A 72089-nucleotide genomic window follows, 5' to 3' on the forward strand; every position below is an offset into this window, starting at 1 on the left:
ACATAAAACAACAGAAGTGTTTTTACATGACTACACAAACTTTATTAGGACCAACCAAAATGTCAAAAATTCCTGAGTGAGCTTTCAATTTCTACAAAATGCTTCATTGAACTGAATGTTAAACGAAATAGAGGTGGACCTAGGACACCTGGGATAGCACCTGAAAGAACCTCATCAATTTACTGTGCATTCCTATACACGTCAATGCAGAAGTACATTCAGCTGAGGTCAGTTGAATGTACTTCCAGGTAAGTTTGTACAATAACACTGCAACCCAGCAGTACAATCTTGTGCACACCTACTCTGAAGTAAGTGTCAATGAATTTGAAGGTTCTTACTCCCCTGTAAGTGCACATAGTAAGTGTGGAGAACCTTTGGCCCACCAGATGTTGATGAAATGAGAAAGTAGGGGCAGAGCTACACTCATGGTTTTTAACATTAAGGAAGGGTTTTGATTGTTGGGATACTGCCAGGGAGATAAAGTCCATCTGAGCCCCCAAGCTCGGTGCCGGATGATCCATCGACCTCCCGTAGTCACGCAGTACCAGCAATTTAGCGACACGAAGCCTCAGGCTTAGTGCACACTCTAACAGCAGAATTCACACAGCAAAAGTTGCACAGCAGGACACAGCAGGACAGCATATTTACAGTTTATTCAGCGTAGGTCAGAACATGAGAAGACATGACCGTCTGCTCTGACTGCTCAGGCAAAACAGCAGAAAACGAAAGGAACAGACAACATAAACATCCTGTGAGACAGGAAATGCGCAGGCTGTTATACAAACATCCTGCTCCCTTTTAAGGTGGAACGGAACTATCCTAACATCCTCCCCCTTTCCGTGTAACCAGTAGTACCTGTGGTTCAACCCAATTGCAACCTTTGTACATAAACCTTAAGTTGTTCTCTGTCAGCAGGAATTTCATTTCCTGGCATGTAGGACACCTGAATGAGTCCTTTCTGAATACACTCTCTTGCACGATGTAGCTTAATCTGCAAGTACTTGGTTCTTTGCTTGCAACTCTCTGAGTTCAGCAAAGCCAAACAAGATCTATTGTCTTGATACACTTGTATAGGACATTTCACAGAAACTCCAATGTCCTTAAACAGTTGCATCAACCATTCACAATCCATGAGTGAAAATGACAGAGCATTGAGTTCTGCTTCACAGGAACTTAGGCTAACTGTCGTCTGCTTTTTGCACAACCAGTCAAACAGGCAGTGGTTGTACATGTAGCATACTCCAGAAGTGCTTGTACCATCTGTGGTATCACTTCCAAAACTCGCATCTGCAAAGATTTCAAGACCTCCAGTCTTCTGACTGGTGAACCTCAGCCTGTAGTGCATAGTCCCTTTCAAATACCGGGCTATGCGCTTCAGAGCTTTCCAATCCTGAACAGTAGGATTGTTAGCATGTCTGCTAAGCAGGTTAGTGCTTACAGCAATGTCAGGTCTTGAACATCTAGCAATGAAATTCAACTTGCCTAGAATGCATCTGTATAGCGTTGTGTCAGAAAACGCTTCAGCAGTACTGTCTACCTGGTAACCTGTCACCATCGGTGTGTCTGCTGGGTTTGCATCAACCAAATTCAACCTGGTTAATACATCAGCAATTTTCTGTGTTTGGTGTACCAGAAAATTACCTGCTTGGTCTCTCTCCACCTGCAGAGAAAGATAGTTGGATACCTCACCAAGATCCTTCATGTCAAAGTGCTCCTTCAGCTGAGCTAGGGTGCTTTGGTAAAAAGCCTGATTCTTCCAAAACATCAGAAGATCATCAACAAAACATAAACAATACAGTTTGTTTTGCCCCTCCTCCTTGACAAACACACACGGATCAGCTTTGCCCTGGTGAAAACCTAGAGAAAGCAACGTCTCAGTGAGTTTTGTGTTCCAACACCTGGCACTCTGCTTGAGACCATATAAGGACTTCCGCAGTTTACAGACCATTCCCTTCTGTATCTGCATCCCGTCAGGTGGAAGCATGTACAGCTCCTCCCCCAAAATCCCGTACAAAAAAGCTGTATTAATGTCATGATGGGAAACATGCAGTTTCTCCTCCGCAGCGATCTTGAGCATCAGCCGAATGCTCTCATATTTGACCGTGGGCGAGTAGGTCTCGTGGTAATCCTGTCCTGGTACCTGTGAAAAACCTCTGGCAACCAATCTGGCTTTGTGTCTGACAACCTTGCCATTCTGGTCTGTCTTGGCCTTGAAGACCCATTTGCTGCCAACCAGTCTCATTCCTGGGACTACCGGTACCAGTTCCCAAGTTTGGTTCCTATTCAAGGAATCAACTTCAGCCTTCATGGCATTAAGCCAAGGCTCAGCATCTTTAGAGGTTAACTCCTGAACCTCTTTGAAGCTTGAAGGTTCCCATACCTTCTCTGAGCTACTAAGAACAGCAGTTGCCGTCTTAGCAAACTCATCAGCAAATCTCTTCGGAGGTTTGCCTTTGGTCGCCCTTTCAGACCTGCGAACCAGACGCAAGTCTTCTGGACTCATCTCCTCCTTCTTAGGAGAAAAGTGACCAATGGTGAACAGTGGTTCTTCCAGTTCATTGTCAGACTCATCAGATGGTCTGACTGAGGCCTTTGCGCTCTTGTAGTCTGCTGTGTCATCACTGTCACTGACACCAGCAGCAGCGCCGCCCACTGAACTGGAATCCGAACTCTGATCATCATCATCATCATCATCCTCAGTTTCCTCAGCTTCCTCAGCATGATCTGCTTTCTTCACATCACCTTCATCCTCCTCTGGGTAACTCTGGAAAATTCCCACATTTTCCCCCCACTTAGGATTGTACTCAGCACTCCTTGTGAACTTTATGGATTTAGAGTTAGTCATCCATACCCTGTATGCACCTTTTTCGTACCCCATGAACAAACCATGTGCCCCACGCTTGCCAAGCTTGTTGTTTTGTGGGGTGTGTACCCACATGTCAGAACCAAAGATTCTCATGTGCTTGGTGTTAGGTTTCTTACCAAACATTTTCTCATAGGGAGTGCAGCCAATAGGTGATGACAGTCTGCGATTAAAAGTGTAAACAAAATTCGAGAGAGCCTCCCCCCAAAACTTCTCAGGGAGGTTGGCATCATGCAACAAGGTTTTTAGTCCTTGCAGCAACGTTTGATTTGCTCTCTCCGCAAGCCCATTCATCCATGGCGATCTAGGCGTTGACAAGTCATGCTGGATTCCCTTCTCAGTCAGGAAAGCTTCAAACTGCTGAGAAGTGAATTCCCCGCCTCGATCAGTAAACAGACAACCAATACGTTTACCGTGTGCAATCTCCAACCAAGCACAGAATGCCTTGAACTTAGGAAATGCTTGCGATTTCTGCTCGAGCATAAACACATGAATGTACCTGGAAAAAGAATCAATTAGAACCATGAAGTACCTTGCTCCTCCCAAAGAGGGCGCAAGAGGACCTACCAGGTCTGCGTGCACTAGCTGGTAGGGTTTGGAAGCCTGCCTGCTAGACTCCTTGCCTTTTGGAGCAACCTTCACCTTGTTCTCTGCACAAGATACACATTTCATGTGAAACTTACAGGGTTTGATGTCCAAACCTTCAACCAACCCAGGCATCTTGGCTAGCGCTTGCCAAGAGAGGTGACAAAATCTTCTATGTGCATCATGAATGCATCCTGCATGAAGAACCTTGTTAGTTTGTGCAACACAACAAGTATCAGCATTAGACATAGCAACACCATTGTCATCATAAGTTAGACAGAACAAACCATCCATCAACTTTGCATGCAAAATGTCCTCTTTGCCTTTTCTGATGACACAGACAGTCCTCTTGAAGGAAACCTCAAAACCACGCCCAGTCAGCTGTGGGACACTAAGCAAATTGTCCGCAGCTCCTGGAACAAAAAGTACATCTCTGATGGTAGTATGCAGACTTGCAAGTTTCACAGTCCCAACTCCTGCAGCTTGCAAAGTCCTTCCATCAGCCAGGTGGATCTCTCCATCTTGAGGTGTGAAGGAGATAAACAGATGGCGGTCTTTGGCGAGATGGCGACTGGCCCCAGAGTCCACAACAAACCTGGCCTTGTTTCCCACCGGCGTGGGCTTTTGCAGCTTGCCTTTAGCCTTTGGTGAAGCTGTGCCAGCAAACATAGCCTTGTTTTCCACTGGCGTGGGCTTTTGCAACTTGCCCCCCTGCTCCTGGCAATCAGATGTGCCTTTAGCCTTTGGTGGAGCTGTGCCAGCAAACATAGCCTTGTTTTCCACTGGCGTGGGCTTTTGCAACTTGCCCCCCTGCTCCTGGCCATCAGACGTGCCTTTAGCCTTTGGTGGAGCTGTGCCAGCAAACATAGCCTTGTTTTCCACTGGCGTGGGCTTTTGCAACTTGCCCCCCCCGCTCCTGGCCATCTGCAGGCTTTATCCTTTGTTTACATCTGGCCTTCCGGCCTCTGCTTAGGCTCTGACCTTGGTTCTCACGAGAAACAGAGCTCTCAGCTGCCGACTCCTTGGCTCCCCCTGGAGGCTGGAATGCTGCCTGGGATGACGTGGCAGTCTGCTCCCCCTGCAGCTTGCAATCGGTGCCCTCAGCATCCCTGCATTCACTCGCATTCTGGGAAACAGCCAGGACCTCCGATGCATTCAAACCCTGGGCTGGGATGATTGGCAGGTGGGCTTTTTTCAAAGCATCCCACATGTCACGTGCCGTGAGATTTCCAGCAAGTGTCTTTATTTCCTCCAGAGAGACGGATAAGACTATTAAATCAATGGCCTTCGAATTCTGGCCCTCCCATTTCTCTGTCCGAGGAACTGGAGTGGCTTCAGAGACAGTATGCCAGACTCCAAACTGACGCAGCAAACTCTCACACCATTTTGCCCAGGTCTGATAATTGTGCCGATTTAACTTAGGGCACTCAGTGGCCTCCGAAGCTTGGAAAATCTCCATTCCAGCTTTTTACGTGAGCCTTGCGTCTTTTTGCCTTCAAAGACGTCTTATCTCGGCAGCCCATAAATCACGATGCCTCTGGCTCGGCTCCCAGGCCAATTAGCTATGCCGGACTTCAAAGACTTCTTCCGCGGCAAACAGAAAAGCCTCTGCTTTCGCTTTTCCAACATACCTTTCAGCAGTCTGTCGCTGTCTTACTCTCCTGCAAGTGCCGTGAATCTGGGCCCATAACCTGTTGTTGGGATACTGCCAGGGAGATAAAGTCCATCTGAGCCCCCAAGCTCGGTGCCGGACGATCCATCGACCTCCCGTAGTCACGCAGTACCAGCAATTTAGCGACACGAAGCCTCAGGCTTAGTGCACACTCTAACAGCAGAATTCACACAGCAAAAGTTGCACAGCAGGACACAGCAGGACAGCATATTTACAGTTTATTCAGCGTAGGTCAGAACATGAGAAGACATGACCGTCTGCTCCGACTGCTCAGGCAAAACAGCAGAAAACGAAAGGAACAGACAACATAAACATCCTGTGAGACAGGAAATGCGCAGGCTGTTATACAAACATCCTGCTCCCTTTTAAGGTGGAACGGAAATATCCTAACATTGATAACATAGATGGACACATGAAGTCCTACTTTTTACATTCATAAAGCATTATTACCTTGTTTTTTTATCACTTATTTTTTATCATTTTCTGCAGCTGTATCGGTGATATACTGCCCATATCTCTATGTAGCATTTTACCTTTTTCTTTTTATTGTATTCAAACTCTGACCCCTCTCCAAAGGTATTCGAAGGGCAGTGTTCAGTTTCTCCTCCTGCCTTTTGCTTCTTCCATCCTAGCAGTATGTTTTCATTTCATTGTTTTTATTTCCGGTTTCTCTTTTGCAGTCCATGCAACAAAGGACACAAAGGGAGGGAGGGAGAATTAAAATGTGGTGCCAGAGGGCAGAGCAGAGCAACCAGCGACCAGCAGCAGGAAAAGAAACCATTTTGGAAAATGGTGTGATATTACTTACATTGGACGGGGGAAAACAAGGTAAAAGACATTTTAACTAACAGGTATGCCCTGTGACATTTTAGAACGACATACCATATTTTTCGCCCTATAGGATGCACCCGACCACAGGACGCACCTTGTTTTAGAGGAGGAGAACAAGAAAAAAAATCTCCCCCTCTCTGCGCAGCGCCCCTTCAGGAAGCAGCAGGAGAAACGGAGCCCCTTCCATTTCTCCTCCCGCTTAGCTAAAGGGGTGCTGCGCCTTAGCTGAAGGGGCACCTACCCTTCAGCAAAAGGAGCCCAAAGCCTCCGGAGCACAGCAGGAGCTCCCGCTGTGCTCCGGAGGCTTCAGGTGGCTATCTTTGAAGCCTGGAGAGCGAGAGGGGTCGGTGTGCACCAACCTCTCTCGCTCTCCAGGCTTCAGCCGAGCTTCCCTCACCGCCAGCCCCGGGGAGCAGCGGGAAGGCTGCATGCAGAGCTTGTCGGGGCTGGCGAGGGAAGCCCGGGTAGAGGGACCACACATTTGCTCCTTAAGACGCACAGACATTTTCCCTTAGATTTTAAGAAGAAAAAAGTGCATCTTATGGAGCGAAAAATACGGTATCTAATATTCTAATGGGGGAAATAACGTTAAACAGGTCAGTGTAGATCTAGCCCAGGACTCTGAACTAGATGGGCCATTGGCCTTATCCAGCAGCAGCTTCTTATGTTCTCCCAGCATCCCTGCTCATTGGCACAGCTTGCTGGGGCTGATGGGAGTTGTAGCTCAGGAATATTTGCAGGGTCAGAGGTTCCACTCCTCTACTCTGGGTTTAAAAGATTGCAGCTTTAGACTGCAATTTTTCCAAGTTCCATGCTAGGTTTCCTCTGTTTTAATCAGGACTGGGATTACAGAGGGGGACAAAGGGTTAAAGTCCCCTCCTTGTCCCACCAGAGTCCCCGTCTGACAAGAGATGCAGCTCTAGGGTTTCTTGACAATGTAATAATTAACAAGTCACCAGTACTTTAGAAGAGCCTTGTGGATCAGAGCAAAGGCTCAGCTAGTCCAACTACCCGTTTCCCATTGTTGGCATCCATCTGTCTTGAAAGACAATGGTATGCTCCTTCAGCGGTGAAGTCAAACTGCTGCGTTAGCAGCACTGAAATGACCTCCCTGGGATGCAATCCTGGGCAGTGTACATGGAGGCCCTGGGCTGCCCAGATGACAAGACCCCTGTCTCGGCTTCACTGATGTGGTCCAAAGGTTCTTTAGAAAATCACAGACCATAGGTGTGGCAGTTTGGTTTGCTTCCTGCAGCCTGAGGCTGTCGCACAGCTCAATTACCTTCTGCTTTTGACTTATAACAAGTTATCCATCTTCTCTCTCTGTTTGAAGGCAGTATTAGGCATTTCCTTATTCCCATAGTGGCTGACCAAATGCCCACGGGAAGCCCACAAACAGAACATGTGATAGCACTTTCCTGCTCATGTTTCCCAGCAGCTGATCTTCTGAAGGATGCTGCCCCGATCCTGGATCGTAGCTCGCAGCCACCATGACAAATACCCTTTGAAAGCAGCAGTGCTTTTTTCTTGGGGGGATGCAGGGGGACACATACCCCTAAACATTTTGTGAATCTAAGTTTGGCCTCACTGAGGGGCAGAGTAGGAAAATGAGAGTAAAAGGTAAAGGGACCCCTGACCATTAGGTCCAGTCGTGGCCGACTCTGGGGTTGCGGCGCTCATCTCACTTTATTGGCCAAGGGAGCCAGCGTACAGCTTCCAGGTCATGTGGCCAGCATGACTAAGCCACTTCTGGTGAACCAGAGCAGTGCACGGATACGCCGTTTATCTTCCTGCCGGAGTGGTACCTATTTATCTACTTGCACTTTGACGTGCTTTCAAACTGCTAGGTTGGCAGGAGCAGGGTCCGAGCAACGGGAGCTCACCCTGTCGCAGGGATTCGAACCGCCGACCTTCTGATCGACAAGTCCTAGGCTGTGTGGTTTAACCCACAGTGCCACCCGCGTCCCTAAAATGAGAGTACCTACCCCTAAACATTTTTTTAATAGGAAAAAAGCACTGGATAGCAGTATCAATAAGTCACCAGCTTGGCTATTCTTAGGCTGTGTATACCTTCAAAGCATATTTGAAACACATTCTGTCCCTCAAAGAATTCTGGGCATCGTAGTTTAACCCTCACATAGTTATAATTCTTGGCAACCCTTGACAAACTGCATTGCCCAGAATTCTTTGATGGAAAGAATGTGCTTCAAATGTGCTTTAAAGGTGTGGTATGTACACGACTGTAAAGAACTCAAATGTGAAATTGCTGATCTTCAAAATACGTAACGCTCTGAGACTCAGGCTTTCTAACTGAAGACAGGAAAGAAGCCAAGGTAACACATCTGTTTGCCCTCAGAACTCTAATTCTCTCCCTGGAAGAAGTCAGTTCAGGCACAAGTATCTACCCTACATCTTTTGATGTCTAAAGGATGAATGTAGCATCTCAGTAGCCTGTCCAGTTTTGCAGCCTAATAGGTTGACCTGTTTGGATTTCCCTTACTTGTGACAAAAGTTAGCTGCTAAACTATGGCATAGTATACAGACACTCGGACTTAAAGTGGGTAAACTCAGGTTCAAATCCTTGCCTGGACATGAAACACATTGGGTACCTTTTGGCCTTCCACTGGTCTGGTTTGTATAATACTCAAGCCAAACCATAGTTTACTGGGACTATGCAAATGTGTAAACTTTGCTCATTCCCTAAGTTTTTTGCTTGTTTGTTTTTTGCTCCCATGGCTTAGTGAGTGGCCTGAACCCAGGTTTGTGGTAAAGGTTTTTTTTGTGGGGGGGGGGTTACTATAGTTCATAGTTAGTGAGTAGGAAGCTCTCCGATAAGCCTGGGTTTGTACATCACACAAAACCAAACCATCACTTGACTCAGCATGCTGGTTGCACAATCCTGGTAAGCCATAGTTTGGTTTACCATGTTGCAAAACCAAGCCAGTGTCTCCCAGAATAGCTTACTTTGCAATGTTGTTTTGGGGATTTAAAAACTCTCTCTGTGTGTATGTATGTGATGTGTGTGTAACCGTGTGTGTGTAACCCTGAACTCTTCTGAGGAAGTATGGGATAAAAAAACTGAGATTACATGTGCTAAAAACAACCCTTGAAAAATATCAGTCCGGCCATAGTCATTTGAAGATTGCATGGCCATTGTAAACTCCTTTCCAACTTTCAGCAACATGGCCATATATGGTTTACTTGTACAGGGCAATAAATAAATAATGATGTAAGAAAAAGGTCAGGCTTATGTCATTTCGGAAAGGGATGTTGCAGAAAGCGAAGTTCTACAGATTATAATGCTGCAGGGAGAAAACTTGAGAGGGGAACAAGTCACTTTGCCACAGACTTCACACAGGAAATCTGAGATTCAGAGCAACTTATATTTTGGCTTGTAATCGTCGATCATGGGGTGATCCAGAAATAAACTCCGCACTTCAAAGAGGGAGAGAGTTCAGAGCTGCTCTGCAGTTTATCAACACACAGAGACGGGAGAGAGATGCACCCGAAAGGGGATTTTCTGAATTAAGAGTTCACCAAGGAAAATCACTTCGGGGTAAACTTTGTTAGCTACAGCAGCTATAAGGTAATGCAGTTATGCATGCTTTGAATGCATTGGTTGGGTGCAGAACCTGTAATTTGCTTACAATGTGCATGACCGTTCCTTTCTCCAAATGTAGGAATGCATTAAATTAACTATGGGAAATGACTTACACATATGAAATCTTGGAAGACAAAGGACTTTTTAAACAGAATTTACTTTGCATCCTAAGTGGTTCACTAAAATGTAAATATGTAATTTATCACTCCTCTACCATAGCCTATGCATCCATTCAAAAGGAATGTTTTGATGTCTTTACTTCTGAAATATTATATGCAGAGGTGATTGATATTAGAAGAGGAAGCTGGATGTCTGTAGTGCCTGATCTTTCAACAGACCCTACAGGGAAATGCTAAAGCCATCTTAAGTTACTGTTTCTTTCAATCAGATTGTTTCTGTTATTTCCATGGCTATGGCAAGATACAACAATTGTGATGATGGATGCCAAGTGGTATGAATGTTGAATGTTGGGAGATTCAGGACAGATTAAAAAAAGCACTTCTTTCTGCAGCACATAGTTAAATGACGGAACTTGCTTCCACAGGAGGCAGTGATGGCTATCAATTTTGGATTAGACAAAGTCATGGAGGAAAAGACTACCAATGGCTGTTAGCGATCATGGCTTTGCTCTTCACAGTTGGAGGCATTATGCTCCTGAATACCAGTTGCTGGAAACTGCAGGAGGAATGAGTGCTTCTTTGCTCACATCTTGCTTGTGGGTTCCCATATAAGCATGTGGTTGGCAACTGTTAGAACAGGATGGTGGGCTAGTTGGCTGACTGGCCAGATCCAGGTACTTATGGTAAGGACTAAAGTATAACAGATATGGGGGTGAGTGAGCGGACCGATTGCATGGAAGTGTTGGTGTTGGCATCCAAGATGTGCCAAGGCAACTTCATAAACAGTTTGATGTATCTAGACAGCTGGGGACTGGCGGGATCCATTTACTCAGAAATGTTTCATCATCTGGAAACTTGGTTCCCTGTGCTTTAGCAGACTGTAGTAATCATTGTGGCAAAAATATATTTGCCTGACCTACATCCTATGTAGCTGATCTAAAAATATTAAGTCTCAAGGTCCGCAAGTTCCATCTTACGTGTTTAGGATTCGTGTGGCTGGAAATATACAGATCTTGCAACAGGCAATTGTGGTCAACAAACCAGAAGATTCCCACTGTACAAAAGCAGCTGGTGAGCTAAACCAAGGAAAACATTTAAACAACAACAACAAAACAGGGCAAGGAGGCAGAATTTGAAGGTGGCCAATCTGCACCCCCTGCCTCTGAAAGGAATGTGTGTGCATTTCATTATTGTAAATATATTTGCACATTTTATCCTTTGGATGAAATGAACACATACCCTGCAAGCATACCAGAAGAAAAGGCCATCATATCCCCCCCCCCCCATGAGTGCACGGTGGCTATTTTGGGCATAGTGTTCTCGTGAGATTTTGCACCGAGATCTCACCCCGAAAAGCACTTTTTGCAGGGCCACAATCTTGTGTGACATCCCAAGACACATGTTTTTGGATGCCATGAGAACATGCCCCCTCCAAAGTGTGCCTTGGGGGCTCCATTATCACTCATGGGTCAAGTGACTCATGTACAGACAGGAAGACATGCGTACTGGTTTTGAGACGCTACATATTGGAGGGTATGTGGACACAGAAGACATTCTAGTTGTGGTAGCTCTGTGTGTGTGTGTGTGTCCATGCAATGCATTGGAGCACCCATGATCCGAAGATGATTACTGGATTGTTGGTCACCCTTGACCATTCTCCATGCTGCCTGGAGCTGATGTGAGTTGCAGTCCAAGAGAGCACCAGGTTGATGAAGGTTGATGTAGGCTTTGTACTACTAATCAGAACCCAGGTTTCCCTAGCCTTACATGTCTACAGCTGCTCATGTGGAGAGACCCTTCTCACATTCCACTTGATGTACAGTGGTACCTCGGGTTACATACGCTTCAGGTGACATATGCTTCAGGTTACAGACTCCACTAACTCAGAAATATTACCTCGGGTTAAGAACTTTGCTTCAGAATGAGAACAGAAATCGTGCTCTGGCAGCGCGGCAGCAGCAGGAGGCCCCATTAGCTAAAGTGGTGCTTCAGGTTAAGAACAGTTTCAGGTTAAGAACGGACCTCCGGAACGAATTAAGTACTTAACCCGAGGTATCATTGTACATAGGAAGGACCAGCAGCCACATGCTGATAAAGGGCATGGCTAGTAGCTATAATCCAGCCTCTCTTCCCATGTAATTGAGCATGTGGCCTGGAGAATATCAAAAAGGGCTGTAGTCACCAGTAGCCACCTGGAGACCTCTCTGATGTGGGTTAACGCTAAAAAGAGAGATTCTGCCAATAACCAGTTAAAAGCCGATTTGAAATCCGATTTAATGGGCAGGATACCCTTAGCCCTTCTGCAGATCAAGAAAGGTCAAGAGTCTGGCCCTGACTCCTTTGTCCTCAGGTTCCTGCGAGTTCAGTTAGGGGGAAAACCATTCACTGAAGGACTTCTCCATTTCAGCTCCCACGTTCCTTTTTCACAGAATGTCACAGCTGTATTTTTGTTTTGTTAATGTTGGGCTCTTGTCATCACATTTAGATCAGACTTCCCCAACCTGGTGCCCTCTAGGTGTTTTGGACTACAACCCCCATTAGCCCCAGCAAGCCTGGCCAATGGTCAGGGATGAGGAGCATCCAAAACATCCTGAGGGCACCAGGTTGGGGGAATCTGATATAGATCACCGGATTAGGGTTGCCATATTCTGGCTATCAAACCGCCCCCCCCGCTATTGGGGCACCCTGCCATCTCACATCTCCTTCGCTCACCCACTCCCTGCCGCTAACCCCTTCCTCATCCACCTGCTCCCCACATCTTCCCTCCCCTCTCTTACTTTTGTTGTCTTACTCCTGCTCATGATGGGAGGCTGAGCAGCCCTGGGAAAGCCCTGCAAGGCCTGGCGACCGCCAGGAGCACCACGAGGCCTAACATGGCCCTGGGAAAGCTGTGCAAGGCCTGGTGGCAGCCAGGAACAACACCAGACCTAGCATGACCCCCGGCAGGCTGCTCCAGGCTACCCGATATGTGTTTTCTGTTCTGGGGCACAGCGCCTTCTGAGCACGCGCATTCCCCACAAAAAATATTTTAAAAGCCAAAAACATTAAAATAATAATAATAAAATAAAAACCCATAACCCGGATATTTAATCCAAAATGCAAAAATCCTCCCAGATGGGGGTGCTGTCCCCCCAAACATTTCTGGGAAATCCCGGACACATGGCAACCCTACAGCTGATAGAAGCACCAGTAAGGCTTTGCACTTAGCATGTGGCCGTGAGGCAGGTTGCTGCGTTGAGGAAGCGAATCCCAATAATTTGACTGATTCCTCTCTCTGCTGTACCACAGCAAGACATGGGATTGGGGAAGTCTAGATATGTGTTCAAAGATAGGCAAATGCAAGTGTGAAAATGCAGCTCTGGCAAACTTCCCTGAAGTTGTTACACCAATGTCTGCCTTGGGGTTGCCTTACACGCTACAGTACATCTTTAGATGAAAATGCCGTGTCTAATGCGGCAGACGCGTGTGCCATACACATACACTCCTCAGGGGAACCATGACGGCGGCAGCTCTCTCTTGGGTATACTCAGGTTTCCCTCGGGGTAATGTGTGAAATGGCCGTCAGGTGGAAGGTAAGAGCCTCCTGGGATCTGGCAGCTGCATAGTGGAACTGTTCCTAGCAATCACTTCTTTCTGTCTGTGTGCCAGTTTGTATCAAACTGGTTAGCTGGCTTATATCAGGCTTCCTCAACTTCGGCCCTCCAGATGTTTTGAGACTACAATTCCCATCATCCCTGACCACTGATCCTGCTAGCTAGGGATCATGGGAGTTGTAGGCCAAAACATCTGGAGGGCCAAGGTTGAGGAAGCCTGGCTTATATGCTAAGAGCAGAGAGGGTGAAATTTGGACAGCACCTCAGGCAACGGGAGTTGACTTAAAAATTCAGCGGGAGTTCAGCTTTACCTCATTGTGAACAGTCAGTATATTGACCTCAGAAGCTTAAAAAACAAAATGGCTGCCATTGTGTGTGTGTGTGTGTGTGTGTGTGTGTATGTACAGGACTTTGAACCCTCTTCCAGCATATTCAGACAATTGTCTTAGTACTGTCACAAACACCCACTGTGATTCACGCAGTGCCCTCCTGAAGGAAATGTTCTTCCCTGCAATGCTCCTCCTCACACAGTGACCTCCTGTGAGCTGTTTATTTTCCTTTATGTGTCATATGAAATACTTGGCAAATGTCAAGTTGCAACCTGATCTCTAATGGAGTATTTTTAAAGGGTGACACAACTCAGGAAAGGAGGACCTGGGAGGTAGGAGGGGAGAGCTGGTACGTGACAACTCTAGCAAGAGTCTCTTTTTGGTTTTGCAAAAAAGAATGTAGTGGCCTGAAACTTAACACCAACTACTGGGAATAATCAGCTTTCTGTGATAAAAAAAAAGTCCTACCTCACCCTCAGTTTTATTTTGCTCCTAGAAGTGAGGGCAGAAAGAAAATTTGCGCAAAACGGCAAAGCTTTGTGAGTGAAGACGAAGGAGAGTTGCTCCTTGAAAGGCTGCTTTATTAAAGCTCAGTTGGTCAGAGTGTGGTACTCATAACGCCAAGGTTGCAGGTTCGATCCCCACATGGGACAGCTGCATATTTCTGCATTGCAGGGGGTTGAGCTAGATGACCCATAGGGTCCCTTCCAACTCTACAATGTGATTCTATAAGGCGTCACCTCTCCAACCCCAATTTATATATGAACAGACTTCCGTGTGTGTGTGGAAAGTGGGGTTACGTTGAAGGAAAGCAGCCAGCACAACCCTCCATTTCCTCCCTTGTGGACAATTTTTATAACCTTTGCTCTTATGCTCTTGCAAACTTATTGTACCTGCATGGGTGCCCGGAATGGAAAATGAGAGGGAATTATAGGGACAGCACTACCCAAACTATATAGAAATTTATTCATGTATGAGACTACAGTGGCAAGAATGTTACTTGCCCCAAAATGGAAAGAAGTCCCAGCAAAAGAAGAATGGATACAAAAACTTGTGGAATATGCAGAAATGGCAAAACACACCGGAAAAATAACAAAATCAAGATATCAAACTTTTAATAAAAGAATGGAAATGGTTTATTGAATATTTACAAATAAATTGTAAACAGATAAGAACATTGGCAGGTTTATTGTAATAACCTGCAGTTTTATAAGTTTATATTTAAAGTAGATGAAACTTAGTAAATTAAGTTAATTTGGATATGCAGAAAATACTAAAAATAAATTTAAGGAACTGCAGAAAGAGGGGGGAAGGAAGTCAAGTTTTGAAATGTAAAAATGATTATAAAATTATCGAAATGTACAAAAAGGAAAACCGTAAAATTAATTAATTAATTAATTGGTTTTTTTTTAAAGGAAAGGGAGGAGTGGCAGAAGGGTGGGACAAAGCAACAGCATCATGCAGCTCAGAAATATTTTGTGAAGCTCCACCCACTGGTGTGGATGTCAAGTGGTGGAGCTTCAATGGACAACCACGACTGTGGGGGGGGGGGTGGAGAGACAGTGTGCGATCAATCTCCTGTCAGTCATGCGCACAGGAATATCAGGTCCACATGGCCTGTTTGCTGCCCCCATCTGGACACAGCCTAAGTCTCATTTCTGTGCATTTCAGGTGTTTGGAGCCGTCTCTTTCCGACTTAACAGGGAAGATGGCGACACAAGTCACGGTGGCCAGGAATTCGCAGACGGGAGCTCTAGGACATGAGGACTACAGTCTCTATAGCAGTATGAGTGAAGATGAGCTCATTGAGTTGGCCATCCAGCAAAGCCTGACGGAAGACCCTGCAGAGCAAACAGCTACACAGAAGACAACCACGCCGACCCACAACGACCCTTACTGCCAGAATTTCTACCTTTACCCTTGGCAAAGGTAAAGAAGCAAGGAAAGAAAGCAAACACAAAACACCCCACTTCTTCCTACTGTAAATTCACTGCATGTCCTGCACCCCAGTCCTAAACATTTGTGTTAGTGCTTCTGTGATTACTCTGTTATAGGTAGGTTAGATCTTAACTCTGGCTCTGTTGCCTGATACAGTTGCCGCTCTGAGGCTACGCAAGCCCTGCCCTGACTAGTAACCGGGCTGAAGATAGTCCAGATATCCCCAGATAGCACGTTCTGTAGTTGGGAAAGTTCCAGAAAATGAGAACCAAAATTACCAAGGGGTGGAGCAAACCCCCTATGAGGAAAGGGGAGTAACAGGGGACACCATGGAAGTTTATACAATGATGCATCTGGAGAAAGTTGGCAGGGAAACAGGTTTTCTCTCTCTTGCAAAACACGAGGACTCAGGGACATATCCAGTGAAGCTGCATACTGGAAAATTCAGAACGGGCAAAAGAAAATATTTCACACGGTACCTAGTTAAACTCTGGAATTTGCTCCTGCAAGAAGAAGTGATGGCCACCAACTTAGATGGCCTTGAAAGAGCATTAGATAAATTTATGGAGGATAATGCTATTAATGGCTATGAACCACAATGGTTATATTCTGCCTCCACAGTTGGAAGCAATAATGCTTCTGAATATCAGTTGCTGGAAACCCCAGGAGGGGAGAGGGCTCTTCTCATCTCCTACTTGAGGGTTTTCTACAGGCACCTGGTGGGTCGTTGAAAATAGGATGCTAGACTAGATGGAGCATTTTCCTGATGCAGCAGGATACGTCTTATATTTGTCTGAAATCCTTGGAGGAAAAGAAGGGCAGAAATGTGTTGGTGGTGTTTTAAATGTCAGATTTTGGAGCTGAGCAAAATACTGATTATTTGCCAAGCCCTCAAATTGCTATTTAAATCTTCTGGTAAAAAAAATATTTGACTGAATACACAGGATTAAACCACATTACATTAAACACATTTTTTTTAAAAAAGTGTGCCTTTAGAGTGCCACTTTATTTTCAAGGAAAAGCAGTGCATGAACCTGCTGTCTGGATCACACTTTCAAGCATGATCCAGATTGAAGCTCTCCACAGCTGCTTTTCCTTCAGAATGGAATAGACAAATTGCAGCCTGAGATGGTTCGGTTGGAGCTTAGAAGTACAGTGGTACCTCAGGTTAAGTACTTAATTCGTTCCGGGGGTCCGTATTTAACCTGAAGCTGTTCTTAACCTGAAGCACCACTTTAGCTAATGGGGCCTCCTGCTGCCGCCGCACCGCTGGATCATGATTTCTGTTCTCATCCTGAAGCAAAGTTCTTAACCTGAAGCACTATTTCTGGGTTAGCGGCGTCTGTAACATGAAGCATATGTAAACTGAAGCGTATGTAACTTGAGGTACCACTGTATGCAATATGACCCTTCAGACAGTAGAACTTATTCATCTTAGCATTACAGAGTAAAACGAAAGTGCAACTAGAACTTACATGTATGCAATGAGCATACAACAGCAGCTATTGGTTAAGATGAAATTAGTGAAACTAACATTTGGACCTAGTCCTGTCCTCTCAATTAAACTTTGGGTGACATCTAACAGAAAATGTCACATTTGAGAATAGTTTTTTCCATGTGTGTCTGAACATCCTTATGTCAGTGCTGCTTAAAACTGTTACATATGTCTGTTTCCACTGCCAAAAAGTATATTTGACCCAACTCTGGAACTTTTTTTTAAACAAAACATATATCTTGCTGACTTGAGCCATCCTAGTGATCATCAGAATAAATAGGGCACTTTAGTTTTTCTTGTGCAATACTTTATGTTTATGTGTTACTTCACCGTGTTAGTTTACAAACTGGGTCAGATGACTGGCTCATAGTAGCAATTGCATAGATGTATGAAATCACCCTTCGGGGAAATCCCCACTGACCACAGTAAACACGATTATTTTAAAATTAGCTAACTTGGCAGTTGCAAAATTAGGAGCAGCATGACCCAGGAAAGTGTAGCAAAGTCATTTGAGCAGTTGTGGGGGGTACTCTGTTTTCCAGATTTGCAAAGTTCAATGCAAGTCCATTCTTGAGTTGCATATGGCTTAGGAAGTGCTTGATATATTCATAATATATTATGCTGATAGAGATCAATGTCATGCTAAGATCTAATAAATTCAAAGCAATATGCATTTACCCCTCCTTCTTAAAGGAAAGACTTCATCAGACCGTATTAAGATCATGTATTACAAGATTTTGGAGGAGGGCACAAACTCTCTTTCATCTTTTCTCTTGTCTGGTGTTTTCATCTAATAACCTAGGAAAAGGCTAACTAGTGCCTCCCACTGTGTTTCATATTTTATCAAGTTATATTTTAAGATTCCTGTTCCTCTGTTGATTATGCCCTGCCTTTTATATGATTGGAAAGGAAAACCACTTTTTTAAAAGGCTTTTAAAACAGAGCTCCACCAAGCACAACCTCTAGTGGTTAGAGTGGAGTCTAGGGTTCAAATCCCCACTCAGCCATGAAGCTCACTTCACACACTTACGCGTCTGGCGAAATTCTGTCTTCAATGTAATTGTGCAATTCTGAAAGATATAGCAGGCCATCTTGTTTGGACTAGGCAACCCCCAGCGATCTCTTCTTGGTCTTGATCTGAAAGTTTCTTGCAAAGCTTTCATTCCCACAGCTGTTTCACAACAAAAACTATCCAGCCATCCTTCTCCCTGAAGCGAAGAAGGCCCTCAAACTCTTTCTCTGCCTGTTGTGTGGTGATAGAGGGATTCATCTCCCCTGTTGTCTTATATGGTCATTTGAATCCCCTGACACTCTGAAGGCCAAAAATAATCCAGAACCGAGAGAGCAGTTGAGCCAGAACAAGCCTGCCTTTGTTTAAAGACCTAGAGGGGCTGCAGGTCCACTGGATACTGTCTCCTTCAGTGGCTTTCTCAGCCCCCAGGCCCACCGCTAAGCAACCCGAGACATGACCTGCTTTTCTTATTCGGAGTATTTTTCATTATTTCATTCGTGCCGTCATCACTCCAGGCGATCAGCACAGAATCAAGCGGCCAGTTCAGGGGTCAGACGGAGGTACGATGGCAGCCTGTTCAAAACACCCCAACCGGAGTAAGTCCTCCTTACCTTCTTTCCTGTACTTTTTTTCATTATTAGGCTACATTTGTTGTCGTGTGCTTGGCTTGACTAGACAGCTAGAAGGGGTTGGGGGGGGGGAGGCGTGCGGTGACAATTGTAGCATCATTTTACGTCTTCTAAGGAGTTTGCATAACTGGCCGAGGGAAAAGGGACTGACTTTCCCCATTCCCTCTCCCTGCCTGCCCTTCTCCCTCCCACCTCTTCCACCCACCCCAGAGGCCTGCTGATCTTGAAAGCATCCCTTTCTAACCCCATCTTTTAGGACTCTCTCCATTGCACTGGAGTGACTGACTCAGCGGAAACAGGATCCTTGTCTAGCGATTTAGTTAGATCAACCAGTTCCCATGTCAAAATAGTAAACAAAGCCGACTGCGATTATTTATAGCTGTGTTGCCATGCGTGCCTTCAGTGTGCAAAATGGGAGAGCCAATGCACTAAAGAGCATGAAAATAGGGACACAGGGATCTGATCTCAGTTGCTTTTGGAATATATAGCCCTCTGTGTTTGCTGGCTTGCACGTGGGTGGGAGAGTTTGCTTGGGCCTCTGTGTAGTTTATTCAGCCACATAAAATACGAGTGACCTCAAGGGGGTGGGGGAACAGCCCCATAAGTTCAACCACCATAGTGGATGGTTTCACAGCCAGGGCATGGATAGTGCTGCCATGCCATTGCAAATGTCAGAAGCAATCCTGCAAAAAGTGACAAGTTTTCAACTTTGTTTTAAAAGAGTGCTGGATCCTGTGGTGTCAGCAATCCAGAGAGGAGATGAAAACGCACTTCTTAAAATGATGCAGTCGGGGAAAAACCTTGCACAGCCTAACAAAGATGGATGGTTGCCCCTCCATGAGGCTGCTTACTATGGACAAGAGCGCTGCTTGAAGCTGCTGTATAAATGCAAGTATCAGGAAAAAAAGGACTGATCAGATCAAACCACAAAACCATCACAGGGTATCAAGTAACCCATTGAGTCATATCACTCTCTGAAAGATGCAAGCTTGCTTATTCAGCCTATTTTTGTACATTCAGGGAATTTCATGATTATACACCCCCAAAAAAAGGTTAAAGGCTAATGTATTGATCATAAATAGCATTTTCACCATATCTTCTGCCCCTCACCCCCATCCCAGTGGATCATGCATAGCAAGCGAAAGCGCATGTTACCCAAATTAAACATCCTGGTAGCTATTTTATGGAGAGTTCTTTTGGCAAGTGCTGAAGGTTTCTTTCTGCATGTCCTCTAAACACTTCCTGCCCCGCCCCAGTTTGCATGGCAATAAGCTCTTGTGGTGGCTTTTAATGGGAATACTGTGATCTCACTTAAATGTACCAAAAACGTCACCGATAACAATGGCAGGAGAGGGTGGTGAACAGGCGATCAGACTTCCTAAACTTACTCTGAAAATGTCTTCTAGCACAATTGGAGCAAGAATTTTTTTAACCCTGATGAAAGAATGAGACTTGCAAGTTGTAAGCTATCACATAAAAGTTTGACACTATTGAGCACAGTGTCTGATGTGAGGATTATTCGTGTACATTACACGCCTCACTAAATATGGATCAACGCTTTCTCCATAGCTTATCCTGGGTTACTTGATCAGCGTACGCTTCAGGAGGAAACGGCGCTCTACTTAGCAACAAATAGAGGGAATCTTGAGTGTGTGCGTTTATTGCTGCAGGCTGGAGCAGAACCTGATATTGCAAACAAAGCGAGGGAGACACCACTTTATAAAGGTAAGCTGCTTGATTCTCATAGGTCTTGAATGCCCACAAGTAGACGACTTTTCTAGTTGGAAACAGTGTGTGCCAGGGGCACCAACTTGGACCCCCAGCTGTGGGTGCCCAGCGCGCCGTGCACAACATTGTGACGTCATATGACTTCATGCTGTTGCAGTGTCCACAGGCATGCGACAGCTCCATAAAAAACCTGGGCCTGGTCACTGCCCGCAACTACTACCCCAGCCCGCGGTAGTTCAGAAATCAGGGCTGGTTCCAGGTTTGAGAAGGCACTGGGCAAAGTGTCCCCTAGGGATTCTTCTCCTCTGTTAGTGGGTGCTGGTGGGCATATCTGGCCTGGGTGACAATGCTCTTATTTCAAGCTGCTCTTGAAATAAGAAGATAAAAGGAGTCCTGCTGGATCAGGCCCAAAGTCTAAGTTGTTCAGTGGTTCCCAGATGTTTTGGGCCTCTTCCCACTTGGTGGCATAAACTCATCACTAGTGTCCACAACCTTATAAAAAGCATTAGTTAGTAGTAGTAGTAATATTATAATAACAATAATAAATTATAATAATATAATAAACTATTATTATTCAGAATAGTGGTTTGCACGACACGCTAAGGAAGATAATAACACAACAAAATTCTAAACAGTAACAATTGTACATTTATTCAAAATTCAATTAAAATTATTTAGCTCAATTAAGTCAACAAAACTGATTAACTTGATCCAGTTATATGAGCTATTCTCTTTTTTTCAACTTTTTTTTTTTTTTTTACAAATACAAGAACCATTAAACACTTATCCAGCAGTACATATAATGGTGTTTGTTCTCACCATTGACTTTAGACATAAACTCACATATTCAGTGTTCAAACATATTGCTTAATGTAGCCTCTCTATTTGTTTGCTCAGACTTTTGCAAGGTATTTGTGCCTTGTCTGGGTTTGTTATGGTTGCTATTCTACTGGTTGCTGCTTTGTTAATCTTTTTTATTATTGTAATTTGCTTTATCCTTTCTGTGTTTTAATTGTACCCTTCCCTGAAACTGCCTTGTGATGAGGAAGAGGCTAAATATACCATCCCTGCCATGTGGTTAGTAGGCTGCTGCCATTTTCAGAGCAGGAAAGAAGATAGGGAAACTCTATACAACAGAGATTTGAGATAATGAAATCAATGGGAGAGGGAGTCATTTTATATCCTTGATATATGGATATTCATTGGAGTTGCAAGTTCATCACTTTGGGAGGGGCTGAAAGTGGTGTGTACATATTTTTTTATAAACAGATAAATAAGGACTTGTTCTTGTGTGAGTATCTGAAGCAATGCCACAATCTTGAATGTTTATTTTGCATGTTTGTGGGGGGAAACATTTGGAAAACAATCCTCTTGTACCCCAAAAAGCAAACAGAAATCTATGAATTCATTTTAAAAATGCAGGAGAAAATATACGTGGGATAAAACGAGGCCTTTCTTGGACAATGAGCAACGTCTTGGTGAAATTGTCCGAAATGAAACTTGTTCTTGAGGCTCAGATACGGAAACCTAAACTTTCTTTTCTTTTTTGTCACCACAGCCTGTGAACACAGAAATGCCGAAGCTGTACGGGTGCTATTGGAGTACAATGCTGACGCGAACCATCGCTGCAATCGGGGGTGGACTGCCCTCCACGAAGCTGTGGCTCGGAATGACTTGGAAATAATAGACCTTTTGGTCAAAGGAGGTGCCAAGGTCGAAAGCGCAAATTCCTATGGGCTCACTTCCTTTTTCGTGGCAGCTGAGAGTGGCCACTTAGAAGCCTTGCGATACCTTGCCAAGTGCGGTAAGCAGTATTGCAGAAGCAGGAGCATATCAGGTGCAGCGGCTGAGATATGCAAAACCATCTATTGATTTTGTGTGTTGGGTTTTTCAGTGGCCAGTTCATAATTTTGGATTTGCTTTTTATTCATCCTATACGGCAGTCTTGCAAAGGAAGACAGAAATTCTAATTTCTACAAGTTCTTGTCGGAGGTAGCTTATTGTGCATTGGTTTCCCACACTTTCATAAACTATAGTACAAAGAAGGCAGAACCTTTTCCAGATTTCAAGTGGGAGATTCTGAGGTGATTGAAAGACCCATAATTGAATCTACTCAAAGATGATGATTCACATTTATATCCTACCTTTCTCAGGTGTTCAAAGGAGTGCACACAATTCCCCACACGTGTCAAGCTCTTCACCCAGTGAGCTTCCTGGATCAGTAGGGATTTGAACCTTGATCTCCAAATTCTAGTCCAACCCCCGAGGATACAGAAGTACAGGAATTTATTTTAAACCTTAAAGGGATAAAACAACAAATTGGGATTTATTATACTCATTAACCATGGAATGTTTAGTGTCTGTTGGCAAAGAAAAATGAAAAACTCTCTGTGTGGTGCTTTACTTAAGCTCCTTAGAGCTTATAGTATAGTATAGTGTAGTATAGTGTAGTGTAGTGTAGTGTAGTGTAGTGTAGTGTAGTGTAGTGTAGTATAGTATAGTATAGTATAGTATAGTATAGTATAGTATAGTATAGTATAGTATAGTATTTATCCATGGCTTGCTGGCTGGCAGGGACCCTGAACAGGAGGACTCTACGTATATGAAAATGCATGGCCAACTTTTGTTTCAGGTCCTACTTGTCCTCCTCTCAGATGTATCTTACAGAGACTTAGCATTTCTCCAAGAGGCAAAAAAAGGGGGACAGAATAAAAACAGTGCTTTACCAGAGACAGGGACAACAATGAGGGGGTTGTCCCTGGTAAAGAGGGGCAGTTGGAGCATATGGGACTGAACGTTGTCATTGACGAATCGCAAGTTCAGTATCTGAAAGGTCAAGGGGAAATTGAAGAGTGTCTGAGCTTGGTTTTCATTTCCCATGGTCAATTATGAACAAAAAATAATAATCGGAACAAGAATATACAATAAAACTGCACTACTATTCCAAGCTTTTAAAGCCCCTCTGAGAACCCCTATAATAACTTTATTGCATCTGTACAATGCACAGTGCTTGTCATAAAATAAAGATTCCGTTTCTCTCCCTCATTTAGTTGTATCCCCATGGTGGGCTTTGCAGTTGTGTTGCTAGTTACAGTTGTAAGTACATTAAAGCTTCAAATGCAATGGAAAGACTTTGCCACAAAGGAGCAAGTTTTTCTTCGGCAGACACTTGTGCAACCAATTTCTACACATGTCTGTTTGGAAGCAAAGCTCACCCTGTTCAGGGGAGCTTACTCCCAAACTAAGTGTGGATATTTTTTGTAATCAAGCAAATAGAATTCTGGCACAATAGAATTTCCTAGTACGGGACTAAGGTTGAAATTCCGCAAACACTTACCTAGGAGTAAGTAGAGTTGCCATATTTCTAAAAAGTGAAAATCCAGACACAACAGTTGTTGAGCTTTTCTCTCTTTTTTTTCGGCCAAAGTTTTGGAGCTATTTTTCTTTTTGAAATTCACCAAAGAATCAACACTTCCCAGATATGTCCAGGAAATTCCTGACTTATGGCAGCCCAAGGAGTAAGCCCTACTGAAGTCAGAGACACATATGTCTGAACAGACATTATAGAATGGCTTATTCGTTTTATGTGTATTCATCTAATACACATAACAGAGAGGGAAATTGTGTAGCAAAGGGAAGCAGTGGGTACATCCAGTCTCATTTTACACTGAGTGTGAAGGTATAGATCCAGTAATTTGTAGAAGGTGTGCAAGTTTTTAAACTTTTAATTACTCCACTGTATTTTGTTCTCAGAAGTTCCATTTGTTCTGCTATTCATTCATTTGCTTTTCATTTGTTTTCATAACTAATTCAGGTTACTCTGAATTATTTCCATTCATGATTCCACAATTGATTTCAAGGCAAGACCTAGTGAGTCTTTTGTTGCCAGAAAGACGCCAGTGTTTTTCATCCAAATAACATAGCATCTTCAGGAATTCTACTATTTATTCAAAGCATCACCCTTGCCACATTTCAGATAGGTGGGGAAAGGGGTTGATGCTTAATTTAAAAGGGCACACATCCTTTAAGCTGACCATTGCTTCGAATAGGAGATGTAGCTAAAAGGATCTGACCTGACAAATTTCAGAGAAATAGCACAAAAACTCATTATTTTATTAAAACCACTGTATATTTTTCACTGCTTTTTCTCCCTGTAATCTTTCTCTGACCTGTACAGGCTGTCCCAGACAGTTTCCATTTTTCATGCCAATAGAAACAACTGAAGCTAATACCAAATGTCGCCCCCCCCCGCCCCATTCAGATCTCATTTGTTTGAATTCCCATTCATTTTTATAAGTACGTAAGGGGAAATGAGCAAGACTCTTTTCTCTAATTGCTAGTTTGTTTTAGAATGCACACCAATACAAACCTACTTCTGATGAAGATATGAAGCCCTGATCATAATGGCTGCTAAATTCATTGTGTCAGGGTCCCCTCCTCCAAAGGGCATGTCATGGCAAGGGCATGTCATTGCAACCTTCATTGCGATAAGCATGATGCCTGAATACAAGAATCCTGTGTGTGTTGAAAACCCAGCACTTATGTGGTTTGTGCCACTTCATTGGCATATACACGTCTTAAGGTCCTCTTTTGTTACCTAAATTTCAGGCATAGAGACAGGGCCAGATTTAGGTTTGATGGGGCCCTAAGCTACTGAAGGTAAGGGGGGCCCTTTATATGTCCAGCTGTCATTTGTCAACAACAAATTGTCGCTGGTTTTTTTGTTGAATATAGGCTATATGGTAATTTATTGACCTAATAGGTATCTAACAAAATATGTATTTTATCAAAGTAATTGTTGAACTGAAATACAATTAAGAAGAAGTATATTAATAATGAGGGATGCGGGTGGCGCTGTGGGTAAAAGCCTCAGCGCCTAGGGCTTGACGATCGAAAGGTCGGCGGTTCGAATCCCTGCGGCAGGGTGCGCTCCTGTTGCTCCCAGCGCCTGCCAACCTAGCAGTTCGAAAGCACCCCCGGGTGCAAGTAGATAATTAGGGACTGCTTACTGGCGGGAAGGTAAACGGCGTTTCCGTGTGCTGCGCTGGCTCGCCAGATGCAGCTTTGTCACGCTGGCCACGTGACCCGGAAGTGTCTCCGGACAGCGCTGGCCCTCGGCCTCTTGAGTGAGATGGGCGCACAACCCTAGAGTCTGTCAAGACTGGCCCATACGGGCAGGGGTACCTTTACCTTTTACCTTTATATTAATAGGGAGATATAAATTTTTTTATTTTATATTTTGGAAATGTACATCCAGGTGTTTTTTCCTTTAAATTTTTTTGGGGCCCCAAGAGAGTGGGGCCCTAAGCTATAGCTTGTTTAGCTTATACATAAATCCGGCACTGCATAGAGACATATGCTGTTGATTTCCAGATGTTCCGAAAGTGAGCCTTGCTTTATATTTCTTTCATTTGCAGGTGCTGACATCAATACCCAGGCCAGTGACAAAGCGTCTGCCCTTTTTGAAGCTTGTAAAAATGGACATGAGGAGATTGTGGAGTTTCTCTTGTCCCAAGGAGCTGATGCTAACAAAACCAACAAGAATGGCCTCTTGCCTATTCACGTGGCCTCCAAAAGAGGCTATTATGAGTAAGTTACTTTATTCCTGAGGGTTGCTGACAGATTTGAGCATTTCTGCATAAAGGTTAACAGGGGTTCTTAAAAAAAACACAACACCATATAAGTTTGTGTATATGAATCCACAGTTACTATGGGGATTGGGGTAGCAATGAATGTACTACAGACAAGATCCAAAACAAATTGTTCTGTTTAGAATAGTCTCAGTTTGCACTGGGGACATGTTGCCTTCTAAGAAGGCATTTTCTCTGCCATCATCTTCTTTCCAGTAATCTCACATCTAGTGCACAGTTTATCCTCTGTGATTGGAGGGGTTATTATTTTATTTGTTTGTTTGTTTGAAATATTTCTAAGCTGCCATGGAAAGTTTTAACTAGAGGTTGGGTGGCTATCTGTCATGTATGATCCAAAATAAATAGATCCATAGACTTCACTTGCTAAAATCACACAGGTTGATGTGTGGTTGAGATGCTGGTTGAAATGTAATAACCAAACATAATCGTTGCAAGTACGTAAGTTATTGGACTCCGCTCTGCCCAAAATAAAAGTAGATTATTTTACTTTGCAAAGCTCTGTCAATGTAAAACTGCATTGATACATGAGATCAGAATTAGGTTGAAGACCCAATGTTTCTGAATAGTTAAAGATCAAGCACTTGTTAAAAGGTTTCGAGGTGAAAGTATTAAAGAGCTTCACATCTTAGCTACTTGGACAAAATATTTATCCAAGTGGCAAACTTTGCCCCCGCATGGCCAGTCATTTTAATCCCTTTGGTATTCTGAATAACAACACTCTTCACAGTGACCTCTCTTTGTAAGCATGTGGATTTAATACATAATTCTGCAGGAATTCTGCATTCAGACTCACTGCCAGGACACGAAGCCTCCATAATATGAAAAAAGCCAAGGGGATCATTTCTATTTTTTTTAACTCTTGTTGCTTGACGTTTGTTTATTGTACTTAATGCTCTCACCCTGTTTGGAAGGCTAATGTGAAACTGTATCTTGTCAACTCCATGACCTTAGGCGCATATTCTTTAACTCATACAATCATGAATATTTGTAGCTGTGAAGTGGTTGGAATTTATTCCTTTCTAGATATAGTATTAATAGATATAGTATTCATTACGTTCTTTATTAGTAGTATGAGACTCAGAAGAGTGGGACCTGATGAACAGTGTGATGAACCTATCAATGTAGCTGGGAGAGGAGAAGTAAGAATATTAAAAAGCAAATCCGACAGCAGGATCACACTAAAAAGGAGCAGACGGGCAGTCATGATAACTAGGAATTCCTAAGGGATTATTCACATGATCACTCTGTGCTGGTGTTGTGCAGTGCTGAATCGATTGCCTGAATAGCACTTCCTCGCAAGCACAAATTGCCACTGCTAAATTCATGCCAAGCCATGTTTGTAAGGATGAGTCAGATAACCCTGATTTAGGAACCATACGCACAGTGCAATCTAGTTTTGGAGAAGAGCTGTATGAATTAGTCCTGAATAAGAGAATGTAAGTTTGCAACTTCTAGTGCCATGCCTGTTTACAGAGGAAGATGTGTTTGCATAGTCTACTTGACAAATGCCTTTTAAACTGTATTTTGTTTTGGCATTATTCAGGGCTATAGATTAGCTTTCTAATTTCATAATTTTCCACTGCAAGTCTTGGGGAAGGGGTTGACCTATACCGTAGGCCAAGCTTTTGCATAGTGTTGGCTTTTAAGATATGTACTGAACCATCTGTCTCTCCAACATCCAGCAACTGAGAAGCAACTTATGTATATTCTTTACATAGCAGCGACAGTCATGCTGGAATGATTCTCCTTAGACTTTGTTGGTGTAATACTCTTGTTATTCTTAGAGTTGCATGAACTTCCTTTCAGATCAAGGGATGAAGTCCAGATGTTGCTGGACCTCAGCTCCCATCATCTCTAACCACTGGCCATGCTGGCGAAGGTAAATGGGAGATGGAGTCCAACAACATCTGGAGAGCCACAGGTTCCCCATCCCTGAACTAGATCATTCCTTTAAAAAATTGCACCACAGCAGCACAAGGAGCAACTAATTAAAACAACCTCCCCTTACAAGCACCTTTCTTCACAAACCAGGTGGATACGTATTGGTGGTAATCTGAAGGTTCTTTGAAGTTGACCCTTCCATCCTACCCCATCTAGTTGCCTGCCATAATTTAGTTTAGATTTACATCCAGAAGAACATGGCTTGCTCTGTTTCAGAGATGCATTTGACTAGGTTCTTTAATGCCCATAAAGGTTATGCTTCTTTATGTCCAACAAGGTATCGGTCCCTAACTGGGAAAAAAAGCCTGCAGTTCCTCTTTAACTCAGCTCTAAGAAGCTTGCTTGAGCAGCAGAATAATCTCAACTCTTAAATGTTAATAAATCCCAGTAGAATCCAGGATGACTAATGCTAGTGCTTGGCAAACTCTCATTTCGGCACTGTGTGTGACTTTTCAGCTATTATGGCTATTACAAAGCATTTGTTAGTGGTGGATGTTTGCCAGCTAAACAGCACCCAGGCTTCCCGCCTTCCAGGGAGCATCACTGCTGGGTGAGGTCAGCCTTTCTGCTTTGAGAAATGATCTGCACATGAATTTCCTCCTGTGGCTTTGATTATTTTCTTCTGATGAGGGCATAATGTCTCGAGAGCATGGATAATGCAAGGCAGGCTGGTAGCTGTTGTTCCAAAGACTTTTCCACTAGTGTTCCTGTTCCAGCTGTTGCCTAGACCTTTCCCCTACTTTAACTGTACATGTTGAACTTCTTCATGCCATAGGCCTGTCTCAAATGGATTTGCTCAATAATGTTTCTGATAGAACCACTCATGCTGCCTGTCTGCCCATCACTGGGTGCTTACCTGTTTCAGTCCACATTGTGAAATTACATGCCTCACCCCATAAAAACCAATGACGATGCTCATGCAATGTAAGGAGAAATATCAGGGGGAAACCATTCACTACGGCAGCCTATATCAATATAGTTTATAGATCTCATTTAGAAAGAGTGCCACTTTAAGAACAGCACAGGATATAAGGACTGAAAACAGAAGAAAGGGGAGTTGCAAGCTGGGATGGAACAGCTTAGTTTTATTCAGTACAGTTATCCGAGGTTGGTATGGAGTTTGGCTACACAAGAACAGGCCTTTTCGGTGGTAGCCCTGATTTGTGCAGCGATCTCCTCTTGGAAATGCACCTCGTGTAGACCTCCACTGTTGATCTTTAAAGGACCAGGCTGTCATTGCTTATTTACCCAGGCCTTTGGTAGTTAAGTTGGCCTCTGCTGTGGTGCTAATCTTTCAGTGGCGCAGAGAAATACTTGTCCTTCCGGTTGTGGTGTTGGAGGAGCATGATAAGAATTTTTCATTGTACAGTTTTGGGCTTTTGGTTGCTTTTATCCGTATGTATTTTAGCCTTGTATTCAAGGCTAAGGAAAAACACCTTAGCATTCAAGATCATTCCTCAGGTGCTGTGGCCCCCTCTCTCTCCCCTTGCCTTAATAAATCTTAAGCAATCTGAGGGAAGATGATTTCACTGCTGTTATATATGCCTGCAGCGCCTATCGTAACAGGACAGCCAGATACTGCTATAGAAGCAATAACTTTGCTGGAAAAGCAAGCTTAAGCTCACGTCTGGCCCTTGATTCATTTCTGCTAGGATTGTGAAAATGCTGCTCCCGGTCACCAGCCGCACTAGAACCAAACGCAGTGGCATCAGCCCTCTGCATTTGGCAGCTGAATGCAACCGCGACGATGTCTTGGAAGAGCTGGTTGAGGCTGGCTTTGACGTGAACTTCACTCTCTCTCCTGAGCGCTCGCGGCTCTACGAGGACAGGCGCACCACTGTCCTCTACTTCTCAGTTTTTAACAACAACATTGAAGCTGCTCAGCTGCTGCTTGAGGCTGGGGCCAATCCCAACGTCGACCTCATCAACCCCCTGCTCATCTCCATCCGCCATGGCTGCTTGAAGATGATAAAGCTGCTTATTGACTATGGAGCCAATATTGATGCCTACGTCGCTTCCCATCCAACGACCTTCCCTGCTACCATCATGTTCTCGATGAAGTATCTTGCTCTGCTGAAATTTCTGATGGATCTAGGCTGCGATGCCATCTCTTGCTTTAAATGTCAGTATGGGTGTGGCCCACATCCTCCCATTGAAGCTAAGAGAGACAGGTATCATGATCCCCAGGTGAATAAAGAGCAGAGCATTGTACAGGTGAGTCTACCCTTACTAGCTCGTATTTTCTGTGACATTTGGAGGAGCTGTGGTTATGGCCTTTCCTTAGGAAAGGCTTCAGGTCCAGTCACCAGCTTTTTCATTCTAAAGCAGCCTTCTTCAATCCAGTGCCCTCTGCATGTTTGGGACTATAGTTCCCATTAGCGCCAGCCTGCATGGGTAATGGTTAGGGATGATGGGAATTGTAGTCCAAAACATATGGAGGGCAGTAGAATGGGGAAGGCTGGTTTGAAGTATGTAAAGTTGGTCTGGGAAATGCCTCATTCTGAAATTCGAGAGAACCATTACCAGTCTGGGTAACAATACAGCAGAGAGCTAGCTGAGTAATTGGCTGAACAGCATAATCCTATGGAAAAAAGGCAACATAGAAAGGTTAGAATCATAGAATCATAGAATCATAGAATCATAGAGTTGGAAGAGACCACAAGGGCCATCGAGTCCAACCCCCTGCCAAGCAGGAAACACCATCAGAGCACTCCTGACATATGGTTGTCAAGCCTCTGCTTAAAGACCTCCAAAGAAGGAGACTCCACCACACTCCTTGGCAGCAAATTCCACTGTCGAACAGCTCTTACTGTCAGGAAGTTCTTCCTAATGTTTAGGTGGAATCTTCTTTCTTGTAGTTTGGATCCATTGCTCCGTGTCCGCTTCTCTGGAGCAGCAGAAAACAACCTTTCTCCCTCCTCTATGTGACATCCTTTTATATATTTGAACATGGCTATCATATCACCCCTTAACCTCCTCTTCTCCAGGCTAAACATGCCCAGCTCCCTTAGCCGTTCCTCATAAGGCATCGTTTCCAGGCCTTTGACCATTTTGGTTGCCCTCCTCTGGACACGTTCCAGTTTGTCAATGTCCTTCTTGAACTGTGGTGCCCAGAACTGGACACAGTACTCCAGGTGAGGTCTGACCAGAGCAGAATACAGTGGCACTATTACTTCCCTTGATCTAGATGCTATACTCCTATTGATGCAGCCCAGAATTGCATTGGCTTTTTTAGCTGCCGCGTCACACTGTTGGCTCATGTCAAGTTTGTGGTCAACCAAGACTCCTAGATCCTTTTCACATGTAGTGCTCTCAAGCCAGGTGTCACCCATCTTGTATTTGTGCCTCTCATTTTTTTTGCCCAAGTGCAATACTTTACATTTCTCCCTGTTAAAATTCATCTTGTTTGTTTTGGCCCAGTTCTCTAATCTGTCAAGGTCGTTTTGAAGTGTGTTCCTGTCCTCTGGGGTGTTAGCCACCCCTCCCAGTTTGGTGTCATCTGCAAATTTGATCAGGATGCCCTTGAGTCCATCATCCAAGTCGTTGATAAAGATGTTGAATAAGACCGGGCCCAAGACAGAACCCTGTGGCACCCCACTAGTCACTCTTCTCCAGGATGAAGAGGAACCATTGATGAGCACCCTTTGGGTTCGGTCAGTCAGCCAGTTACAAATCCACTGAGTGGTAGCATAGTCAAGACCGCATTTTACCAGCTTCTTTACAAGAATATCATGGGGCACCTTGTCAAATGCCTTGCTGAAATCAAGGTAGGCTACATCCACTGCGTTCCCTTCATCTACCAGGCTTGTAATTCTGTCAAAAAACGAGATCAGGTTAGTCTGACATGACTTATTTTTCAGAAATCCATGCTGACTATTGGTGATCACAGCATTCCTTTCCAGGTGCTCACAGACTGTTTGCTTAATGATCTGCTCCAGAATCTTCCCTGGTATTGATGTCAGACTGACTGGGCGGTAATTATTTGGGTCCTCTCTTTTCCCCTTTTTGAAAATAGGGACAACATTTGCCCTCCTCCAGTCTGCCGGGACTTCGCCTGTTCTCCAGGAATTCTCAAAGATGACTGCCAGTGGTTCTGAAATCACATCTGCCAGTTCTTTTAATACTCTTGGATGCAGTTCATCTGGCCCTGGAGACTTGAATACATCTAGACTAGCCAAGTATTCTTGTACTATCTCCTTAGTTATTCTGGGCTGTGTTTCCTCTGCTGAATCATTTGCTCCAAATTCTTCAGGTCGGGCATTGTTTTCTTTATCGGAGAAGACTGAGGCAAAGAAGGCATTGAGGAGTTCAGCCCTTTCTGTGTCCCCTGTTTGCATTTCACCATCTTCTCCTCTGAGTGACCCCACTGTTTCTTTGTTCTTCCTTTTGCTACGAACATACCCATAAAAGCCTTTTTTGTTGCTTTTAACCTCTCTAGCAAGCCTGAGTTCATTCTGTGCTTTAGCTTTTCTGACTTTGTGTCTACACGTGCTGGCTATTTGTTTGAATTCCTCTTTGGTGGTTTCCCCCCTTTTCCATTTTTTGTACACATCCTTTTTTAATCTTAACTCAGTTAAAAGTTCTTTAGATAGCCACCCTGGCTTCTTTAGGCACCTTCCATGTTTCCGTCTCATTGGTATTGCCTGAAGTTGTGCTTTTACTATCTCCCTCTTAACAAACAAGGTTAATGATACTTGATAAAACTCCCAAACTACTGGATGTCAGATGTTTTTGAAACTTCTTATGGGCTCATATTAGATAGCTCATATATATATTTCTCGAGTCAGCCACCAATATTTCCTATTGAATAAGAAATTCTGTTTAATAAATGCAACATCCGTCCATCTTGTGCATTTTGTGCTTTTATGTTGTAACCCACCCTGTGATGTCTGGATGAAGGGCGGTACAGTGGTACCTCAGGTTACATACACTTCAGGTTACAGACTCCGCTAACCCAGAAATAGTGCTTCGGGTTAAGAACTTTGCTTCAGGATGAGAATAGAAATCGTGCAGCAGCAGCACAGCGGCAGCAGGAGGCCCCATTAGCTAAAGTGGTGCTTCAGGTTAAGAACAGTTTCAAGTTAAGAACAGACCTCCGGAACGAATTATGTACTTAAACCGAGGTACCACTGTATAATGAATTTAATAAATAATAATAATCTTACCAACTTCACAGGATTACAATGGAGATAAGTGAGGTCCCAAGCAGTGTAAAGAAATTTCTAAGACCAAAACATCTTGAAATAATCACATGCCCAGGGAGGTGGAAGCAGAAACTATTCCTGCTTACCTAGGCATTTGGTAGCTGAAGTTCAGGGGAAAATCTGAGATCAGTGGCTGAAATAACGTTTTGAATTGGAACTGTTTTTATAAAGTTTTAACTGTTTTAGATATATTTTTCTTTCTTTAAAAAATGTGGACGGTTTGCTGCCCTCGACTCCTTCAGGAAGAAGGGCAGCATACAAATTCAATGAATGAATGAATGAATGAAAGAGAAATGGGTAATGTTAATAGCATACAGGCAACCCTCGTTTTGTGTGGAGGTCCTGTTCCAGACCCCTGCGCACATTGGTGGAGAGCATGTAAGCCCAGCCCACTCCACCCTGCCCGCCCCATCCCTTTTTGTGACATTTTTGTGACTTTGGGGCTACTTCCAGGTTTGGCACCATCTGCAGGTGTGCAATTGTGCATCATTCGGACAAACCCAAATCAGACGTTGCCTGTCTTAGAAGTGGGGCCTGCAGCAGAATGTTGCAGTGTGGAATATTACTGTTCAGAGTTCCAACCAGCTAGCCATGCCCTCTTCCAGGACACTATTTTCTGAAGTTGTTTGTACCTCTGCAAACACTGGGGCTTACCGAAGCTTGCCGATACTTCCCTCTGGTGCATAAATCCTGCTGTTTTGGGCTAAAGTAAAATAGGCATTTGGAGGGTGGGTTTGCTCTCTTAGTACAGTGGTACCTCGGGTTACAGATGCTTCAGGTTACAGACGCTTCAGGTTACAGACTCTGCTAACCCAGAAATAGTACCTCAGGTTAAGAACTTTGCTTCAGGATGAGAACAGAAATTGCACGGCGGCAGCAGGAGGCCCCATTAGCTAAAGTGGTACCTCAGGTTAAGAACAGTTTCAGGTTAAGAACAGACCTCCAGAACGAATTAAGCTCTAAACCTGAGGTACCACTGTATATATGTATCCTATATATATATAGGATGTAACCTTGAGAAGTAATTTATCTGAACGCCACTAGAGGGCATTTAAACTATTTCACAGAGCGTGAAATAAGAGCTGTTAGCAGCAGCAGCACGATTTGTTCTTGTTTTCTTCCAGAATCACACTTCATACATCTGCAGAATACTTATTTTACTTTCAGGGCAATCTTATTGGGAGATGCTTCTGTTAATATGGAATTTAATATCTAGAACAATATTTTCTCATGATGATGCTGGTTTGTTTGGAGTTGGGTGCTGCAATGTGCCAGGCATAGCTGCAATGTTCAAATTTTCTGCAGCCTTGCATTTTCCATTATGAATCCATTATGAATGCATGTGGGCAAATCATAGAGTCAGCACTATGCAGCAGAAACAGAGATGGGGAAACCTGAGGCATTCCAGGTGCGTGGACTACAGCTCCCTTTGGCCCTGCTGGCTAGGGCTGATGTGGGTTGGGATCAAACAACATGTGGAGGGACACAAGTTCCTCATTCCTGAATGGAGTGAAGGACGAGGAACAAAAAGTTATTTAGGCTATGCATTTCAGAGTTTCCTATGACCAGACACACAATACAGGAACTTACAGCCACTGTCAAAGGCCGCCCACGAAGGGCCACATTTTAGAGTTGATCTGCACAGCACACAAATTGAGGTAGTAGAATTCTAGATTTTGCCACTTCAGGATATATGTGGTCATAGTTTTGAAAGCTCTGATCATGATGTAAACAAACACATCAGAGACTGGGCCAAGTTAAATATTTCTCCCCGGTATACTTGCTTGCTACATGCAGGAATGGGTAATAATAATAATAATAATAATAATTTATTTATGCCCCACTCATCTGCCTGGGTTCCCCCAGCCACTCTGGGTGGCTCCCAAAAGAATATATAAAAAAGCAACAAAACATCAAACATTAAAAACTTCCCCGAACAGGGCTGCCTTCAGATGTCTTCTAAAAGTCAGATAGTTGTTTATCTCCTTGACATCTGATGGGAGGGCATTCCACAGGGGGGCGCCACTACTGAGAAGGCCCTCTGCCTGTAGGCCCTGTAGCTTTATGCTAAATGCAAGCATTCAGAATGCATGCTCCCCACCTCTAACTTTAAATGATAGGGTCAAGGATTCTGCGATATCCTTCTGTATGACATGTAGACCTGCTTTCCCGCATCTTGATTGTAAGGCAACCAGGTGAATCTGTTGTAAATCAGAGCTCTCCCTGTAAAGTTCATGACCTTCTACCACCTCTATTGCAGGTTGCCTGCTAGCAGTCTACTTTGGATTTGGGGAAAGGGTGGGCGGGGGTGTCTGTTGCTGTTCTCCTACAATAACAAATTTTGTATATCTCGTTTTTGCCCCCAGTTTTGTGAAATGGTATCAACTCCGGAGATGAGTCGTTGGGCTGGGCCTATTATCGATGTTCTTCTGGATTATGTGGGCAATGTGCAACTTTGTTCCAGGCTCAAGGAGCACATTGACAGTTATGAAGACTGGGCTGACATTAAATACAAAGCAGGTTAGTTAAAATAATTCCGAGTAATCTAAAATAGAAACTAAAGTTTTCAAACTCCTCCTTCACCAGAAGAGGCAGGGGGAAGTGAGAGCCTGAGACTAAACTATGCAAACCACCCTGGGATTTTTTTTATTGAAGGGTTTAAGTTTGGAAACTTCAAAAACTAATTAGTGAAGACATTTGCTTCTGTAAAAAAAATTCATAACGTTCTCTGGTGACTATTTCAGGCCCCCAAAAGCGGCATAAAATTGTTTTTTTGCTTACTCACTCACTTACCCTACCATATATTCTCTTTTCCAGAGCCACCAAGGCCACTTGCTCACCTCTGCCGGATCAAAATTCGAAGTCTGATTGGGAAGAGCCGTATTTCTCTTATTGACACTTTGCCTCTTCCAGGGAGACTGATGCGCTATTTACAATATGATTATACTCGCTGACCTAAGGTGAACTTGGCAGTCAATCATTTGCTAGAGTGACAGCCACAAGATGGAGACAGACTGAGATAATGGAAGGAAAGGCCGGCTTTGCTATGTAAGAAGGAAAAAGGATATCTGAAAATCAGAATTGCAGAAAAGGCAAATCCAACAGTATTTAGAGTATAGAAAATAAGTGAAGAAGTTGGGATTAAAGACACTGGTAGCACATGGCAAGAAAGTGCTATGCTATTTTGTAGAGAGAAACATTAAAAGTTCTAAACACCTCAGTATCACATGTTAAGGAGAATTTGGAAGAGTTCACAAGACACAACCAATCTTTAAGTATGCTCTCACACAGACAAATGTAATGTATAAACCAGATGATCCCACACAATTTTAATAAATGTAGTGGCATTTTATTTTGTTTTTGCACCTGTGGCAATCACATGAATTATTGTCAACTATATTCATCATCTGCCAGTTCACACATTGTATTTGTCTGCATAACTGGTTGTACACCAGAAGCAATCAGGATTGCTCACATGGACAGCAAATGTATTTCTGGAATGGTCCTATATTCAAAAGCATCTCACTCTAATGCAAAGATCTAAAATTCCCCAGTAATAGTTACATTTCAATTACCAATTGGTTGAGCTGCAGTTTAGTTTAGTTTGCAGGATTGATCAAACCTTCTGGCTGTTATTTGTGTCTCATTTGATACCACCTTACATTTTTGTCTAGTTTAGTTGGCCTTTCTGGATATATAGTTGACTTTCTTCCTTGGTGATCAAAGTCTTTGACAATATTTTTGTTCCCACGCTAGTCATTTAGTAAATACTGAATCTCGTAAAAAAATTGTGACCCCCAATTAAAATTAAGCAAAGACTTAACAAAGTGTGTGAGCTGAAGGATTTAACCCACAATAATTATGTGTATTATATTAAATAGGCAAAGGAACGAGGTGGAATTCTGTTTTAGTTTATTATACTACATCAACCTTCAATTCTTATGTCACTGAAGCCAATGGTATTTAACCCTTCTGTTAAAGCAGTAATGAAGGAAAGAGCTGATTCAGCACTTGCATTGCTTTGGAAAGAAGAAAATGATCGATGTATTGTTGCTGGAAAACACTGGCAGTTATTTGCAGGGCTTCAGAAAAACAATTGAATCAGCTTCAGTTCAAATACTCTGGCATAACTTGGGTTGTGATTTGGGAACTCAGATGCTTAGCTGGATGATGCCTAAGCAACAATCCAAGCATAGTATTTTTAACACTGAATGACTTACAGTTTGTATGTATGAAGCAGTAACTAAGTTTGCTGTTAAACCTTAGAACAATTCCTTCAAAGTGGAACCATGACTTGGCTGAGATGCATTTAAATGAGCTAAATAGGCCATTGTGAGGCAAATTGTCCACCCACTTTCACTGATGCCTGTGATTATCTTCCATTGGCATTCTCTTCATGTTGAACCCTTTCATGAAGAAGTGTCATGGTTTTAACCCTTCCTTTACCAGCCATTTCTTTACCAACGCATACCAGTGAAATAGATCTCTCAGGTAAATACAATTTGTGCTCCACTTGCTGTAGTTCAAGGTTACAGCCGTTAGTTATTGTTTGAGAAGAGTGACAACAGGAACAACCCTAGTGACTCTGAAGCTGAGGCACCACAGCAGAATCAAGCACATCATTACATGCATCTCAAAAGAGCTTGGTGGAGATGCCCAAAATAGAATGCATGACACTTTTTGCAGAGAGAATGGTCTCAGTTTTTCACATTTGAAAGCAGGGGTAGGGTGTAATAAGGAACACATAGCCCAGGTTTGACTACTGAGTAAAAAAAAAATACAATTCCCATGTACAGTATAGTAACAAGGCTTCAGTTTTGTTTATAGCTTGAAATGTTCTAACTGGTTGTGAATGGAACAACAGTACTAATTCTTGAACTAACAGTCCAGTGTTTATAACATATAGGAGTGTGGTCAGCTCCTTTTTTTTTTAAGAAACTCTTTTATCCAAGATATTGAAGAAAAAGAAGCAGAGACAATACTCTCCCAGGTTTTTCTCCTATCATACATGAATGCGTAGCCTGGAGATCAGACTTCCCCATTCACATGCACATATACTAGGAACAACCCTAGTTGAGCCGATTGGATCCATAGTGCAAAAAGTTAGCACAAACCTCAGGAGATAAAGGTGTCGCTAGCTATGCGCATAAATTGGGGTGGGAGGTGGGGAATAGTCTGCTTAAAAGCTCCCCTGACAATTGTACTTTCACTGGATTCTTTTCACCATCTTTTCTACATGATTGGTTTACATTTATTTGCACATAGTGCATGCATGCTACCTCTCCAACTCTCCCCCCCCCCTCCAATTTAGCAACAGAAAGCCATTTACAGAAAGGTTTTCATGCACAGGTTAGCTGGACTGGATTTGAAAAAGGCTACTGGATGAGGACAAGACTGTTTGAACACTGGGTTAATGAATGCAAATCGGCACAAGTTACCCCACTTAAATCCTCATGCAGCAATCTGTGCTGGGGAAATATAGGCCCAGTCTTTCTGCTGCACCAGTGAATTCCTGGATCTGGGGAACTGAATTTTCACAACACACATTTCACTAGTTATACCAAATTTGTACAAACTCAACTGCCTTTTATAAAATTCAATGGAGATGTATAGAAATGGTTGTAAATTTGAAAGGTAGAATATTTACTACTTTATATAACAAGTCCTGCAATTCCAGGATATAGAATGGTAGAATGCATTAACAGATGGTCAAAAAATCCTAGTCAGCATATATATTTAACATGCAAGGAATAGCCAAAGCCCCCACCCCCGAACATTCTAGCATTCTGTGACCTAATTGATGTATTATTTCCATAGGCATGTGTGCAATGATTGTGTCATAATGCACTTTTGAAGCCTTTAGTTTTGTTACTATAGCTTTTATAAACTGTGGGGTTTGGTCGGGAGGGATGGGTGTGTGCAGTATTGATAAAAGTGTTATATTTTTAGGTTTTATTGCCTGCATTAAATATGAGTAAAAGTACCTGCTGTGACTATTTTTAAAACTATTATTATTAATATTAATCACCTAAATAAGGAATTTCAGTGTTAGGCGGTGCACATGGAAGGGGCTAAATTAGTTTAGACTGAAGAAATCTGAGCCAGTCTAAACCATAATAATTGCTGTAGAGAAAACTGCATTTTCAAATGTGATGTGCTGCTGTTTTTCCTCACACCATGAACTTATGAGGCATTGTAGGCTGATCTGGAGTTTTATGTGTGTTTGATACAGAGCTCTGACATGAGTAAACATTCCTAATCACTTCACTGGAGTGGGGATAGCTGCACACATGCACAAACCAATGAGCAGGAGGAGTCGCTTCCTTCACTGAAGTGAGTACATGAGGTTACACGTAGTCATTGTGGGCTCTGGGTAGATAAGAAGTGTCATGGTAAGCTTATTGAAGCTGGTATCAGAAGCCAGAATCACAATGATATGCATAAGCCTCCTACACTTGTTCCTCAGTCTCTTCCTCCTCAAAACACATGTCCACCCCCCATGCTGGCAAAATATTTTTTTATATGATGCAATGGTAAGTCAAAATACAATGGCATGAAATATAATTCTTCTTGCACACTGGAACAGCCTGGGAAATAAATTCCCCAAAGTTATCAGTCCACAAATGTTTACTAGCCTGCCCACATATACGTACATTAGCCATTTGTGGCACATTGCCAGACTGAAAGAAAGAGAAATGTTTCAGTTTACAAAAGCTTCTCTGCCTGGTTACCTATATTCAATTCTGTCTCATCACAGGTGATGAGGTAAGTGGCTGTTTACAAGCCAGCTCTTACACTTGCTTTGTCCTGCTAAGTAACTTCAAAAAGGGTGCAGGAAGAATAATATAAAAGACAGATTTTAACCCTCACTGCTGCTTTTTGAGGGCACACAATTTGACACCTGTGCAGTCATTGAGGCATGCAGCAACTGATTAAAGTCTACTCTGAATGGATAACAGCTTGCAAACAGTGCTGGCTGGCTTACAGTCACAGTTCGACTGTCCTGTTTCTGTAAATACATGACATTCTAGTAAAGTCTACATTCCTCGTGTCAGTGAAGGCACGACTCTTATTATTTACTTTCGCTATAGTTAATATCTAGAAGATAACAATTAACTAATTAAAGAGCATATGCTCTCAAAAAGAGTCCCTGGAAAGTTTCAAGCTACCTTCACACACAAGAGCATTAAAGATTTGCAAGACATTTCATGATTCTGGTATTTCAAAAGCAAGATTGATAACCAGGCTTAAATGGAGAGTCTAGGATATGTTAAAGATTAAATTGCAAAAATACGGTGTGCTTCAAGAACACAGGTTGTGGTTATTAACATTTTTAAAATACTGCATAATAATCACATGTGGTCTGAAACATGAAAAGGGAAGGGACTGCCTATCACCCTTCCTAAATGGCGCCTGTGCTATTTCTCTTGACCCCATTATTTTATTCAGCATTAAACAGTGTAGCAGTGGAGTATGCAGACTATGTTTCAATTTATATAGTTTCCCTGCTTGGTCACCTATAGCCAATTCTGACTCGCAACAGGTGATTAAGAAAGTTGCTGTTTACAAACCTGCTCTAAGAGAACACCTTAGATAAAGCCCTCTAGGGACTAGGTCATGTATCTGCAAGAGCCATATAATCTTTCAAATGTAAGAAGAGACCTCCTAGTTCAAACCAAAAATGCATCTAACATCACCCTGTTTTTCACAGTTGCCAACCAGATGGCTCCGGGCAGCTCACAAGCAGCACATGAAGACAGCAGCTCTCTCCAACTGCTGCTCTGTGGCAACTAGTATCCAGTTACTTGCTGCCTCTAAACATGGAATTCTATTTAGCCATTATTTCTGGTAGCCATTGACAGATCTATCCACCATAATTTCCCCCCATTTAAATATATTCCTCCTTCATAGGGCACTCACATCTGTCCCATTTTTCCCAATCTGTTTAAGCTAGTCTAGTTTTGGTGAGAACTGGTTCATATCACTGAATTAGTGAGCAAAGCCAAATCCATAAAATTTAGGGCTCTTTTGCTAGTAAGCTAGTAAAAGGACCCCTGACCATTAGGTCCAGTCGTGGCCAACTCTGGGGTTGCGACACTAATCTCGCTTTATTGGCCGAAGGAGCCAGTGTACAGCTTCCAGGTCATGTGGCCAGCATGACCAAGCCGCTTCCGGTGAACCAGAGCAGTGCACAGAAACACTGTTTACCTTCCCGCTGGAGCGGTACCTATTAATCTACTTGCACTTTTGATGTGCTTTCGAACTGCTAGGTTGGCAGGAGCAGGGACCGAGCAACAGGAGCTCATTCCGTCGTGGGGATTCTAACCGCCGACCTTCTGATCGGCAAGTCCTAGGCTCTGTGGTTTAACCCACAGCACCACACGTGTCCCAGAGGTCCATGCAACTCTTGCTTTTAAAAGGTAGACAGTGAACATAAAAGCTCCAATGGACCAACTCAAAGCCCAACATTCTCTTCTCACTGTGGCCACCCAGATGCCTAGTGGAAGCCTGCAAGCGGGACCTGGTTGTAACCTCACTCAGAACCAACACTGCCACTGCCATTATATCCAGCAAAAGAATTGAGTGGTTGTATACATGGCACTTTCTCCAATAACGTGCAATGCAACATTACATAAATCACTTCTTTCTCCCCACCTCCCTGCTCCCCCAAACATTTATTTGCAAATATGAAGCAGCTTTATTTGGTCTAGCCAAGTATGTTCTGCGTGGACTGGCAACAGTCTGTAAGGTTTCAACCATCTGGAGATCTTTTTTTATACCTGCTATATGAGATCCTTCTACTTGTAAGTTGTAGGGACTGATCCTAAGTCTTAGGTTTTTGTATACAAAGCACATCCTCTGCCTCTAGTCTGCCCCCTTCCCACCGTGACAGACGTGTGTTTCCAAAGGCATACGTTACTTGTCAGTGATAAAAAGATTTTAACGCATATTGTGATGGAAAGTCTCTCATCCCAAAGTGTGCAATGGATGCCTGGTGAGAGCAGTGCAAGACCACTTGCTTCAAGCTGACAAAAACACCCAGAGAGAATCATGCAGAGCTGGGAATCACCCCTAGAACAGGAGTGGGGGACCTTTTTCAGCTGGAGGGCCACATTCTCTTATGAGCAACCTTTGGGGGGCTGCATGCCAGTTGGATATGCCAGTTGGCTGCATTCCAGCAATACAAAAGCCTCATGTTCTTCTACACATGCATGGATCTCCATCCAGGCAAGCGAGAGGCATCATTACATTCAATGACACATTCCAGATTATCTGAAACCCTGGAGGGAAGCACAGAGTAGGGCTGTGGTGAGCAGAATGGGCTAAGGAGAACCTCCAGGGTCAGACATATTCTGGTAGGCCATATTCAGCACCAAACATATTCAGCCCCAAACTACCTCCTTATAGGCCATATTCAGCCCCAAACATCCCCATCCCTGGCCTAGATATCAGACTCAACAACTACAGGTGGAAAGAGCAATTGCCATACATGCAGGAGAAGCAAAGCAGCTCCCTTTCATCTTTGTTTTGCGGACAGGAAGGCAAATACTTCCCCATCTGAAAGCATTTGAAGGGTGGAAACTCAAAGAAAAGAACTCATTGGCTTTTTATTTGCTTTAGTGCCCTTGGTATTTACATGCCAGGAGGAACGCAGTTCTCGTTTGCAGAAGCCCATATTAGTGGCAGTGAAGCTTTGCACTTTCCTTGCACATCCTCTTCTGCAACTGTACGGGGGGAGGAGGGGGAAGAAAGGTAGCCAACTCCTGAATAAATTCACCATCATGATTTTTGTTCCTGATGCCTCCTTGGCCAACCCAGCCAGGGGGAGAACGCGGGTGGTCCGTCCTTGCGAGGGTCCGGATTCTCGCCCCACACAAGAGAGGGAGAGCAGAATCAGGCCGGCCATTCTTTCAGGCCTTTGTCCCCGCTCCCTCCATCGCCGGCGAGGCGGCGCTGCGGACGGTCCAGCGAAAGGCGAGGCCCTTGCAAGGCGGCGGCGACTACAGGCCCGCCAGGCCTAGATGTAACCAAAGACGCCGAAGATGGGGGGCGGCGCGGCGGGCTTGGTGGGGATGGGCTTCCACACCACCGGCCGGTGCACTTTCGGGCCTGCCCCGCCGCCGCCCGCCTTGCGGAAGGGCTCTCCCTCCGCCGGCGAGGCCGCGTTTTTTCTCCACAGGCCCAGGCCCGGGAAGGGGCCTACCGGCGGAAGGGAGGCGGCGAGCGGCGGCGGGTAGACGCCGGGAGAGGCTTGCGGTCCGTGGTACTGAAATGGACAGCAGCTCCAGGCGCTCAGCACCTGCGCGGCCTCAGCGTCCGGCCTGCTTCCCGGCGGGCTCTCGGCAGCGCTAACCGTCCCGTCATCCGGGCTTTTTTTACTTTTCTTTGCCTCAAGGACGGGCAAGTCCTTGGAGGAGGAGGACGACGACGACGGTGACGAGGAGTTGGAAGCGGCTCCCGCCGGGAAGGCGACGCCGTTCCCGCCCAGAGGGCCCGGAGCTGGCCGGGGCTCTTCCCAAAATGAGGCGGGCAGCTGCCTTTTCCTCATGGGCACTTGGTCGGGCCTAGCGGTCGCCTCAGAGACGCCCTGCTGCTGCTCGCCGGGCTCTGCGGCCTTGCAGGCCTTGCTGTCTCTCTCGCCCCGGCCGACAGGAGCCTCGAGGCCTCCTCGCGCTCTCTCCTCAGGCGCCTTCCGCTCTCTGGCGGGCTGAGGCTGCTGCTGCTGCAGGTGGTGGTGGTGATGGTGGCAGCGAGGCAGGCGGGAGTATTTCTGGGAGAAGCGCTTGAGCTGCTTCTGTAGGTACTTCCTATGGTCGACGGAGCGCCGGCACGGAGCCGACTTGTCCAGGGCCGCCTTGATGTCGCTCGAGGCCAAGTTGACGAAGTTGAGGAGAGTCTTCACCTCGCTGTCGGCCGAGGCCATCTCTCACAGCTCCGGGACCGGGGAGGAGGGCCCGTCCATGAAGAGGAGGGATCCGGCTCCCGCGCTCCCCGGGCAGCGCGGCTCGGCAACCCCGAGTTCCACGGCAGGTGATGATGATGCTCAGGCTAGGCCAGTGGTTCCCAAACTGGGGTCCATGGACCACCCCCAGCGGTCTGCAGAGTGTCTGTGAAAAGGCAATTCAAAATCATGCAGCATCGAGCGAGGATCATTGCAACAGATACAGCAGGCTAATAATAAAAATAAATAAATAAAGCGGCCCCTCCAAGACACTGCAGTTTTCAAGTGGTCTGTGGGAACCACTAGGCTGGGCTTAAGGGGGACGACGAGTCGCCCTTGGCATAAACCCCTGAGGGAAGGGACAAAGGCAGACACGCTAGAGAACCTTTGCGAAGATAAAATGCCCGACACGCACATTTTCACATTTCCCTTTTGCACACACCATGCATTTGGAGCATCTATAAATGCACGTGCCGGGATGGGATTCAGGACATGTGTGTGTCTCCCATAACGTGTGAAAGTAGAAGGTGGCATCCCTTTTGTTTGTTTTTAGCCACATGCAAAGTGGAGATGCGTTTAGTTTGATGTTAAGAAGTGGCATGGGTTTGTGCTGCAGGTCTGTTGCATGTACATTAAAAACCTTCTTATCCTTTCCCGCAAAAGGTTCTGCATATGTTATCTACAGTGTTAAAAAGAAAGAAAAAACTCTTCCCTATTTTGATGTAGTGCTGCTTTACTGACATCTACACGAATACTTAGGGCAAGAGAGCAAAGATGTGCTTTTAGTGTCGCTTATGAAAATGCCCAACATATTGACATGTTCTGTGTCTCACACATCTATTATACACGGTTGTTTTTGTGTGTGTGTGCATGGACACACATTCCATTGATTGGACAACACATTGGACACACATGCCATTGATAGCTGCTTCACATAGTTATCCACAAAGCTGTTAAAAGCTCCATTCCGATACCCAAATACAATTGTGTCATGCACACTCTCTCTCATGCACACACATTCAGGTTACTCTATGCAAAATACAAAAGCGGCACTTGAGACAATAACTTTAGATAAACATGCATTTGGTCCCAATAACTAGCCAAATATAAGTATTGTCTTACATGCTTGTTTCTTCCCATGTAGATCAGGACCACTGTGAAGGTACTGCTAAACACACATTTCTTTGCAACCCTTTTACAAACTCGCCACTGATGCATACACTCATACCCTATCTGACATATTCCTTCCCCTCTCTCCCAGTCTTACAGTCATCATTTTCTACTACTATGGCCCCACTCGTCAATCTTGTTAGACAGGTAGCATTTAACCACTGATTAGAAATCTATGCATCATTTTCTTGGCATTCGATAAGTCAAACACACACACCCTCCCAGCTAGATTGTCTCTTAAATATTGAGTGTTACTGTAACTCTGTGGTAGAGAAGAAGCTCACCAGCTAATCTTGTTACATAGGTTAGACACTACCAACCTTTAGAGAAGCAGCCGGACCCTGTGAGTGTTTTGCGGCACTTGAGTAAACTGAATGAATATCAAGTCCTTCTAGTTAGGAGGCTTTCTCAGGCCAATCAGAAGCCACTTTGCCAAATACAAAGCATCCCAATCAGGCATTAGGCTCCCCGTTCTCACATTCTTTGCCATCACAAATTGTCACCATGGGGACAGCCACAGAAAGACAGCTAATAAATACGATCATTTCCCTGTGATGCCTACCATTCCCCCCTTTCCAGCCCCCCTGCCCCCCTTTTCTTAAACACAATCAAACATGATATGCTGAGGATGAGTAAAGCAAGTTTGCTGAGGCCCTTTTCTCTAAACTACTCCAAAGCTGTCTGAAGGCTGGCAGTAGCCATGCTTGAGTAACACTGGACAATGCTAGTTTCGAAGACCTGGCTAGCCTACTTTTTAAACTGTTCTTGATCGGGGCCTCTGCTCCCCCCCCAAATAAAAAATCCACCAAAGGGAGGGTGATGTCAGAAAAAGGTAGGAATGGAACAAATCTCTAAAGAGATGTGCAGATATCCATGGAAAAGGAGCTTGAGCGCTCAAGAATCTTGTCTTTATGTTTGCCCCCTCAATTGAGCCACACAAAAGCTGAATTACCCATTCAAACCACCGGGACAAAAGGATGGAGTTGGATAGTACTCTTGCATCTGTAGTCAAACAGTTAGAGACTTAAATCGAGTCGTCATGATGGAGAAAGAGTTAGACAAAGCCCATAGAATTGCCATCAGCAAACATTTTCCTGTGTCATATTAGTGGGTCTCCATGACTCCCCCTGGCCCAGGGACAATAGCACAAGTTTGCACACTCGACTACTGTCACCCTGCCAACGCTGGCAAGGAGCAGAAACAGGACAATCCTTTAAGGGGAAAGCATGCCCACTGCAGGGAAGGTAAGAAGAGAGGGAAGAAAAGCATGTGAAATGCTAATTGAGCTGCTTCCTTTATTGATTCAGAGTTATGTGAGTCCTCATCCTCCTTGCAGGATTGTCCTTAGGGGTGGCAATAACTTAATAGCATGCTAAACCTGGGAGTCCCACACTGTGTGCTATCCCCACAGAGATCTTTAAGAATAGCAGTGGGAGGAGAGTGAAGTTACCCTGAATGAATTTCAGAAATGCTAGACATTCAGGAATAAAGCCAGCTTGCAATGTGGTACGTCCACTCACAACTGAGACTGGAGCAGACAGGAGTCCAAGTGTTTTTCAGTCTTAGCACACACACTGTGGACTTCATGTTATATAAAATTCTGTATGAACACTCAGATACTGATGCTGATCAGGGCAGCAAAAGCTGTACCCCACCAGGGCACTAGCTTGTCAACCAATGTTTTTTTAAAAAAAACAACAGCTCTATATGATTGACTTGAAGTTGAAATATAAGAAGAGCTTTAGAAATAATAAGTTAAACTAACATACAGATCCTAACCTTATTTTTTCAGAAGCAAATTTCATTGATATAAATGGAGCATACTCCTAATTAGCTGACTCCTAATGAAGTACATAGGACTGTAGTGTTCTATTTTGTGAACATTTATAAAAGTTCTAGATAATATACCTAGATTTTGGATAATTAAAATTTATCATCTCCCTTTGAGTCAAAACTGTTTATTTATTTTGATATTTGTCCCCTTAGAGCACTGTGTAACTATGAATTGGTTGGCAATTTGTGTAGTTTGGATTGGAGTTAATTACCACAAATTAAGGATAAACTCACATAACCTTTTTGGAATGTCAAGAAGTAGGTTGTGCAATTGCATACCGACCCCAAACTGTTGGTGAAGCATTTAATCTTTCTCTCACCATGGAAAAAGAAAAGTTAACTTGAATAATTTCAAATTATGACAATTGTTATTTTAATGTTCTAATTCCTTTTCCAGCATTTATTTCAACAGCAGTGACCCTTAGCTGGAAGCTGCAGTACAGACAAGAGGTTGCTATTTTTGTGGGCTTGCTTAGAGCAGTTCTTCTCAACAGTGTCTGGAAGCTAGTCTACACCACCGGATAGGCAATAGATTTGATAACATTCTGCCTCCCAATTTGAACAGCAATAGACACACCAGCTGCTCATTGCTTCTGTCTTGGCTTATGCAAGGGGCCGAACATCTGAGATGCCTAATAACGGGAATGCTATGCCAAAGCCTCTTGCTGTTTACACTGAAGAAAAAAGTCAATAATTCCTATCTTTATACAGAAAGGTAGCCGTGTTGGTCTGCCATAGTCAAAACAAAAAATTTTTTTTCCTTCCAGTAGCATCTTAAAGACCAACTAAGTTAGTTCTTGGTATGAGCTTTCGTGTGCATGCACACTTCTTCAGATACACTGAAACAGAAGTTGCCAGATCCCTCTATATAGTGAGAAGGTGGGGAGGGTTATTACTCAGAAGGGTGGTGGGAATGGGTGATTGGCAGATAGCTGTGATGAGCCTGTCCTATCTTTATGTTCACAATGGCTATACTCTGCCTCCTATAGGGAGCGGGTGGCGCTGCGGTCTAAACCACTGAGCCTCTTGGACTTGCTGATCAGAAGGTTGGCAGTTCGAACCTGCATGATGGGGTGAGCTCCCATTGCTCTTCCTAGCTCCTGCCAACCTAGCAGTTTGAAAGCACACCAGTGCAAGTAGATAAATAGGTACCACTGCAGTGGGAAGGTAAATGGTGTTTCTGTGCGCTCTGGCTTTCATCACAGTGTTCCGTTGCGCCAGAAGCAGTTTAGTCATGCTGGCCACATGACCCAGAAAGCTGTCTGTGGACAAACGCCAGCTCCCTCAGCCTGAAGCGAAATGGCTGCCAAACCCCATAGTTGCCTTTGACTGGACTTAACCGTCCAGGGGTCCTTTACCTTTTACTTTTTTTACTCTGCCTCCACAGTCAGAGGCAATTTGCTTCTGAATAGCCGTTGCTGGAAATCAGAGGAGGGACATGCTATGTACATTGGAAGAGAGGTGGTATAAAATCTGTGGTCAGGCTAGAGTTGCAAAGAATGTTACCTCATTTTGACTTCCAGGTCAAACTTTTCAGTAGGCAGAAATACGTCCTGCTAAATTACCTTTTTGAAATCCCGCTCTTTGCTATCGCTTCCCCTATTTGCTGCTTCTTTAGTGTCATTTTTGCCCTGCTTCTGTGATGTTTTTTTCTGGATTCATACATTCATTACATATACTTCTCAAGCAATCACTGAAAAATCTGGAGCACCATTCAGTTCTGCTGGGGGGGGGGGGGGCGAAAAACCGTGAATGCTTTTGGCTGAATGAGCTCCTGCCCAGAGTCATTGCAAGAAAGTTTAATGAGGTACAAGTTTTACAGATCGCAGCAAACTTATGCCAGATCCTGAGTGATTATTAGTAGCAACATGTATGAAAAAACACCAGTAGGGATGCAATCCCATGCTATATCTTAACATCACATTCCCTTTTGCATTATTATTTAGGACCTGATGTATTTAATGTTTTAAGACCCCCAGCTAAATACTCCATGCTGCTGCAGAAAGTTGTTCTTGATGTGCCGACATTCCCTCCTTTAGAGACCCCGTTCCCCTGCCGCTGGATGACAATAGGGCAATGGAGTGAAGAGCACAGTTTTCTGAATAAAGGAAACCCTTTCAAGGTCAGACTCAGGTTGAGCTGCACAGGGGTTTTCCAAAGAGGCCACCGGAACCCTTTTGTTCCTCTCTCCTTTAGCCATGTACGTCCCAATGTACATCTGAAAGAAACAATTAACAATAGGGCACTCCTCTTGGAGTTTCTAATGCACTTTGAAGTGCCCACTGAGGAAAGGCATAAGAATGATACATCATTTTAACTGTGAGACTGTCAAAGTTATACAGCAGTTGAAAAAAATGCCTCCACATGCCTTCCCAGCATGCAGACAGGAACCAGCTGTAGAGCCACTTCATATCTGACATGTCACTCTGTTGACAGCTGGCTTCCTGAGTGTTCTGGTATGCGAAGGTTTGAAAGGGGTGGGGAATATTTCACAAGAGCAAATGCATTTAAAATGCGGCAAACCTTCCTATCTTTCAAAACCTCTTTCTTTTTCTCAAAAGAGGAAAAGGTTGGGTTTGTGGTTTTTTGTGTGTTTTTTTAAAAAAACTACTTAAGATGACGTCTTGAGTTTGGCCATCTCCAAATTAAATACAGAAAACGTATGCATACAGACAGACAGACAGACAGACAGACAGACAGACAGACAGACAGATGTAAGACTTAGTAAGAAGTCATAGTTGTGTACTCTTTGCTAGAGATGAGAAACTATTCACCCCATGTTCTCAGTTGGTGCAAGAGGGTCACCACAGAATGTGGCCAGGTTTATTCACTACCTTCCAGGTACCCCAGTGCACTCAGTGACTGCTATTAACTTCTTTGAGGGAAATAATGCCTGTACTTGTGGACAAAATTTCAGTGGGTATAAAATGGATGGCTCCACTAATGGAGAACCACATAGAGTCATAAAATGCCTCTGTTGGTAGAGTCATAGGGGTGTATTCCACCATTTTGGGCATCACATGGCAGGACAGAGTCTCGAACAAAGATGTACTCTCCCAAGCCCAGATTCCCACCATGTTCACACTCCTGTCTCAGCAATGTCTACAACTGGCTTGGTCGTGTCCACAGAACATGCTCTATGGGGAGCTGGCTTCAGGCACCAGGCCCATTGGAAGAACAACTCTGCATTACAAAGATGTGTGCAAACATGACATGGAGGCTGGCAACACTAACCCCACCATATGGAAATCCTTGTGGATGATCACAGTGCCTAGAGATGGAGAAGCAAAATCTGTTGGGAGTGTTAACTAAATACATGTAACTAAAACCATGCATCCTGTAATCTCCATTGACCTTCATTCTAATGAAATCAACCCCTGGCTAAGCACAGGGACATCTTGACACTTGGAGAGCGGAGCAGTGCATAATAATAAAGGTAAAGCGACCCCTGACTGTTAGGGCCAGTCGTGGACGACTCTGGGGTTGCGGCACACATCTCGCTTTATTGGCCGAGGGAGCCGGTGTACAGCTTCTGGGTCATGTGGCCAGCATGACTAAGCCGTTTCTGGCAAACCAGAGCAGCACATGGAAACGCCGCTTACCTTCCCATCAGAGTGGTACCTATTTATCTACTTGCACTTTGACGTGCTTTCGAACTACATAATAATAAATACTAATAATAAATGAAATAACTAACAATCTGCTGCCTTTTCATGTCACTCAAGATCAGCTGCCTGGGATGACTGCCTCATTCTGTCTAGTGGTAGGGCTGGCCCAGACACCCATTATTTCCTTCATCTGTACCCCAAATCAATCTGCAGGGGTGAAGTGGGGCAAATGCCTTTCCCAGTTTTCATGGGGATCTGTCCCCTGATCACTGAACTACATCACTTTCTTACTAGCCTCATATTAATCATGTGGCTCACAGTAGGTAAATTATATCAAAAAGAAACAGAAACTAAGCATCATAAGTTAAAAGAGGACATCTCAAAGGATGGTCAAGACTCTAAAGCCATGTGGCATGCAGTTTGGCTGCTGAAGCTTAGCAGGGTCAGGACCCTATAAGCTGCCTGCAAGCTATATGTAAGCTTCTTTGATACCCTCTTTTTTCTTCAAGGATGGATAAATAACATTTAATTTTTGGGGCTGGCAGAGACACATTATCATATCCTGCTTGAAATTCAAACCAGGCTGATTGGTACCAGCTAGCTGCGGTTTGAAGTTAGAGACCCGCACTGCAGAACATTCCACTTTTGAGAGTTAAGAGCCCAGCTTGAGCATCCTGTCTTCCTTTGTCCAGTTCTCATGCACCAATCCAAAAGTGCAGAATCTTCTTCCTGTTCAGGAAGGGTGCAGTTGACTCACCAGCTAAAGCAGATGATAAGCACCCTTCGCCACGGAGGTCACCTGGGCCTTGATGGACAAAGGTGGTTCCAAGAGCACTCATAAACAGCATGCTTGTACTTTCAGAGGAAGTGCAACCCCATCAAGGACACTCAAACCCCCAAATTATGAGACCTGGAAACCACAGTATCTCTGTCTAAGGAAGATTAGTATTATTACTACTACTACTACTACTAATAGTAGTATTTATTATATTTGTTACCTGATCTTCACTGTAAGGTCCTGGAGTGGGTTAAGTGCCCTAACAATAAGAGTTCAAAAGCCCACGGAAAAGAGACATGTCTCCAATGACTGTCTAAAGCTGTAAAGAGAGAAAACAGTAAAAATGCCACAACATGAGAGTAGCATCAGGGCTGTGTGCTTAATATATCCATCTGTCAGCTACTGAAGGGGCAGTTGCTCCAAAGCTTGCCTCTTCCTTTCCCAGCTTCAGCCCTGTATACCTGAAGGAGTGTCTCCACCCCTATTGCTCAGCCCAGACACGGAGGTCCAGCACCAAGGGCCTTCTGGCAGTTCCTTCACTGCAGAAGTGAAACTACAGGGAACCAGGCAGAAGGCCTCTCAAGGGTGAAGGGGTGTTCATGAGGTGGGATGTCAATATTTGCTTTTTCTCAGCTTCTCATTTCTCCAGTCCTAATTTCAGGTAATCCCATCCATTTGCTTTCCCCGCTTAAAAGTTTGCACAAAAATTGAATGTGTCTTCTCACGCACTTTTTCTAATAAGTGCATTTTTGTACCCAATTTTGCCTCATGTATGCATTTTCATCAGATGCATTTTTAGTAAAATGTAATATGTGCATTTTTGTGCATAGATTTGGGAAGTGTAAAATGCAAACTCGACCAACTTCTCTCCCATCCTTATGAGTGAGTGGGAAGCTAAATTGACACTAGAGCACTCAGTTGATCCAAAGTAAGCTTGTGTCCATAAAACTGGATGGATGGAGAAACTGACAGACAGTTACATAGATGGATGGATGAATAGATAGATTATACATAGACACACATATAGTTACATATATTTAGTGCAATCAACTCCATTGCTTTTCTGGGGCTGGGTGCAGAGCTGAGTTCACAGTCTGACACGTCTCCTCTTTGCCTCTCTGTCTCTTCTACTCTGGAGATTTACATTATGAGCTAAATTTTGAGGCCCATGAGGACGGCATGCAGGGGGAGGGGAGGAGTTGCCTCTACCCAGAAGCCTGCCATTCAGGCAGATGGTGGAATGATTTGATATGAATAGCCGCTGTCAGTCTCATACAGCGAACTTTTCAATTGTGCTTTGCGTTGGACGGCATGTGACTAACGCCATTCTTTTGCAGGCTGCAGGCAGGACACAGCTGTTTCTTTAAGAAAGAAACTGGTTTCACTAATGGACAGAAAATTTATGGCTAAATCATTGGAGGAAATGCACGGCGGCCAACACTGCGCTTACATAATGAGAGCCAACCAAATCCCATAATCGTGGCTGTAACCAACTCTTTTTCTTCTTGAAAGCATGGAGGTGTGTGTGTGTGTGTGTGTGTGTGTGTGTAGAATGGAGAGAGTCTCTGATCTGAGGTTGAAGCTTGTACTCATTTTGTAGCTTTGCAATCTTAAGCCACTAAATCTCCCACCTAACATTCTGCATGAGAAACAACTTTTGGGCTGTTAAAACACACAAAGAGTTGGACGCTGTTAAAGTGGGTGAGACAGCAAGCCAGGTCCTGGGGGAGGACCAAAACTCAGTGGTAGAGCATCTGCCCTGTATGTAGAAGGTCACAAGTTCAATCCCCATCATCTCCAGGAAGGGCTGGGAGAGACCTTTGTCTGAAACTCTGGAGAGATGCTGTGTAGCCACTGCTGATCTAGATGGATCAATGGTCTAACACAATATAAGGCAGATTTCCTATGTTCTCCCCTTACAATTCCGCAATGTCTGCTTTATAAAAAATTTGGGCCATTGCTCTCTGCAACCTTGCTACAGTGGAACCCCGGTTTTCGAACGTAATCTGTTCTGGAAGTCCGTTCGACTTCCGAAATATTCAAAAACCGAGGATCAAAGGACTGTCAGCAGGTTCAATGGGGAAAATTGAGAAACGCGCCTCAGAAGCCATTCGACTTCTGACGCACATTCAAAAATGGAAGCATTCACTTCCGGTTTTTCGGCGTTCGGCTTTCGAAACATTTGGCAGCCAAGATGTTCAAAAACCAAGGTTTGACTGTACTCTTTTTCTGTCCCTTCTCCTATTCACTAATCTGGCATCTGTTAGTTGACTTTCAGGTAATGACGCCAATAGGTACTGCCTTCCCATTGCAAATGGCCAGCCGATTGCACCCTGGTTTGAACTAGGACCATGAGGGACAAAGAATTAAAACAACCCACCCAGCCCACAGTCCTAGCTTCCTTTCCCATTACAAGCTTTTTTTATCTGTATATTAAATATTGCATACCTGAGCTAAAGACATCAAAAACATTGCATCTAGATGCAATACCTTGGCCAATGGAAGTAAGGCTTGTGGTTGTATGGATAGATATTAATCCGCAAGAAGAGAAGTGGATTCTCCTGTCAACTGTTTAAATACTTTTCCTGGGTTAATTCTCTGCTTTTTCCTGGACATTTTCACCAAAAACTTTTGAACCAATGGAAGGTGAACCCAGGTAATGCAAGTAGCAGACAAAGGCCCCTTGACTGGGGCTACAGCAGAGAGCAATGTGTTAAACCCCCTTGTTGCCTGCCAGGCACCTGAAATTGATCTCCCTGTGCCTGGGCTTTACTATTGAAATATCATTCATGCAATGAGTGAGTGGTGTCTATTCTAGTTTGGTCCTAAGATGTAGTTAGTTCAGGAGCAACTCAAGACTGCAAAGAATTGAGCAAGAACCCTCAAACCCAGTTCTTCAACTCTGCAGCCCCACCCCCAGTCTTAGCTAGAACATACAGTAGAACATGAGACACTTAATCCCAGGGTTCTGGGTTCAAGCCCTATAGTGGGGGAAAGATTCCTGCATTTCAGGGGGTTGAGCTAGATGACCCCTGTTGCCTTTTCCAACTCTACCATGCTATGATTCTATGCTCCCGCCTGAAATGCCTTCTATAAACAGCAGCTATAGGGGTAATCACAGAAGATAGGAGGTGGTTTCCTCGCCCTCATAATTTGATCCCTGCTATTAATGATCCAGTGTCCTATTCAGGGCTCCATCACATTTGCTTTTTCCCCTGTTGCCTCCAAGGTTTTTAACAGCTGTTTTTAACAGCTTTAAGTATATTGTTTTTATTCCTGTAAGCCATGTTATTGATCCTAAAGCTGCAAAGGGAGAATATAAATATTTTTAAACAAGATGCATACACATGATGGTGCAGTGAGCAATCTGTGTGCCAAGTGCATGCAATGGGCAGGCCTTTCCTTCATCCATCAGAATGACATACATTGCGCTAGTGGGCTTTAAATAGCAACGATCATTGTGCCTCTTTCCCAAGGCCTCTGAATTTCCCTGGGGTTTTTTCCCTTTCCTACGTAGGAGCAAATGTGAGAACACTGTCAAATCAATGCAACACAGTTTCCGTGAAGTGACACCGGTTACAGTTTTCATCCATACTACATATACCATTGTCCTCCCTTCTGGGCACTGTCCCTCGGGACTTCACCTCCAGCTCTGTGCCCAGAACTTGCCAGTGGTACAGATGTTAAATCTTTGGTTCTGTTCGGCATTGGCCCTAAGCTGAATGCAGACATGTTAAAGTTTATTTTATCCTAGTTACGTGGGAGAGCATTGCTTACATGAAGGTATTGCGATGTCTGCCTTGGCACACAATGTGAGAAAGAGGCCGAAGAAGGTCTGCTATAGAGATTCTGGGAGCTGAACTGGGAGCCTGGTGGGGCAAGGTCTTTCTGTAGAAAGCTGACATTTGTGGGCTAGGAATTCCTGTACTTTAACAGTAGTATGCAGGAAAATCTTGTCCTGTTCTTGATTCTGATTATACACAACCAGCAGGTCACACTTGTATGGATTTAATGCAACCCCAGCAAAATGAGACTACAAATACAGCAAGCATTTACCTGATCGCAAAAAGAAGTTTAATTGCTTTCCCTTAATATGATATAACCATATGCAGGCATAGAATAGGAATGCAATGCCATGAATGCAATGCATTGTTTAAAAAATAAAGCACCTTTAAAGCAATAATTTGTAAGTCAGAGAATATCAGATGTGGCTATAGAAGTCAACTTGCTCCAATGGACAGCCCTCAACAGTCTCCATCCATCCAGGACCTGATGAACCCAGTTAACATGCAACTTACAGCGGCGGGAATCAGCCTTTGCTTTGGACATTTTGCAAATATTCAGCATCTGGACAAGGTGCTTTTGTACAGTGACAAACTCCCCTTCCCCCTTGTCTCCCAGAACCGGAAGATGCATGAAAAGGGCAGAGCAGAGGTTGGCTTCACTCAGGCATTGCTTAGAAAAAGCCCTGGAGAGGAGGGGACTTAGATAGCTGTGGGAACTTTCGGTCTCAGCAACAGATCCATGGGGGCCTGACTAGTTAGCTAGAACACTGAACAGGAGCATTCCACCAGGCATGTTTCAGGTCCTACTTAATATAGCTAATAAAGCTAATAACTGTTGATTAGAATTAGAACTCTTCTCCATTACATCTAAGCTGGTGGCTGTCATCATGTTATTTTTCTCTCGTTCTTGTGTGAAAAAACTTTTTTTCCTCCTAAATTGATAATCCCAAGTTCTGGTATGGGGAGAGATACAGCGGGTTGCAGTAGAGGTTCTCCATATTAGCTTTCTCATGAGCAAACCTCTTATAATATTAATTATTCTTTTTTTATACCTTTTTATCTTCAGGTCTGCATTAAATTACCCCCCTCCCCCCAAAAAATGCTTGTTGCATACAAAAACATACAGACACTGAAAAAGAAGTAAAAATAACAGAGTTGCAGAATGAAATAATGACAGCAAACCAGTTTACCAAAGCACAATCATACTTCGCTGAATATCAGATATATTAAAAGAAGAAAAATGGGGCAACCAAGACATCACACCATATTTCAGATGTGGGTGCACCACAGAGTTATTACAGTACATATAAACTAGAGCAATTGTCTGTAACGGGAGATGGCATATCCATAGTAGCAAAGTTTAGCTGTTGAGGACCAGCTAAATATATATATGACTCCCTCTAGTGACTGGATTGAGTAAGCATACCTTCACTGTTATTTTCAATGAAGACATGAAGAAATTTGTTTGCAGGGCTGTTCTGCAATTTGTCACTGATACAATAATAGTGCATTAGTGGTACATTTATACTGGGCTGTCCACACTTCATTCTGTTTTATTAGTTCTGTGATGTTTCCGCAATGTCCCTGTCCCAGACACCTGGAGGGTGTTGCACTGTAACACAACAAAAGCAAGAAAATCCCACCAATCTTGGGAACATTTGTAATCTGAAAAGCTACATGATTTCAGCAGGAAGTTATAGGACACGCACTGATTGGAAATGAAGCAGTGTGTCTGCCTTGGAACTTTTGCACGTGCAAGTAGCATCATTAGCACAATTCATCATGTTTAACGATGCCTCTGTTTAATGATGGTCCAAAGACTTGTCCCAAAGCAAATAAATCACAAATGCACAGGATCACAGCTCAGATTCATTAGTCTAGAACAACTACCGTGGCTGGTTTTATATTCATAATCATTAAAAATGTTACTGTGCTCTGGATGACCTTGGGAACTTTTGTTGATGGGCAGTAGGCAGTAAATGAATGAATGAATAAAATTTAGAGCTGTCAGCACATTATAAAAAGTCATTCAAAGAAAGCTGTACAAAATTAATATCTGCAGTAACTGTAAAAGAGGATTAGACAAATTTGTGGAGGTTTGGGCTATCAGGTTCTCCATCCACTGTCAGAGGCGGTATGCCTCAGAATATCAGCCACCAGTATGGATAATTCTGAATAAGGTGGCCCATTGGACAAGTTCAAGAGGGGTCTTCTTTTAAGTTTCTATGTCTCCTCTCCTGCTAGCCAGGAATGGTTAATCTATGTTTTTTAGTGTGTGGGTCCCCCCCCCATCTGTAAGCTGCCTTGAGTCCCACTAGGATAATGGCAAGGTAAAAAGGTAAAGGTAACGGTATCCCTGACCGTAAGGTCCTGTCGCGGATGACTCTGGGGTTGCGGCGCTCATCTTGCTCTACAGGCCGAGAGAGTCGGTGTTTGTCCGCAGACAGCTTCTGGGTCATGTGGCCAGCATGACTAAGCCACTTCTGGCGAACCAGAGCAGCGCATGAAATGTCGTTTACCTTCCTGCCGGAGCGGTACCTATTTATCTACTTACACTTGACATGCTTTCGAACTGCTAGGTGGGCAATGGGAGCTCACCCCATCGCAGGGATTCGAACCGCTGACCTTCCGATCGGCAAGCCCTAGGCTCAGTGGTTTAGACCACAGCGCCAGCCACGTCCCTTTAAAGGCAAGGTATAAATTATGATAATAATAATAATAATGGAAGAGGTATTTAAGCTCAGTGGCCATGAAAACAGTTTCTGGGCTTGTCTTGTGAATATTAAACTTGCAAGGGAGTACACAAATTGACTGGACTGGAGATCTGGGAACAGGCTTGATTCAGCATGCATTTAAAGTCAAATTTACCTACTTCTCACTTCCTGAAACTTTCTGATATCTTTCCATAGGAATCTGGTTGGCCACAGTGAGAAAGAGGATGCAAGTCTAGATGGGCCTTTATTCTAATCCAGCAGGGCTCTCCTTATATTTTTATACATGCATTATTTTTAGATATGTCATGAGAAAGAAGCCATTTCTCTATTCCATTTGCAAATGATCTTATTTAATATGAAAACTGGCAAACTTGCATGCTTCTGAACCCGATGGAGACAGTTAAATAAAAATTGTTTTTGATGGATTTTTTATATTGCTTATTCAGACAACATTCAAGAATCTCTGCACCACTGGAGGGCACTGTAAGGACCACATTGAGACTTTCTGTTGCAGTGACAATTGCTAGACTCTTTACCTTACAAACACTAATCTAAGAACCATTGTCAGCTGTAAGAAAAAGTGGAAACGTTTAGTCTTGGAGAGTAGATTTCGATACTGTCTTTCATCATTCACACTTTACCATTTAGGTGGACACTTAACACATCACTTAACAGTGTAATGTGTGAAAAGGCCCCTATCATTGTGATATTGAAACACCTTATAAATTACAGTGGTACTTTGGTTCTCGAACGGCTTAGCTGCTGAACAAATCGGCTCCCAAACGCCGTTCCAGTTTGTGAACGGTTTTCGGAAGCCAAATGTCCGACGCGGCTTCTGCTGGAGTGCAGGAAGCTCCTGCAGTCAATCGGATGCCGTGCCTTGGTTTTTGAAGGGTTTTGGGAATCTATCGGACTTCCAGAACAGATTAAATTTGAGAACCAAGGTTCCACTGCAATGAGATGCGTTACTTGGGGCCACTGAAAGTAAGAAAGGAAAAAAACATTTGCAGATTACCAGCAGAGACACAAAACTAAAGTTCAGCATTGTGAAAAACACCCCATTGATTCTGAAAAGAGGTTAACACCAGTGAATGAATTCTCAGGAACATAGGAAGCTGTTTTATATTGAGCCAGATCCGTCAACCCATCTAGGTCAATATTGTCTACACTGACTGGCAGTGGCTCTCCAGGGTTTCATGCTGGGCTCTCCCCTAGCCCTACCTGGAGGTGTTGAGAATTAAACCTGGGACCTTTCGCATTCAAGGCAGATGTTCAAGCACTGGGCTATGATCTTTCCCCTTGTGGTGGGAGAGCTGGGAGGATCTGCTTTTCATGCAAAATGTCCTGGATTCAAAGCAATGCACACCAAAGGAATCATACAAGTTGCTGGAGGAACTGGGCATGGAGGAAAGGGTTAATTTCCTTCATGAGCACAAATCACCCTATAGATGAGATAAGTCAACAGGTCAGCCAAGCCAGTTGCCATGGCAACAGTCCAGTGACATCAATATAAGTGATTAAGGCATGTCATCTCATTAGTCAGGTAGTTGGTCTGTTCATGTGTTGGGGTCAGTCTTGAGGAGTAGGAGTCTGTGTTACATCTTGAATTGCTGGAAAGAGATACTTTCCACTTGTATATATCTGTATCTGTATCTGTATCTGTATCTGTATCTGTATCTGTATCTGCAAAGCCTACAAGCTGTATGTATATATCAATGTCCAGAACTGTATTCATACCCTCCAACATTTCTCCAATGAAAATAGGGACATATTCTATTATTCTTATTCTTTTATTCTTATTCTACCCTGCCCATCTGATCAGCCACTCTGGTCGGCTTCTGGCATATATAAAAACATAATAAAACATTAAACATTGAAAAAACTTCCCTATGCAAGGCTGCCTTCAGATGTCTTCTAAAGGTTGTATCTTATCTCTTTGTCTCCTTGACTCAGGCATCACATAACTCCATACCCTCTGACATTTCTCCACTGAAAATAGGGGTGTCCTATTTTTTATTATTATTATTATTAATAATAATAATAATAATAATTTTATCATTTATATCCCACCCATCTGACTGGGTTGCCCTAGTTACTCTAGGTGGCTTCCAACATATATAAAAAACATAATAAAACTTCTGAAGGTTGTGTAGTTACTTATCTCCTTGGCTCAGATAACTCCATACCATCTGACATTTCTCCAGTGAAAATAGGGACATCCTAAGGAAAAGTGGGACATTCCCGGATCAAGTTAGAGACCAGGACAGCTCCTGTAAATCCCGGATCATTCCTGGAAAATAAGGACACGTGGAGAGTCTATAGTTTGCACCTGTCTTCCGTTGGTGGCTCCCAGGGTTCTGCTTAAAAGAAGAAGGCAGGACCCAAAATCCTAAAATCTGCTTATCCCAATCTACACTACAAATGTATCTTGGTTTTATACATGTATGTTTAACTGTCAATGTTTCCCCAAGTATCTTGGGACATTCAGTTTACTGAACGTGCTGAGAATGATCTGTTCAGAGTCCGCAGGCTCCTGCATTCCCTGGGGAAAGGAAATGCCTATCAAAGGAGGTGGAGTCTGTGTTGTGTACATGTCTGTAGATTCAGTGCTGAAGAACCTTGTTTTATTTACAAAGTGAATGATAGTTATATTAATCACCAGTAGGGGGCGTTTCTGCTTTATATCTTCGGCATCATCCCATAATGATCCAAACTGTTCTTGAAAATGCAAAATTATACTTCTAATACCGAGGCCTACAGATAATACAGTGGGGGCTGCAGCTTTATATACATTCATTCTGGAGTGAATGCTGTTAAGCTCTCTGAGTAGACACATAGAACAATAGAATCACAGAGCTGGAAGGGTACCCCAAAGGTCATCTAGTCAAACCCCCTGCAATACCAGAATCTCAGCTAAAGCATCCATAACAGATGACCATCCAAATTCTGATCAAAAACCTCCGAGGATGAAGAGTCCACAACCTCCCAAGGGAGACCGTTCCACATCTATAGACCTGCACTGTATACCTTCTATAAAATAAAACATTTCTTGTTGCTGCCTCTCTTTTGGTTTCTGTTGTCATCTTTGAGTACAGATATCTGACTGTTACATCCATGTGCAATGCATGAACATGTCAGGTGCAGATATGTATGGACCACCATGGACCACTTTATAATAGGCATACATGGTGATTCGGCTGAGACTGGGCCTCTGTCCATATTTTAAAGGAGACTTTGCTGGGTAGATAAATAAATACAGTGGTACCTCGGGTTACATACGCTTCAGGTTACATACGCTTCAGGTTACAGACTCCGCTAACCCAGAAATAGTACCTCGGGTTAAGAACTTTGCTTCAGGATGAGAACAGAAATCATGCAGCAGTGGAACGGCAGCAGCAGGAGGCCCCATTAGCTAAAGTGGTGCTTCAAGTTTCAGGTTAAGAACGGACCTCCAGAACGAATTAAGTACTTAACCCGAGGTACCACTGTAAATGCTACACATGTGCTTAATGCTCTGGCATTCATACCCACTACAACAATGAGAAAAATGCTGCGAAAAGTAGAAATCCTATAGGCCAGTGGCGGAGCAAGCATTTTGCATGCAGAAGTTCCCAAGTGCGCGCTCTCTCTCATTTATTATATATATCATAGAAGCTGGACCGGGGTTTGTGCTGCAGATCTAGAAAAGGGGGCAGATCTGAAATGAAGCAAGCCAACTCCACCAATAGAAAACAGCCTTACTGAATGATTCTCTCTCTGCTGTTTTCCTACATATCTATCAGCTTAGTAGGGGGTGATTATTGCTCTCTCCCTCATCGCCTTACATTTTAGGAAAAGCTGTATCATTGCATGAACACTCTCCTAATCCCCACCCCCCCCACTCCAAAAAACTCATCCAGATCCAACTGCTGGAGCAGAAACTTTTCCGAATATTTGAGCCTGTGTTTATTTGGAAGGGTCTTTGACAGCCGGTGAGTTACTGGTGCATGAAAAGCTGACAATTGGCTTTTTAAAAAAATTCCCCGTGAATTTCAGGGTCTGTTTCATTGCCAAATAAATCTTAGGAAATGTCCATGGGAGACGGAGAAGTTCCTCTCATGGACATTCTGCCGCCCTCTTCTGCATTCTTTATACTATCCCTCTTCTCTTCCTGGGATGTGTTTATTAGAGAACAGAGAGAGGTGGCTTGCGATAATAGCTTTTTCATGTCATGCAAGCGCCATCTGTATTATGCAGTCAGGGATGAAAGCCTTTTTGCCCGGAGAAGAGAAATGTCCCTCCTCCGTCACAAATCACCGTTGTAGTTGGTAGGAGTTATCTATCCTCCTAGAGCTGCAGCGTTGCATATTTTAACTGCACCTCTGCCTCTGCTTCAGGGAAACTGTATGGTGAGGCAAAAGCTATGAGCCCACAAACCCAGACCCACCTCATTCAGCTGTGATTCACGCAGACCCTCCAAGTGTCCCTATTTTCCAGGGACAGACGCGGATTTACAGAAGCCACCACGGTTTCTGATTTGATACTGGAATGTCCCGCTTTTCCTCAGGATGTCCCTATTTTCGTCAGAGAAATGTTGGAGGGTAGGGAGTTAACCAACCCCTGAGCCATGTGAAGTAGCCCTGTATAGGATTTTTTTTTAAAAAAAATGTTTAATGTTTTGTTATGTTTTTATGTAGGGGCGTGGATGGCGCTGTGGGTTAAACCACAGAGCCTAGGGCTTGCCGATCAGAAGGTCGGCGGTTCGAATCCCCGCGACGGGGCGAGCTCCCGTTCCTCAGTCCCTGCTCCTGCCAACCTAGCAGTTCGAAAGCATGTCAAAGTGCAAGTAGATAAATAGGTACCGCTCTGGCGGGAAGGTAAATGGTGTTTCCATGCACTGCTCTGGTTCACCAGATGTGGCTTAGTCATGCTGGCCACATGACCCAGAAGCTGTACGCCGGCTCCCTCGGCCAATAAAGTGAGATGAGCACCGCAACCCCAGAGTTGGTCATGACTGGACCTAATGGTCAGGGGTCCCTTTACCTTTATGTTTTTATGTATGTTGCAAGCCACTCAGAATGGCTGGGGCAACCCAGTCAGAAGGATGGGGTATAAAAAGTAAAATTTTAATATTAATATTATGGAATAGAACGTCTCTATTTTCAGTGGAGAAATGTTGGAGGGTATGTTGTCAATACTAACAAGGTACAAACAATAGGGCTGAGGTGGAGCCACCTGGTTTGTGGGAAGGGTCTTAACTTGGTGGTAGAACATCAGTTTTGCGTGTAGAAGGTCCTATTTGTAATCCCTGGTGTCCCAAGGCAGGGAAAGACCAGGGAAACATCGGAGAGCCATTGTCAATCAGTGCAGAGCTGTGTTTCTCAGGGTTGGGTCACCAGCTGTTGTTGGACTACAACTCCCATCATTCCCAGCTAGCAGGACTAGTGGTCAGGGATGATGGGAGTTCTAGTCCAGCAACAGCTGGGAACCCATGTTTGAAAAACACTGGTGTAGACAATACTGAGCAAAAGATATCAGTGGTCTACACTTGCAAAAATGTGTAGGTTTGGTAAAATTGTGTACAAAAATGCACATTTTTTTGAAGAAGTCATATATGTACATCATTTTATTTCTCTCAATGTTTAATTGTATTTTGACTAATTGCTTTTTCTTTGTTTTCAGCGCTTCTTATTTTTATCTGTAAGCTGCCTTGAATCCTGTCAAGGAAAAAAGGTGGGGTGTAAAAAAAGAAAATAAACAAAATAAAGTCACGCAAAATATGTGTTACAAAATTTTTGTGTGCACTTAAAAGAAATTTTATAGATAAAACTAATGTGGAAATGAGGAACTGAGAGAATCAGAGATATTTGCTGCTCTCTAGCTCTCAAGTGCCCAAGAGCAATGCAATCAATCACTGTCTTATTTATTTTATGATGATGGTGGTGGTGGTTTATATACAGTCCTTTATCCAAAGATCCCAGGGTGATGTACAACATTAAGAACATAACTTATACAGCATATGAATGAAGACATAATACACAGCATAATAATAAAACAATCATAATCACAATCAGTCCCCCACACACACACATTTAAGAGGCCATAGATTATTTAATGACTGAAGGCCTGGTTAAAGAGGAATGTTTTCACCTAGTGCCTATATAGAGATATAATGATGGCACCAGGCAAATGTCTCAGGGAGCCACCACAGAAAAGGCCTGTTCTCATGTTCCCACCCTTGGAACTTCTCAGAGAGGGGGGGACATAGAGAATGAAGGGCCTTGGATGACAAGAGTCTGGGTCAGTTTGTATGGGGAGAGGCAGTCCTTAAGGTATTGAGGGCCCGAGCCATGTAAGGCTTTATAGGTCAGCGCCAGCACTTTGAATTGGGTCTGGAAACTAATTGGCAGCCCGTGCAGCTGAACTTAGTAGGATTTCAATGTTTCATTGAATTCATGTCCTGAGCAGAGAATCGTCTATTTTATTTTAATCCCCTGGGGAGGCATTCAGTGAGGTTGAAAACTGTTAGGGAAAGCCAGGCTTGCTCCCTGACCCACAGAGAAGTGCTTTGGGATAAGTGCTTTGGGGGACTGATTTGTAGCACATGTCCGTTAGCGCCGCCACCAAATCCTCCGGGGAATGGGAAATTTACATTCAAGTGACCTAGTTGGGGAAAGGGGTGGTGATGGAGCCATTAATTTTCATTTATGTAAAATTCTATCAATTTGACAAGTGTGGAAAGAGGTGCTGCTTATATGCATTCGCTGCCTGCTAGAAAAGATGAAGTAAAGCCCAACTTTTGGAAATGCAATAGCACTTAAGAGATAGTCTGCTCATGGAAAAGACGTTTTGTAATTTTTTGTGAAATATGGCCATGGCTGAATCGGAGGCAGACCCGCGAACTGAAAAGCTCCTGGTGCAACTTTGGAGTTCACAGGTATGCCGGGAACCAGAAAGGTGTATACATTCTTGGTGCAGTTCCAAGGAAGGATGGAAAAGACTCCTGCCAGAGCTCCCAAGTCTTATGAGAAGTGGTTGAGACTGAGACTGAGAGAAGATATGATAGCCATCTTCAAATATCTAAAGGCCTGTCACATTGAAGAGGGAATAAGCTTGTTTTCTCAGATTTCTCCTGCTCTGGAGGGTAGGACCCAAACCAATGGCTTCAAGTTACAAGAAAGTAAATTCCAAGTCAACATCAGGAAGAACCTTCTGAGTTGTTCCACAGTGGAATGGACTCTCTCAAAAGGTGGTGGACTCTCCTTCATTGAAGGTTGGATGGTCATCTGTCATGGATGCTTCAGCTGAGATTCTTGCATTGCAGGGGGTTGGACCAGATGACCCTCAGGGTCCCTTCCAACTCTACAAACCTATGATTCTATGATCCCTGACCACTGGTCATGCTGGCCAGTACTGATCAGCACTGGAGTCCAACAACATCTGAAAGGCAAAGCAGGTAATGATGTGAGGCAGGGCCTTTTCAGTGATGGTGCCACAATTGTGGAATACTCTCCCTTAAGGCAAATGGCACTGAAGACAATTTTATTATCTCTAGTGTTTAATGGAAGGTTGATTTTTTTAAGTTGTTGCTTTTATTAAAGGATTTTCATAGTTAACAAAGAGTACATACAAGTCTCTGTTTTCAATTCATTGAGTCCTTGTTGATTTTATTTTTCTTGTTCCTCTGTTGCTGTTGTTACTCAGAACTTCTGTTTCCAAAAAGGTGCTGTTTAGTGGTTTGTAATATCTTACTATTGGCATTTAATGATATGGGTTGGATTTCATTGTTAGCTGCTATGGAAACTTTGGCTGAGAAAGAGAGAAATCTTTCAAATGAAACTGACTCCCTTTATAGCATATTTATAGCCTTTAATTATTACAAACACAGTGCTATATTTACTAACCATACTGGGAGTAAGAAGGCAGTATGTTTTCCATGCTATATGTGCACCAAGGAAAATTCAAATTCTGCACCAAGAGTAGTTTCTGCAGCCTGTATAAATTCTGCAATTTGAGCAGATGTATGTAATTCATCTTATCTACCAGAATTGACTCTGCCATTTTGCATTCTGTTTTGCTACCTACAGGGAGGGACAAGGCAGGGCACACAAAACTCCCCCATAGCCTAGAAATAATATTGAGGAACCTTTCTGTGGTTTCAGGTCCTTTTCTGTGATGGCACCTAAATTAGGGAACTCTCTTCCTAGACATGTTTGCCTGATTGCATCTCTGTTGTTTTTTTAGGTGCCACACAAAATCTGCTCTATTCTTTCAAATTTTTGATGGTATTTGAGGTCTTTTAATATTTGATGGTTTGGCGCTTTTATCTCTGTGAGTTGTTATTGCTGTCTTGATACATTGTTTTTTGAAATATACTCAAAGTCAGGAGTGGATTTCATGCTCTTTATTCAGCTCATAGTGGTGAGGAGGAATGGAAGTTCCCCCAAAGTATCTGCTTTATATATATTATTTACACAATGGGCTACACGTGATTGGCTAATTCCAGAATTCTCCTGTAGACCAATCAGGTTGTGGATTCACTTCCATCTGGAGCTGGATTGGGTGGCTCCTGCAGACCAATCATACTGCTGCATTGTTCTAGGACCAATCAGACTGCTGCATTCTGAATCCTGTTCTTCTAGGACCAATCAGACTGCTGCATTTTGGATCCTATTCAACTCAGTACATAACATTTTTATTGTATTTTACGGTTTGCTATAAGCTGCTGTTCAGGGGTGAACGGTGGGGTGTAAATCCCATTGGTAGTAATTGAATAAGCATACATGGGAACTAAGAGCACAGTGGTGTTCTGGCACAAATCCTGCTCGTTCCATTGTGTCCTGTGAAAGAGCTGGAGATTGTCAAGAGATGCTCGAGGGTTTTGTTCAGTACACATTTTTAAATGGACTGACCTGATTTGCACTTCCCAGACCAATACACCGAGAAAGCTCAGTCGGTAGAGCATGAGACTCTTAATCTTAGGGTCATGGGTTCAAGTGTCACGCCGGGCAAAAAGTTCCTGCATTGCAGGAGTTTGGACTTGATGACCCTTGTGGTCTCTTTCAACTCTACAATTCTATGATTCTATGGAGGATAAGGCTACCCTGCCTACAGGCCAGGATGGCTATGTTCTACCTCCACTGGCAGAGGCAGTTTAGCTTTGAATATCAGGTGCTGGGAATCACAGGTGGAAAGTGTGCTCTTTTACTTAGGTCCTGCTGATGGGTTTCCCAGAGAGGCACCAGGCTGACTACTGTATAAACAGGATGCTGGACTGGATAGGCCTTTGACATGATCCAACAGGCTCTTTTTATGTTCTTAACTCTCAAGCCGAAACAAAATGCATATGGAAAGGCACACAAAATTGCATATTTTAGAACAGAATGCCTATAAAAATGCTTGGTTTTGTAAGGTAAAATGTGCACTGGGAGGGAAAATGCCAATTTCTTGTGCAGCTTTTAGAAATTGCACAATGATGTAGAAATGGAACAGAACAGACTTAACAATGAACATGGACCACAGATAGAGGGCTCCATTCATTCTAATAATAATAATAATAATAATAATAATAATAATAATAATAATAATAGTTTTATTATTTATACCCTGCCCATCTGGCTGGGTTTCCCCAGCCACTCTGGGCCGCTTACAGCATATCTAAAAACATAATAAAAACATCAAGCATTAAAAACCTCCTGATACAGGGCTGCCTTCAGATGTCTTCTAAATGTTGTGCAGTTCTTTATCTCCTTGACATCTGAAGGGAAGGCGTTCCACAGGGAGGCTGTCACCACCGAGGCGGCCTTCTGCCTGGTTCCCTGTAACTTCTTTTCTCACAGAAGACCCTTGGAGGAGGACCTCAGTGTCCGGGCTAAGCGATGGGGTGAAAAACTCCTTTAGGTATAGAGGGCCAAGGCTGTTAAGTGCTTTGCAATGTGAATTACACTGTGCACTTGCTATTAGGCAGGGAAGATATGGGAGATGGCATGTCTGAATAATCCCGCTCCTCTGCAGAAAAAGAAAATAAACCCCAACAACCTTCTTGCACATAGAAAACCAGTATGTCAGGAGGAAGGCTAGGCTAGACCTCTTCTTGACACCCTAGTTTTCCACTGTAAATATACAATCTCCTGCCCTCTCTCCAAAGTGGTAAATGCCACTGAGAGCTGCACCAAGTGACTCCCCTTTTGTGCAGTTTAGCTCCCACTTTCAACAAAGAAACACCACAGCTCATCGTATGAGGGTGAACTCACAGGTTTATTCAGCATACAAGTTCAGTTAAGTGGGAAGATTCAGCTTTCAGCTTGAATGTACAAATTATTGCTGTGTGGGATGTCCTACAAATGTTTTGGTTTCTGTTTTGGCAATTGTTAATATATGAAGAATGATATATAAACATGCACATTTTAATTGCTGGAACACTAGCAAGCTTTCTTTCGAGTGAATGTCATAACTGGTTCTGTGAGCTCTGTATTCCTTACATAGTAGAAGAAGAAAAATATTTTCTAAGGTTAGAGAGAGAGAGAGAGAGAGAGAGAGAGAGATGATACTTCGCTGAGCTTGGCAGGCAGCACTCTGCTTCTAAGGCAACTTCGAGGCTTCTTGTCTGGAATAATGGCTTAAACTAGAGTGTGTCCAGCAGGGGGCAACCATGGCTTAAACAATTAAAGTACAGTGGTACCTCGGGTTAAGTACTTAATTCGTTCCGGAGGTCCATTCTTAACCTGAAACTGTTCTTAACCTGTTCTTAACTTTAGCTAATGGGGCCTCCCGCTGCCACCGCGCCGCCGGAACACAATTTCTGTTCTCATGCTGAAGCAAAGTTCTTAACCCGAGGTACTATTTCTGGGTTAGCGGAGTCTGTAACCTGAAGCGTATGTAACCTGAAGCGTATGTAACCCAAGGTACCACTGTAACTGAAAACTGGTGCATTGAGCATTCTTTCCCCCTCCTTCTGAGCAGTCCTTCTTCCTTTCATGTTGTGTCTCTTAGATTAACAACCTGAGGGTCTTATTATTGACGGCCACCAACTTTGATGGCTTTGAAAGAGGACTGGACAAACTCAATGAGGATAAAGCTGTCAACGTCTCTGAACCATGATCATTATGACCTGCTTCTATGGTCAGAGGCAGTGATGCTTCTAAATACTAGTTGCTGGAAATAGCAGAGGAGGTAAAAGTCCTCTTGTTCTGCTCAAGAGTTTCCCACAGGCCTCCTGGTGGCCACTGTGAGAACAGGATGCTGGACTAGATGGGCCATAGGCCTGATCCTGCAAGCTCTTGTTATACTTGTAAGCTGATATGGGAGCCTTTTTTGGTCCCATAGCAGGATAAAAATGCTAATGCTGATTTAAATATATATATATAAATCATAACATAATAAAAGCGTAATCTAAAACATCTTTTCATATCTAAATATATTGTCACATCTCCAGATTAAAAACTATATCAGCGAAATATAATAGTACAAATATAAAGGCAGCAAAAATAGCATGCATAAAACAGCAGCAGGTAAGTTCTAAATGTAAATATCACATAAATGACGGATGTTGCTGCTGCTGCTGTTAACAATTATGCTCCAAGACCTTTTAAAAAGCACCACTGTAGGGGCTGTTGAAATGGTCTTTCCTGTAACAGATCATGGTTTCTGCACTTACTTGTTTTTGAAATGAAAGCACTATGCCAGTAGTTAAAGGTCTCACTTTTCTGGATGCGAAACTTTTAACCTCCGGGGGAGAATGTACATTTCCACCCACCTTCTGTGACTATTAATAAACACTTGGGGGAAACCCATCTCCATTTTCTGAAGTGCTACTATTATGGATAGGACATTTACCCTGTCCCTTTAATAGCTGCTGAACCCAACCATGAAAAGATGGAGGGGTTGAGGAATGTATAACTCTGGAGGAAAATGTTACTTGCTCAGTTAATAGTTTCCTTTCTGGAGTGTCTATCTGTGGAAATGTCAAAACCTTCTCGTTAAGGCAGGGGTGGCGGGTAAAGGGAAAGCCATCATGACGCTGGCAAAAAGAGAGATAACAAATTCTCAACTTTGGCATTTTTGCTTCCCTTTCAGAGAAAAGCGCTTTCTTACTGCTATAATTTGAACCACAGATGTATGAATACTTTCTATGTGGGGTATGATTTGTGGGAAGGAACTTCCAATCAGAGTTTTTGCTTTTGATTTCACATTGATCTGGCTCCTCTGAGCCCAAAAGGCCACCCCACCCCCAGTTGTCCAAGATTTGGCCTCTCAACCTAGTGGCATAGCATGGTTTGCTAATGTCCGGGGCAAGTGTGGGTGCATGCCAGAGAGGGCAGGGCATGGGGGGAGGGTGAATGGAGCCCACTGTGCCAACCCAGCCCTTGCTGCTTAGGCTGCCAGAGTGACACACACACACCCCGGAGCCAAGCAGGGTCAGGCTGTGCCACCTGCCTGTCTGCCCCCACGGGGGCGGGGACCCAGCCAACTGATGTTGCCTTTGGATCATTCTAGCCTCACAAAGTGGCTTGGGGCTTACAGGGCAGCATGAGAAGGACACAACAGCCATGCATCCTTTGATGTATTTATTTATTTAAACCCTCATGAAAATTCATCAGCATTTCAGTGCAAATTTCTTGCAATACATGCATTGTATGCAATTTCACCTAGTCTAAATCTTTCTGCAATATAATATTCCCTGATACAATGATTTTCCTATGTTATTTTTACAAATGCATGCATCTTAATGCGCTGCAATCTATAAATTTCTGTATGCGGGAGAAATGCATTGTGAAATTCAGAGATGTGCAAATTTTGAAGAACAGCTGTGTTTCACTTCACGTACTGTTACAGAAAGTGCAGATTAGGGAGACTGGCCTTTAAACGTGAACTGATCAAATTTCTCCCCCATTCCATCCCATTCATTTATTTGTTTAAAGAGTTATATCCCACTTTTATTCTATGGAGCTCAAGGAAGCAGACATAGTTCCCCTCCTCCTCGTTTGATGCTCACACTGATATCATGAGGTAGGTAAGGCTGAGAGTGAGTTTCATGGCTGAGGGGGGATTTGAACCTTGGTCTCTCAGGTCTTTGTCCAACACTCTAACCATTGCACCAAACTGTCTCTCTGACTATTGAGCATACTTGGTTGAGGCTGATGGGAGCTGGAGTGCAACAACATCTGGAGGGCCAGGGGTTCCTCAAGCCCTCATGTAATCCATCCTTCTGCTTCCTGTTGTGGCCAGCCAGATGTTTGCAGGAAGCCCACAAGCCAGACATGAGGGCAACAGTGCTCTCAAATTCATTGACATGCTATATCTAAACATGGAAGGATGTATAATGCTACAGTATTTCAAAGAATGGCACTAGCAGAATTCACATTTTCAGTCATTTCTAGCTGTTATTAACAAAAACCGTTGGGGAAGATGCTATAGAGCTCTGAGGATTAGAATACTTCTTTGCTCTTTCTAGCTGGGATATTGATCTGTATTTGCAGAATACTTTAACAATCCCCCTATTTCTCACCAGCTTTATATGAGAAATATCTTGTGACTCTTGTACTGTGCCCTGTACATTAAAAAAAAAAAGGATAGTGTGCTGTAACTCATTGCATATGTATTTTTACATGTCAGATACGTTGAACTTCATCCTCTTAACAACTCTCATTGATTTTCAGTTTATGTTGGCACCGTCTGTCTGTTGCAGAGGAGAAGATCGGTCTCGATTAGCATAACTCCGCTGAAGCCTTTTAAGTCAAATCTGTTTATACCAGTAGAGGATCTGACCTGCCAAATATAGCAGCTGTCTGTGATTTCGGGCGGTGTGATTATCTTGTCTGGTGCACCTCTAAAGCTTGCCTGTTCCATCAAAAGTGACTGAATGGAAGAGCGTGGAGAAGAAATGTTACTTCATCCTAAGCACATTGGTCCTGTCTGAAGGCAGCTGGGAGGGCCACATGAGTGCTCCAGTGTACTCCAATGTACTGATTCTATGTTCCTCCTTTGAAGGACCATAGGAAGCCTTATACTAATCCATCCAGTTTGTTACTTGGACCGGGAGTAGTTCTTCGGAGTCTCACCTAACCTGCACCCTGACCCTTTAAACTAG

General features: G+C 43.7%; 2 protein-coding genes across 6 annotated transcripts; one reads left to right on the top strand and one right to left on the bottom strand.

The window, feature by feature from the left end:
- Positions 1–9237: 9237 nt before the first annotated feature.
- ASB2 (ankyrin repeat and SOCS box containing 2) lies at positions 9238–39174 on the top strand. The gene is made up of 10 exons (XM_053376207.1): positions 9238–9537; positions 15265–15522; positions 18554–18634; positions 19389–19555; positions 20237–20392; positions 21954–22199; positions 25813–25984; positions 29640–30201; positions 35558–35711; positions 36009–39174. Exons 2-10 carry the CDS (start codon positions 15302–15304, stop codon positions 36143–36145), a joined length of 1896 nt encoding a protein of 631 aa, XP_053232182.1. The 5' UTR covers positions 9238–9537; positions 15265–15301; the 3' UTR covers positions 36146–39174.
- A 3608-nt stretch (positions 39175–42782) lies between these two features.
- On the bottom strand, positions 42783–46345 carry FAM181A (family with sequence similarity 181 member A). Of its 5 annotated transcripts, none has more exons than XM_053376184.1 (2): positions 46256–46345; positions 42783–44299 (listed from the first exon to the last, which is right to left on the bottom strand). In XM_053376184.1, the coding sequence occupies exon 2, from the start codon at positions 44113–44115 to the stop codon at positions 43210–43212; it is 906 nt and encodes a 301-aa protein (XP_053232159.1). In that variant the 5' UTR covers positions 44116–44299; positions 46256–46345; the 3' UTR covers positions 42783–43209. The 5 variants fall into 5 exon arrangements, with proteins under 5 accessions (XP_053232159.1, XP_053232133.1, XP_053232142.1 ...); XM_053376158.1 differs by lacking the exon at positions 46256–46345 and adding an exon at positions 45624–45722; XM_053376167.1 differs by lacking the exon at positions 46256–46345 and adding an exon at positions 45624–45693 and having other exon boundaries at positions 42783–44363.
- Between the last annotated feature and the right edge of the window lie 25744 nt (positions 46346–72089).

The sequence above is a fragment of the Podarcis raffonei genome, chromosome 1 (genome assembly GCF_027172205.1).
Source record: "Podarcis raffonei isolate rPodRaf1 chromosome 1, rPodRaf1.pri, whole genome shotgun sequence".
In the NCBI taxonomy this organism is placed as follows: Eukaryota; Metazoa; Chordata; class Lepidosauria; order Squamata; family Lacertidae; genus Podarcis; species Podarcis raffonei.

Excerpts from the sequence above, each read along its gene's own strand:
- FAM181A (XM_053376184.1), bottom strand. The coding sequence starts at position 44,115 with ATGGCCTCGGCCGACAGCGAGGTGAAGACTCTCCTCAACTTCGTCAAC.
- ASB2 (XM_053376207.1), top strand. The coding sequence starts at position 15,302 with ATGGCGACACAAGTCACGGTGGCCAGGAATTCGCAGACGGGAGCTCTA. Across the intron at positions 15,523-18,553 it reads TACCTTTACCCTTGGCAAAG|GCGATCAGCACAGAATCAAG; the intron begins GTAAAGAAGCAA and ends TCATCACTCCAG. Across the intron at positions 25,985-29,639 it reads TCCAAAAGAGGCTATTATGA|GATTGTGAAAATGCTGCTCC; the intron begins GTAAGTTACTTT and ends CATTTCTGCTAG.